General features: G+C 38.5%; 2 protein-coding genes across 2 annotated transcripts; one reads left to right on the top strand and one right to left on the bottom strand.

Annotated features, from left to right (window-relative positions):
• Window positions 1-20,352: 20,352 nt before the first annotated feature.
• ANGPTL5 (angiopoietin like 5) lies at window positions 20,353-32,848 on the bottom strand. Its single transcript, XM_005230552.4, has 8 exons — window positions 32,642-32,848; window positions 30,746-30,893; window positions 29,672-29,775; window positions 29,009-29,102; window positions 27,997-28,097; window positions 24,320-24,440; window positions 23,082-23,267; window positions 20,353-21,538 (listed from the first exon to the last, which is right to left on the bottom strand). Exons 1-8 carry the CDS (start codon window positions 32,738-32,740, stop codon window positions 21,219-21,221), a joined length of 1,173 nt encoding a protein of 390 aa, XP_005230609.1. The 5' UTR covers window positions 32,741-32,848; the 3' UTR covers window positions 20,353-21,218.
• A 3,893-nt stretch (window positions 32,849-36,741) lies between these two features.
• Window positions 36,742-71,167, top strand: CEP126 (centrosomal protein 126). The gene is made up of 12 exons (XM_055802864.1): window positions 36,742-36,824; window positions 36,912-37,037; window positions 42,468-42,613; window positions 43,951-44,056; window positions 49,847-50,045; window positions 60,844-62,979; window positions 65,221-65,371; window positions 66,902-67,026; window positions 67,317-67,404; window positions 67,922-68,131; window positions 70,582-70,646; window positions 71,153-71,167. Exons 1-12 carry the CDS (start codon window positions 36,742-36,744, stop codon window positions 71,165-71,167), a joined length of 3,450 nt encoding a protein of 1,149 aa, XP_055658839.1.
• Window positions 71,168-72,089: the final 922 nt, after the last annotated feature.

Here is a 72,089-nt window from a genome sequence, read left to right as displayed (position 1 = left end):
TTTTCGTGAAGCAGAAGAGATGCTGCAGGGCCTGCTTGCTACTGCTGTGCTTTTGTCCCCTCGGATAACTGCAGGCTCCCACTCCACATGCCAAAGGAGATTTTTAGATCTCCTGTGGGGTCCCACACCTCAGGTCACACTGAGCTTCTGAAGAGCAACTAAAGAACCCAGCCGAAAAACTAGCAAATAAATAGCAAACAAGCTTCCAACAGCTTCTGAAAATGGCATTTTTCAATAGAAAACTGTTGGTAAGAAAAACATCTGACCAGCTCCACTAAATTTATTTACAGCCATAAAAGAGATTTTTCTATTTATTTTTTTTTCTAAGAATGATGTACAGAGATTCAGCTAACAAGCAAACACCTTAAATTGCTTTCAGTATGTGTGGAGAAAATTTGCATAGGTGTGCAAATTCAGAAACCAGGAGACATCCTGCTATCTTCAAGAATTTAATCGACTCATTATACTCACAGCTGTAAAGAACTCAAATGATGGGTATATCATAGAAGTGCCTGCAAAGACTTACATAATATTTTTTGTGTTTTCTTTATACCTAAGGAACTTGAAATTTTCTAAAGATCAGCCTCTTCCAAAAAGCCTCATACAAGTTACAAATGTGCTTGGTCCAAAAGGCTCAGCTATCTGCCTATCTAGCAACAGGAATAATTACGTCTTTCTACAGCAAACCTGATTCCAGAATAATCCTGACTATTATGAACTATGAAAAACACACTCCACTCCCAGCTAAAATGTTTTTCGAAGGTTTTCTTTCAAATGAAAGCCCATTTCTTAATCTGAGATTGCATGCTGCAGTGCACTGCCAAGCTATCCTCCATTCAGGAAGCACAACTTTTTTCTTTTTTCTCTCTTTCCCAAGAGGAGTTTCAGAAGAGATCTGCAATGCTCTGCTTTACTTGTCCATAATTACAAGTCTTCAGGAGTACCCTGTGAGATGACAGCTTTAAACTAAGAGTGACAGGGAATGGAGATAACAAACCACTACCAAGTGAGGGTATGGTGGCCCCAGGCTGGCATGGACAAGAGAGACCTCATAACTGGCAAAACAAGGCTGAAGGGGGCTCATCTCAAGTGTATGTACACAAATAAAGAAGTGGTGAGAGGGCAGGATGATGGTGAAAGCTCTCACACCACTTCTAGGAAAGCAAGAAGAGTGAGCATCTCTCCAAAATGCATGGATTTATGATGGGGAAACCATACCTGACCAAGCTGGTAGCCTTCTGCAAGGACATGACTGGCTCAATGGTGAGGGGAGAGCCCTGGATATTTTTTATCTTGACTTCAGCAAGGCTTTGGGCAATCTTTCCCATCGCTGCCTCCTTCAAGACAAGCTGAGGAATTACGATCTAGATAAAATGGATGACAGTAAGGTGCACTGAAAGTTGGCTGAACTGCCAGGCTCACAGGGCTGTCAACAACCTTTTATTGGATCTACTGAACACATATAGTGATATTATGCATACATACATTGTACTCATATGGTGTACATATATTATACATACACATGCAGACACGAAAAGTCCTGTCCTTCCAGTTTTCCAGTGTAGAAACAAATAAGCATCTTGGAGAAAATGCAGCTGGTTCCAGGTAAACCCAACGGGTGTATCACAGGAGGAAGGCAAAATAAGTTTTAACATCATTAACTGGAGAGGCAAAACAGCATTTATCAGGCAGAAGCATTTTAAATCAACAGGATTCATTAATTTGCATCCACATAACATCAACAGTTTTGATGAGGAGAAATATGACTTACTGGTATTAAATTTTAATATATCTTGAAATATGCGGGGACTACAGGTATGCAAAAGTTATACCAATACCAAAAAAAAGGCAAGCAGGTTGTCTGACAGAATTTGATGACAGTTTGGCTGACATTAATCCCAGGCAAAAACATAGCAAGTTTTACAAGTAATCTGATTAATACGTAAGAACAAGAATAGCAAAATACCAGTCTGCATGGCTTTAAAGGAACCAGATCTCATCAAACAAACTACATTTTCTTTTAAGATCGGACTATGAACCTGATTTACACAGGCAGAAGCAAAAATATGAGTTTATAAAGCATCTATTTTATTGCTCTTTAATATTGCTAAACAAAAACTAGTACTCTAACACGTCGATTAAAGAGAGACTAGCTAAAAAGTGGGTGTCAAATCTGCTAGCTGATAACTGGAGAATCATTCCCAAATGTATGTATTTCTGTAAAGCTTCCTCAGTGATAAATATTGATTCACAAATGATCTGCATGCCCAGTGAAAGGGCAAGCACAAGCCCACTTCGTTCTTTGCCGGCATCTGTCTGGAGAGGGTCCAGTCCATGGCTCAGAGCAGGTAATATGCCCTTGTCCTTCACTGTGCTTCCAGGAAAGGCTGTGATTTTGGGTTTTCCTGTTGTCTAAGATCACACCAGCTATTTCTGTTTCTTTCCCGAGATGCTAGTTTTTTCCCTAAACTATAATTCTTGCAGATCTGCCTATTAATATAGCTTCACAAAAGGAATTTATTTTTTATAGATTACTTTTTCTGCTGACTTCAATATGCTGTGGATCAGCATCCCATGCATTTCCTGGGCATACACCATCCTTTCTTGCCCTGCTTCTTTAACACACAGGTCACTGACTGCAGCTGTACTTGCTGACTGCACTTCCATAGCAGGCCATGTCAAAGAGCATCTCTGCTGTGCGGAGGGAAGATCCATTCCCAGGGGTCAGACAGAAAAATCCAGGATGCACAAGTCCAGGTGTGCCCAAATTCCCCCTACAGACATACCCAGTGCAAGGAACGAGCATCTCCCCAGGTACCCACCTTCATCTGTCAGAGCCCAGAGGACACCAGAAGGCTGGCTCTGCTTTACTGGCTGTGTTTAATCTTGTAATTTCACTCAAGTTTCCATTGCATTTTAGGAGATGGGGGCTGTAACTGCAATATGGCAAAAAGACTCGACAATTGTCATACCACAAATTTACACCCCCTATTTTTTTGCCTCACTAAGGACAAAGAGAAAAGCTTAGCTCAATCAGAGAAATTAACAGCGAGCAGGATAGATTAAAATGTACAAATACAGGTATTTTGTCTCAAGACAATGACATTAAAAAGTCATACTTACAGATCTCTCCAAGGAATTTTCATATGTGTAAATCAAGGACTTACATTCTCAATGCAGCTGGCTGCAGGCTTTGACTATTTTATATGGCTAAATCATATTTGTCACAGACATTAAACTGAGGCAACATGACTAAATTTCCACCCACAGTTACAGCAAAATAAATACAACACAAAGTTTTTTGAACTAGCTCTGGTTTACTATTTATTTATCTGTCACTTCCAATGCATTTCACATTTCAATGCAGTTTTCTTAGTTGTATAGAAAACAAGTCCTGAGCCTGAAGCCATTTCTTTTATTCTTTTTAATAATGTAACTTAAATTTAGGTATTAATATCCTATCCATCTGTACTCTGAGACTGTTCTCCCTCACCTCTCCTGGTGTGATAACTTAAAACTTTGCCCACAAATTATTATTTATTGCTGGGCCTGACCATGCTGCAGGTGCTCCTCAGCCCACTGATGCAGAGAACCACCACTTCTGAGGTCAGAGATGGATGCCCCTTTGCAAAGCCTCCACCCCACATCCCACTGTAGGTGTGTGTTGGGGAAGACACTGCTGGGAAACAAAATAATTCAGTTGGGATGGTTTTATAACACTTGTTTGCCTCATTGTACTGCCTCTTCAGTTTTGACAATCAGAGTAAGTATTGCATGGGAATACAAACTGATGGAATCCTCCCCTCATGCCAGCACAAAACAGCCGTAAATTCTCTCCATAATCAGAGTAATGAGAAAGATGCTAAGATGGGTTAAGACAGGCTGACTGGGAACGCTTCTGAGAAAACATCTCATTACAAAAACACCTAGCACTGGGGAAAAAACAGACTTACTGGGTATTAAATAGATGAAATGTAAACTCAATTAGTATTCCTCTGTTTTCTCTGTTTTGTGCTTTCAATAGCATTTCTAAATCCTATTATGGTTAAGAAAGGACTGCTTTTACCTCCTGAACTTAGGCAGCCTAGAACACTGGACAACCTGAACGCAGAGCTCTCTCTAGTTCTTACAAATACTTATAAAATTCTCCCTAAACATTCTGACCATAGTCATCTTTCATTTGTATGCCCATTGCCAGAGCCAAGCTGTTGCAAAGCGCCCTGGTGAGCTGCCGGGTGCAAATCGGACGTAGATTGCTTTGAATTGCCAAAGCCAGGATCAGGCTGCTGAGCAGGTGCTTTACTTCACCTCCACGGTGCCTGTATTTCACTGGAAATCAAAGTGCATGTTTTATACACACCATGGCAAAGCAGTCACATGCATGTCACACCTGAAAAAAAAAAAATTAAATCCTCTAAATAAAAGGTGGTTCTGGTGGGCTGACCTTGGCTGGACACCAGGGACCCACCAAAGCCGCCCTGTCCCTGCCCTCCTCGGCTGGGCAGGGGAGAGACCCTGCAGGGCCCGTGGGGCCGGGTAAGGGCAGGGAGGGCCGGCAGTTACTGCCACGGGCAAACCAGGCTCGACTTGGGGAAATTACTTTAATTACCAATTAAATCAGAGTAGGATAATGAGAAATAAAAACTAAATCTTAAAACACCTGACCCCCACCCCTCCCTTCTTTTCCAGCTCAATTTCACTCTCCATTTCCCTTCCCCCCCCTGCCGGTGCCGGGCCCGGGGGCTGCGGTCGGTGTCGCCCCCGCCGTCCCGGCCGCTCCTGCCCCTCGGGGGAGGGTCCTCACCCCCTGCCCGGCCCCGGCGCGGGGTCCCCCCCCACGGGAGGCGGGTCCCCCCCACGGGAGGCGGCTCCCCACGGGCTGCTCCAGCGGGAGCCCTTCCCAGGGGCTGCAGTTCCTCACCCCCGGCCCCAGCGCGGGCCCCGCCGCGGGGCGCAGCCCCTCAGGCCCGGCCGGCCCCGGCGCGGCCCCCGCGGGGTCCCCGGCCCTGCCCGCAGCCCGGCCCCGGCCCGGGCTCCTCCCCGCGGGGCCACGGGCCCTGCCCGGAGCCGGCCCCGGCGCGGCCCCCGCGGGTCCCGGCCCCCTGCGGGCACCCCCTGCCCGGGCTGCGGGGGGGAGCTGCTCCCCCGCGGGCTCCGTGGGCTGGGGGCACAGCCTGCCCCGCCGGGGCTGCCCTGCCCTGCCCTTCCCCGCGGGCTGCCGGGGAGCCTCTGCTGCGGCGCCCGGAGCCCCCCCGGCCTCCTCCGGCCCGGCCCTGCCCCGGGGGCTGCGGGGCTGCTGCTCGCCCCTCCCGGCCCCCCTCGCTGCCGCCGCTGTTCCCCCCCGCGGGGGTTTTTCCCCTTCTCAGCCCCTTCTCCCCGCGGCGCTGCCCCCGCGGCTGCGGGGCTCGGCCTCGGCCAGCGGCGGGCCCGGCCTGGAGCCGGGGGGCAGCGGCTCTGCCGGCCGGGGGGAGCTGCCCGCAGCGGCGCGCACCGGCCGGCCCCGGCCCCAGCGCCTGGGCACGCGGCCCCGGCACAGTGTTTTATAATGATAAACACTAGTCAATCATTCATTTTCATCACAATGAAGGAGTTATTTCTGCTTCTGCCTTTTAATTATTGATTTAAAAGGGCATAATGGGAGTGGACACTAATTGTTTAAGCATCTAAAAGAATGTAAAGCAAAATCTGAAAAATTACATAGCTGGATTCCTTCAAATATTTCACTAGGAAGCAGTGTGCTTTTTCTTCTGATTGCAATTTTCTAATAAGAAAAAAGTTATTAAAATTGTAATATCTAACATGCTTTGTACCAAAATATTCTTTTATATTACTTGGACCTTCTCAGCTTTTGTACTGTGGTCTGCTGAATTCTGTTTATTTCTCTGCATTTCAGTCACCTGTCAACCTGTGTGGCTAGACCATAATTAAATCAGTACACTAGGAAGGTTTGCAAAATACTGAACTTTGCAATAATGCAGGACCTTATTAAATATTATGAGGCAATAATAACTGCAAATATAAAAATGAACCTGTTGTAGCAGTGAGACACACAAATGAAGCCTTATTTTTTAAATACTTAGTTTCGTACCTCTATGTGTGTGGTCTTGGTTTCATAACTGAAATTTTTACTTTTGCAACCAAAAAACCCCACCAAAAAATTAATTGGGTTTTGACATATTTTATCTGCAGCTACATACCACAAAATAGCTAAGAACTGGAAACATCTAGTGCATTCTCCTGTATATTTCATAGCTTCCTGAGTGTTGAAAGAAAATATGAAATTACAATCTGCAGGAAAAGCGAAGGGGAAAGTAAGAAAGAAGTTGGAAAGAAATTATTTTTAAAAGAAAATGTCTTCTTGTGTGTATTCATAAATTTGTATTTGCCATATTCAGAATAGTCATAAAGCAACTTCTTGAAAGTGATGTCTGCTGGCACTGGCAATCGAACGGTTTCCTGATTTGCAGTTCAAAGGCAAATAAAACCAATTAGCTGTTTCCCAAATTCCTAGCCAGTGAAAATTTACAAAAGGTTTTGCATAAGCCTAGCGCTGGCAGCCTGGACTATACTATAATATTAATGAAAGTTGAGGGATTGCTGTCTCAGAGTAATGTGTCCATGTGTTAGTTTACAGGACACAGTTAAAATCAGAAACAGAGGTGACTCTCAGAAGTGCCAGCTGACTTGATTACTGCGTTAGGGCTGGAGTCAGCACCCGCCGGGCGTGAGGCTCACCTGCAGGGAGACAGCACACACAAAAAGGGGCAACCCACTCCCAGCGCACCGGCTGCTCCTCACGCCCCGCATGCTGGCTCGAACTGGAGCACCAAGGCAGAAGCCTACTTTTTTGTACATGGTCCAGGCATAAGGAGGAAGAGGGTGACATCTTCTCCCTCTGCACTGAAGTGTGGGTGCATGGTCAACTCAGAAGGCCGCGTCTGTCCAGTGCAGTGACCAGCACCTGGTCAAAGTGTGCTGTAACGCCTGCCTAGGAAATGCCACGTGTTACTTCTGCATGAAAACCCAGGTGCATAAGACGAATAAGAGTCTGGCATGCACCCAAGCACAAGACGAGTTAAGCACAAGCAGCATTACGCCACTGCCAAAGCTTACCCATCCCACCTTTCTATACTATAAATGCAACTTCTCAGCACTTACAGAAGGAGATTACGCACCCCACACATTCCCGTTACACAATCTTCATCCAAAGGTCCATCTAAGCAAGCCCCACACCTGATGGGAGCTGATAGCAGATGCCTGTGGAAGCTATCAAGATGAAACGAGACTCAGCCTCCAGAAACCTCTGGTGCAGGGGTTTCCTGATCTAGTGTCAGTGTCTGTGAATGTAATAGTCTTCACACATCATCTTCCATGAATCCGTTCAAGTCCTTTTTGAATACATGGAAACTTTTACTGTCTTTTTAGCAAACTCCAAAGCTTCACTAGAAATTGTATGCAGACATACTGCTTTTTGTTTATTCTGAACTTGCCATCTACTGATTTGGTTTGCTAGGTCTTGGTTTGGAGGATACATGACAGGTTTTCCCCTTTCCCCCTTTCCATGTCATTATGGGTGCTATAGAACCTTTGTATATTATCTGATCCTCAAGAGGGTCAACTTATTTAAGAGTCTTCAGCTATTTATTTGCTCCCAGATGGAAGCCATTCCCTAGTCTGAATCATCTTTGTCTTCTTCGTACCTTCTTCCTTTGTAGCTTGCTTCAGCTCTGGTCCCACCGTGAGAGGACCACCGAGGCTGCTGTACCACACAGCTTCCCATCCCTCCCTCTGCCTCCCCACCAGCCATTCTGCTTAGGCTCTGAAAAAGTTCAGGACTGACTTTATTATTTCATTCGGGTTGGTTGTTTTTTTTTTTCCCAATTTCATGCGTCATACTGCCTACAGAGGGTCATTAATTTTTTCACAGCCACTCCAGCTCTTGCCCCAAAGTCCACCCAGAAGCCGACAGCGGCCACAGGTGCCTCAGTGCTGTGGATGATCCCTACGGAGGTGCCTCAGTGACTTTGGTTGCTACAGTTTGAACACCCTGGAAACATTCAGTGCAACTACACTTGTACCTTCTCTTTTGCTGTTTAACGTTCAGTGCCTGTGTGACATCAGAGTTGCAGGGAACCCAGCGCAGTTACTTTCATGTGTGGATTCATTGCCATGAGCCCCTCTTCCCTAGCGCTAAATATAAAATAGCCTCTAAAGCATTGCACAGCACTGCATGGAGTAAATACAAAACCATGCAATAAAAAAAAAAAAAAATGCATGAAAACTACAGTGCATGGAAGTTCTGATGGGCAGCGTGTGATTCAAGGGTTTTCTCATATAAAGAAAACACCAGCCACAGCGGTCCTGGACTGGCAGGGGAGCTCAGCACAGGCTGTGCCTGCTGCCCACCTTACATCCTGGGCTGATGCAACACAGGTGGGTAGCAAGTGACATCACAGGTGGAGGGTACTGCGTGCAAAATACGCCCAGGGTTTAAAAATAAAATAAAATAAAATAAAATAAAATAAAACTAAATAAAATTAAATACAATTAAAAGAAAATAGAAACATTTATTGGAAAGCGAAATCAGGGGTGCTGGGAAGGACTCCTCCTCCCCTGCCCCCCGAGGGAGCCCCCCGGCGGGCCACACCGCCGCGTGCGGCGGGAGGGGCGGGGCCGCCCCCGGGGGAGCAGCGGGGCAGGAGCCCGCGCCGCGCCCGGCCCTTTGGCGCCCCCTGCGGGTCATGCGCGTGCAACAGCAGCGCCCGCCAGGCCGGCCCCGCGGCGCTCGGGTTACCGCGGCAATGAGGCAGCGGCCCGCCCCCCGCGACGGCGGGGCCCCGGAGTGCCGACCGGGCGGGGGGGGGGGGCGCCCCGCGGGCCCGCCGGGTGCCCGGGGCCTGCCGGGGCGCAGACTCCCCGGCTCCGCGGGAGCCAAGCCCCGGAGGCCGCCCCGCGCAGTGAGGGAGAGCCGACGGCCCTCCGGCGAGCCCCGCCGCCCGGGCCCGGCCGTCCCGCCTGCTCTGACAGCCTTGAAACCGCTGGGCCAAACCCGACCGGCCTTCCCTCCCGTCACACTCCCGGGGTCTGAAATCCCTTGGCATTTAGGCACTTGGCAGCCCTCTGTAGTTTACTGAAGAAAGAGGTGTATCTGGAAAAACTCTTGAGTTTTGAATGGTTTTTGTAACAAAGCTACGCTGGCCTCAAAGCTGAGCCTGGCATTTGCTTCTGAGGATTTGTTTTTGTTACAGGCTTTGTCTCTGAGTCCCCTGCCAAGGACAGTCTGGTGCAAAAATAAAAAACAAAACTGTCAGACCATATGAGGCTGGATAAAAGCTGAGGCAATGGAGAAATCTCCAATGGAAAAGAAATGCTTGCAAGCCCACTTTACACTGGTCTGACCAGACCTCTGCCACCAAGACTTGCGTTAGGAATACATGGCTTGGGAACGTCTGCTCCTGTGGGGCTTCTGCACCTCTGCTCGCACACACAACGCTGAAATTTGAAATCATGGAGCAAAAAAGTTTAATGAAAGGACCGTTCTCTTCTTTATGTGGGATTTCTGTATACAACACTGTGCAATACAGTGTCAATTGCACTGTTCCTTATAAGAAGTATTTATTAGAGCATGATGTAAAGTAAGAACTTAACTTCTGGTCAATGAATATAAACCAGGTCAGCAAAATCTGTGTCCGCTGAAAGCCAAGGATGCCTTTCTTACCTCAATTTTAACTCGTTTTACAATGAGCTGCAAAATGAAGTGCAGCCTGCCTTTGTGGATTAGAAACGTGGCAGATCAATACCCATCCTGGAAATGGGTGTGCATGTTTCCAGTACCCCTTTTGCAAATAACTCCCGTTCTTTGTACAGCCATGCAAACAGAAATCTCACAAAGCAGCCGTCCTGTGCCGATAGACTATCTGCTGGCTTCTGGGTCGGTAATGGGACTCCTGCAGGGCATGCTCCAGAGGGAGCAGCGCAAAACAAAACTAAATTCACCAGAAAGGTTTCTGATTCACTGATTGTAACGGTAAAATAGCTCTTATTCTTTGGGTATAGGTGTAGTAAGTATAAACCTGGTTGCAGTGGCTGCATTTAGAAAGGATCTGGGTCAAAAGGAGAATTGGTATACATGCAACATCTTGGTAGCTCCTTGGTTATGTATGGCTCTGTGCAGTTTGCCAGCTGGAAGCTCATCTCCAGTCATGACACCAAATATATCTATGGCAGCATTTCTGATATGAACCACCACTGCGGCAATTAAAAGCAAGAACAGATAACATCAATCAGTATCTCCTAAGACCTCAGGTGGAGGCACAGTTTTACTCCCTGGGAAACATGTTTCATACTGGCCTGCCCTTCCAGGCTGTCACTATCAAGATTTTCTATCCTTTTCTCTGTCATTCCAGATAGAGGTTGTGCCAGGACATTTCCAAGTCTCTGATACCTCTGTGCAGGCAAGTGAATACCTTTCTGAAGGTCTCTATGCCTCCAGGACTTGATTTGTCTGGCTGAGCTCCTGGCACCCTCCAGGGAAGCTCAGGAAAGAAATGCAGGTTTCCTTTGCTCCCTGTGTAATCAACAAATAGTTTGACTTTCCTCAAGGCCATTTAAGATCTGGCTCAAGCTCTTGACATGCATGCCTTCCACTGATGTGATGGGGAGCACTGAGTACACTCTCAAGTTAAAAGTCTCAGCATGTCAATTGAATATTTTTTATTTTTTTATTTTTTTTAGTCCCAGTGATGAGGCCAGAAAAAGTTCTGTCTGCTCAGATGGTTATTTGTTAAGCCTGAGCACTGTTCACAAGTTCAGGAAGTAAACAACAAGGACTTTAGGGCACCTGCAGATGGAGACCTCTGCATAAGCACAGGTTCAGTGCTGAGGAGCACAACTCTAATGCAGATTCCTTATTTTACTGACTTATGACTAACACAAAACAATCTTCATCCATACAAAGTCATGAGCTATATGCAATATTATCCTGTCCTGAGGTATGCAAGTTTAGAAAACTTGGTTAATTTATTTTAAGACTGGCTTTCTGATCTTTACATGTGGAGAGTATTGGTTTATTTCTCTCTTCTGCAGCTTATCTGCAATATTTTCCAACTTATCTTATTTCCTAGTAATCTGACTAAAGGTAAGTTTAAAAAATGCTGTCTGTTTTTACTTATACCGGGGGAGCAGCCACTCCAAAGAGAACTGTCTTACTATTTCCTATATAATTTTTCTGCAGTAATAGTCTAAGTGATAAAATTACCAGTCAGATTACTGTTTTGAGAAAAAAAAGTAATGCTTTTGTTCTCTGTTTTAATCTTGGAAAAAATCTAATTACATGTAATGTAATGAAACGTGCTTATTTTATCTCACTTCTTAGTGGATTCATTCTTTTGGCCCACAAGGAGGACCATCAAAACTTCCTTACCCTCTACAGTCTCCTCTCAGTGCTGTCTTTACACAATGGCTTTTGTTTTACTTTGACCAGACAAGAACCTTCCACCACAGCCTTCACAGATCTCTTTCAGCCAAGCCACAGACTGTGATGATTTGACTACTTTGGTGTCTTCCCTGTGCATTTCATAAAATTCCTTAGTGTGCACAGTTACCCTTGCCACCCTCTCTACCTTCATCGGTTTCAGAGGAAAAAAAGCCATCGGTTTTGCCTTCTCCCTCACAGTATTGTGTTCTTCTTATGTTCACAGTGTCTTACTTATTCTTGATACTTTCAGGTCAGGAGTTTCACTTATTCAAAAAAAAGTGCTTGGCAGCATTGCTACCTACTTGTCCTTTTGGAATTTAATTATTCTTTGTCAAAAAGAAGTCTTTCCAACTGCAAAATAGAAAATCTGTTGCTCTATTATGCACTCAGCATCAGACCCCAAGCACAGCTCAGATATGTACCCAGCCTCATATCACATTTTAGACTTGGACTGCAGTGAATATTTCAGATGCTCAAGGAATCAGTGTGAGATAAGAGCAGTCGAAGAGTGATTTCTCCCTTATAGCTTCCCACCTTCCGGAATTTTGATGTTTAGGAACTTCCTGAATTCGATCTTGCATTTGCAGTTTGCATTGCACTTAGCAGTGCCTAAAGAGTCATGATTATGTCTTGTCCCTTCTTGGACAGTCTTGTATTTTTTGCCTTCACGATACATCATGGCAATAAGTCCTGCAATTTAATGACATATATGTAATTTAATGACATAATTTCCTCTGTTTGTATTAACACAGCTGCTTGAAGATTACACTGGGAGCCACTTCACAAACAATGAGCAAGGATTCATCTTCTCCATTATATTAACAGTTAATCACAGATCTCCTAGTTATACCCTTGTTTTTCTAGCCTGGAGAGTTTATTTCTCTTTAGTTATATGTGAGTCATTCTTATCACCTTTCTTTGTACTACTTCTGCTGTGACCTTTTATAGGTAGAGTGGCCGGAGCTGCATGCAGTGTTCAAGATGCAGGTGCACCATTTGTATGCAGATTATTTCTTGGTCCCATGAACTCTTTGATAGGCTTCTTCATATTGATGTGTTTGAAAAGCTCTTTGTTCTTTTATCTTTAGTATGTTTCTCCTGAAATCTGCTTTGAAACATAAAGCTACAAACGATCAAGCCAAGTCACTAGAGTTTGTATTCTGTTCAATCTTCTTCATTGCAACACTGTTTCAAGCTTTATTTTTTGTTGGATTCTTCTCTTAAATTTCAAAACAATTAGAAGAGAAGTGCCATGCATTTTATCTGCAACTGGAGCATGCCTTCAGCAACAAAAATAATCCTGCCAAGGAATGGATGTCATTAAACATTTGCAGTTTATGCCTATAGTCTATTTTGCAGAACCTAGCAAGTTCAAAGCAAAGCAAAGTTCAAATCTATCTTTCAAAATGTACTTGTCTGGGACTGTGTTGCACATCTAAATATTATAAACTGCAGAGTCGACAGAAAATTAGCCTCATTTCTCAAAAATCATGCCAAAGTAGTCTATGGCACCTATATTATTTTTTTCACAGTACTTGTATCTTGATTCAGACTAGCAAAATGCTAGCAAATAGCATTCATTGTCACCTTCTTCATCACATCAATCTCATTTACACCACAGGAGCTGGAAGCAGGGCCTGTTACAGAGGTGTGGAGCTGCTGCACAACTGTTTTCTAAATGTTTGCTGAAGTGGTATAAATTTAAACTTTCTCCTTTATGCACTGGGGTCTCTTCAAGTTTCTAAAGCATCTGTAAACAGGGAAGAGTGGCAAAGTTGGCAATGTTCTCTTTTCTTTTTTTTCCCACGTATTCTAACACAAGTATATTTTTATTCTTCTAGTCTCATCTTTACAGTCTTACTCTTGAGTATCTTTCATCTATGGGAATTCTGTAATTAGGCCTCTCACCCCTTTGTCAACCTTCTTGTGTGACATTCCAACTACCATCATAGGAATGTTGCATACTAGAACTTTCTACGCACATAAATCTCTCCTTAAGTTTGAACAGTGATTCAATTACTGATTTACCTGACTTGGTCTGATAACACTCTTGTCTTATCACTACAAGCCAATTATGTTTTTTCTTCATAGGGAACACATAGTTTGAGTTCACTCTTTTTGCTTTTAGTTTAAGATATGGTGTTACAAAACTTAATTTTGTCTAGTACTGGGAGTGAAATCACCTACTGTGGTTTAGAACTGTATTTCTCAAAATCCAGCTGTGTTGTAGTCCTGGCTCAGAGAGTATTGTTTCCTATCATTTTTTTAAAAATATTTACTCAAGCATTTTTGTCATGACATAGCTTATCATGATGACAGCTACCTTCTGCCTAAGAGATCAGTGGTTAGAGCAACCACCCATGAAATGGGACATTAGTTTTAGGTAGCCTTCAGCCAGAAATCCAGCAGAACTGCGTCCTATCTACTACACTAGTTTCTTACCAAAAGCAATCTCGTCCCTTGACTCTTACATGTGTGACTGTTGATTGGCCACTGCCAAAATGAGGTTTCCCTAGAACTTGTAGCCAAAATAACCTCTGACATGTAGGTGATCTGATATAAACTCCGAAGCTTCAAGTTGATATAAACTCCTACTTCATGGCAAAGTGTAGACACTGAAACTGTAACCCATTATGCAAACATGGACCATTTCCATTGCTATTATCTTTTATATATATATAAAATCCAAATGTATCCTCAGAAAAGATGAGAAGTTATGATCCTGAGTGAATGAGGGCACTGAAATGTCTTCTTTGCTACTGTATAGTCAATGAAAGGAATAAAACATTGGAACTCTCTCTGGAGGACTTCAAAAGGAGGATCTCTTGAAAGTGGAAAACACTTTTTTACTGTGATGATGGTTGAACACTAGAGTAAGTTGCCTGGAGAGGTTGTAGAGTCTCCATCTGCGGACACACTCAGAATGCAACAGGATTGTCCTAGACAACCTGCTGTAGGTGACTCTGCTTGCGTACATGATCTCAAGAGTTCCCTTCCAGCCTCAAAGGTTCTGTAGTTCTGTGATCTCTCACTAGTGATTCTACTGGAAGTTGAAACAGCACCCTCAAAAAAAGTGTCATTGTCATTGCTCAGGACTAGGCAGCTGAATTTTGAGTGTGCTTGGGCCTACGCTGTGAACACTGGCTCCTATCTTAAGCTCCTAGTTTAGGCAGAGATTTAAAAAAAAAACCCCACACTGCAATTTTACTACTTATTTGAAGAACCTAACTTCTGCAGGGTGGATATTTTTTATGCTAAATGCTTATATTTTTGCCATTGTCACATTACCTTTCAGTCACTTTTCAGCTTTGGAAGTAGGGAAAAGTTAAATTATGTGAAGAAGTTCTAAGGATTTTTTTATTTTAATTTTGAAAAACACAATCCTATCCTCCTGATTCATTCCTGGCAAAGTCATTCAATTTACCATTATGACAGGAAGAGCTCACGTATATTTCCCTGTGCATTAGAGACTTGTTGCAGAAACTTGACTTTAAAAAAAATAATGTTATTGTTTGCTGTTGGTCCGTAGTTCTGTAACCAGGATGATGTCACCACTTCTTAAATAATTGCACTGCCTATGGGCAGTGATACACTGAACTTTGGGGGCTTTTTAATCAAACACTTAGTATATACTATGCAAAGCCAGATTTTTCTCCAGAAAGGGGAGTAATCAATTCTTAGAAAAGTAAAGTTCTTGTAGGTGAAATGTAGTAATGCCCTCAGGCCCTGGTCCCTGCTCTGTTGTAATAATTGCTATTAAAAAAATCCACACAATAAGAAAGGCAAGCTTGGAGAGCTTTAGAACTTAGAAAAAAAACCCCAAAATGCATACGTATGTTGATCCATTCCAAAGCCCAGGAAGTCAAGCAAGCATGGCAAAAGGCCAGCATGAATGAGTGTGGAGCTCCTGGCTGAGCTCAGGCACAAAGAAGGACCCAGAAGGTGGAAGCAGCAACAGGCTATTTGAGAGGAATACGGAGATTTTGCCTGCACATGTCTGAGCAGATTTTGCAAAGCCAAAGCTCAGCTGGGGTGAAACCAGCAAGGGAGGTGAAGGACAACAAGAAAGGGGTTTATAATTACATTGGCAGCAAAAGAAATGTTAAGAACCATGTGGGGCCTATTGCTCAAGGGGGCAAGGAACTTTGTGACCAGGGACATGAGAAAAAACAAGGTACTCAAGGGCTTTTTTGCCTCAGTTTTCACTGGTAAGGCTTGTCCTTGGGCTTCCCTGGTCCCCCAAGCCTGCTAGCAGAGCCTGTAGGACTGGAACAGGACCCACAGTAGAGGAAGAGAGAGTTCGGGACCACTTAACCCATTGCAGACATACACGAGAAGTCGGAGTCAATTGGGATAGGACAAACAGCAGCAGACACAAGTCAGAACAGGGGAAATTTCAATCAGATATTAGGGGGAAAAATCACAATGAGAGTGGCCAAATACTGGAACATGTTGCCCAGAGACATTGTGGGATCTCCATGTTTGGAGGTGTTCAAGACTTGTAGAAGCGTCTCTGAGCAATCTGATCTCATTAGACGTGATCTTAGCAAGGAGCTGGACTAGATAACTCTGGAGGTCATCTATGATTCTATGAACTTTACCTCATTTTGTGACTCCACAGAACAAATACTTCTGTCTCTACATTCTTTACGTGCACCATGACAAAGCGTAACTAGAACAGATGAGAGAGAATAAGGGCTAAAGTGAAGGTTCCCAGAAAATAGGTGTTAAAACATCAAAGTATATGAAATGACACATGCACACACACACAAATATTCCAAAGGACATAAGCTTTTTCTCCTGGCTTTCCATAAGCCTGAATGGAGTCTGGTCCCTTAAACAGCCCAGCAAGATCATCTAACCACAGGAGTTACAAGGAGCTACTAGTACCTATTTAGTTTTCTATTAAAGGTAATGGCTGATAGAAGACATTACTTGTTGGGACTAGTATTTCTGGGCTACTTGTACAAAACAGGTTCACTATTTGCTCTGAAGATCAAGACAGGTCAGGACTGTCTCTGTTTTATCGGATCACCCAGCAGCTTTGGTCAGGAACAATGAGAGCCCGTGCTTATTAGACTGCCTACGGGCTTAGTTTGCATGCTTTCAAGTAAGCAGGAAAACTATCCCGCTCTACTACTGAAAGGAGTTCCTGGATGAAGGTGTATGATGAACTACTTGTAATTGATAGTTACAGACTTCATGAAAAGAATATTGGGCTTGGACATTCAAAAAAAGCAGCAGTGGTGAGCTCTTGAATTTTAATTATCTGCCATCACTTCTTTTTTGTCTTCAAAATGCAGTCATGTACATGTCAAACTATAGGCCCAGTGTCATTCCCCTTCCTTTCTTTCTTGCTCATTACAATTTTGAGTTCTTGTTGAGCTCTGTGCCCCAACAAGCTAGTATTTCCATTAAAACCACCTCAGATCCCATTCAAGGGAGCCTACGGAGATTTTACAGTGAGGCTAAATGGAACTTTACCATGTTACTACATTTAGTGTTTTATCTTTTATTTATCAGATGGGGAGGAGGGAAAAGCAGATTTTCCTTCATTCTCAGAAACTTCATATAGCTTTGTGCTTTGTATCACATTGTACATAGGTGGTGGAGCTGTGCACTCTGCTTTAACCTGCTAAAGGCATGCATCAGAATTTCTGGGTATCGTGCTTTTCAGATTGCAGCATCTTCGTGTCAATGGTCACGCTGCCAACCTTAGCAGAACATCCAACACAGCAGATTTCAAGCAAGAGTTCTTAAAATGGTAGTTTAAATAATTGCATGTTAATTGCAGATTACATTAGTGATCCTTAAATAATTGGGAAGGATTACAGAAACTGTGGCAAGCAACCAACTAAAATTTAGCATCAAGCTATGAATCAGAGTTTCTTACTTGCAAATTTGAGTACTGCACAATGCACACAAACATGCTACGTATTTTGTAGTGAAGTATCAATACAATATAGTGTTAGAGCAATAATAAAAACAAAATGTTTTTTGATATTAATGAAACATGACTTACAACGTTTTACATACATGCCATAGTTTACAGTAATAACAATAATTAAAAAAAATCATAATCTAACTAGTTTAGATTTTTTACTGCCCAATCAAGGAAAGTGGAAAGTAAAATGCCTTTAGTTATACTGTTTTGTTATTTCCAGATGTCTAATACACTGAACCCTGCACTGCCACGTCAGTAGTACTTGGGCTGTGGAAACCATGTTGTCATTTATTTATATTACTGTAGCATCATAAACTGGGTCAAATAATTTGAGTTCACCAAACAGAGATTTACAAATTGAAGACATACTTTTGGAAAAAGAACACAAAAGAAGAAATGCAGTTTCATAACATCAGAGATTACATGTCCTTTAAAGACAACTTCTTATAGTCTGGAGTATCATTCCTGGAATAGATATTAAGGGCAGTTAAACCAAGCCAGTTTTTTTTTATTTGGAACACTAAATCAGTTTCTCTTAATATGCTACACCCTACATGGTCCTTTTTATTTAGTTGAAACAAGACTGTTTGGGCAATAACTGGCCATTTATCAGTCCTAAATATACAGCCACAAAAATATTATGTATGGTGGTTGGGAACCATCAGCTGTAAATATGGAACATAGGCCCCTGGAATCAGTTTAATGTCCTTGTAAATTCTCTGTGTTTAACTAAAGAATTTTTGTTTTCACAGCTGTTTTATTCTTAGAGATGAAATGGAATGAACCTTTGAAGATAGTAGCCATCTATCACATGGAAAATGTTCTATTATCATTGCTGTATTTCTGATTTGCACCAGACAAGCTGCCAACTAATCTCCAGCACCTGAGCATATGCTAAATTTTAAAACAAAAGCAGACTATACCAATACTCACATTTCAGAACATTCAAATGATGATAAAACTATGAGATTCCCATGCTCAAGAACTTTTTATAGAAACCTTATTCAGATCTTCTCAGCTGCTAGACTCCATCAAAGGAAATAGAATCATTAAATTATATTAATTATTATCAATTATTTGATTTATGGTTTGGTGCCATAGAAGCCCTAAGTGTGATCATGACTAGTAGATAATATGGCAAATACAAGAGGAGAAATGCATAACAATCTCCATTTTCATATACGATTTCTAATCTGAAATAGGAATAAAGAATTGTCCATCTTTTGCTTAAGAACACTATATTGAAAACTCATACTTGAATGATTTAAAGGTGTTAAAACCTGACTAGTATTTGCAATTTGGACTTATTCCGGTTTGCAGTTTACACTGCAGTCCAACTTTCACAGCACAACAAAGACAAGCACACAAGTTAAGCTTGGGGCAAAATGGATTCATTTTATCTACAAAGGGAAGGTACTGTAAGCCACAGAGGACACAGTGTCTACCTGTGACCTTGCTAGCAGAGCAGTACTTCATGGTATTAAAGGATCTGTATTGAGTTCAAAGCAGATTCTTCAAATAGTCTTGGAAATGTTTATATCTTCCAAGAAACATTAAATATTCAAATGCCCATCTCCCCATTCCCCCCCCCCCCCTACTGATACTGAGAATTCAATTCAATTTTTGTAGAGGTTTTCAATTTGACTTGACTTTAAGATTCAGTGTCTATTTGCAAGAATGATCCTTCAAGCTTTAGTGATCTTTTCAGGCTCATCTCCTCTGCAATTTGTTACTGCCAGCTAATCTAACCGATGATGACAAAGGAGAGATTAAACCTGGTAATTAAATGTGGTAATATCTGCCAGCACAGATCTACAGTCTTCATTTTCCACCTTCATTTTTAAGCAGGGATTCTAATAAAACCAGAAGGAGCCTCAGGGCATCAGTAGAATCTAACTGTACACTCAGCATTCAGATTCCCTGCTTAGACTCTTCGTTTCTGCTCACAGGCTTGAACCTGGTTGTCAGAGCAGAGGTCCCACCATTGAAGTCTGAGGCTTTCATCAAAGCCATTAAGTTTCTGTTAAAGTAAGCCACTGGCATTCTCCAGTAAGATTGTTGTACTGCAGCCTGAGGATTCCTTCTGATATAATAGCCCTAATACATTAAACGACATCCAGGCTTGCAGCCAGAATTAATACTCTTTAAACAGTCAGAAACTGCTCTACTGCTTGTTAATCTCGGTGCAGAAGCCCTTTCATTTTACCATCTACCTTTATAGATCTGCTGGGTTCATGCTGCTGTTAGAAGGGATGCATTCCTAATAAGCCTGGAGTGAGAGGGAGGGCTAAAGAGTCTGTACACACTATCTCTCCACCTCTGGTTCAAAAGACTATGGAGTCCAACAACAAAATCCCCCTGCACTCAGAGAATTCAGTCCTCCCAGGAGTGTGAGCTATCCCCTCTCTCACAATCCCTCTAACAGGACCTGTAATACTTTTCCTCAAGCTACTCCCTACTGTGCTTCTACCATAGGCCCCCACTATAAGGACAGTCCTCAGTTTCTCTATAGCAGAGGGAAACCTTCTGTTTTTAGTAATTTTTTACTTCCAATTGTTAAGGACTAGTCAAGCACAGAAGAAAAGAGGATTTTTTTTTTCTCTCCCTTAACCTTGTAACATACCCTATCACAAGCTTTGTTTCCTCCTATAGCTACATATATCATTGGAAAGAAGTTCTAAAACATGGTTGTTCTGAACTGATGATGTTTTCCGCTCACTGTGTTAGTGCTTGGTCAAAGTGCAAGACAGCAGAGAGGAAACCTATAGAGTTTTTAGCTGATTTCATTCCACATGTTACTGCAGATCTGATCTACTGAAACTGAAGCAGAGATGAGAAATACCATCCCTAGTTGCTACAGAATAGATGCCAGGTTCCAGAAACACTGCTGTACTGACAATATTCACATTTTTATTGATATTAGTCTATTTTACTGACAGAAATTCAAACAATTCACACTAATTTAAAATGTACTTCTATAACTCAGATTGGTTTTGTTCATTACCATATGATCATTCACAAAGTGAATGCCAATAAGAATGAAAAACATAAGATCAGGCCCATATCCAAAAATTAAAACTCTAAAGGTTATATGAAATGTTATACATTTTCTTTGAAAAAGAGTGTTTATTTACAGTAAATTGTGAAATAGACAATGTTAGAATAACAATCTGATTATTAAACACATTGACTGTGAAAATGAAAGAAAAAACAGACCATAGTCCTTATATATCAGTAACTACCTTACTTGTATAAAAATTGGGCCCTGAGAGTATATAAAACATTGCATAGGTGTTGAAGTAAGTCAGTGTTCTCTTGCCTGATAAGGAATACAGAAAGAAGAGTTGACTGTGGAATATTAACCTAAGGTGAAGAAAAGGTTTTTTCCAAAATTATGGCATCATTATGACAGGTATATGGCTTTCTAAAAGAAAATTTGCTGAAATTTCTTGGCTATTCAGGTATGCAGAGAGCACAGAAAAACCACATTCAAAGGCCAGCATTACACTGCTTTTTAAAATTTTCCACTGGCTCTGAGATTGCATAAGAGGCAGTTGAATCAAAGCTGACAAGCACTAAGCTTAAATTTTTTTCTGAAAACCCTGTTCTTAGGATGTTCTTACTCAAGCAGAAACTACAAATGCTGACATTTCATAATAAAAATTAGTAACTGTATTATGGAAATATCTAATAAAGTTTTAAGACTGAACTGTTCAAGTGAAAATGAAAGGTATTTATGATGCAGTGATACATTATCTGACATAATTACAAGAAGACTTATATTTCTGTTTTCATAGATTAATGGAAATATGGGTTATAGGTTCTCCGAATTTTCATTGAAACTGATTTAATTTTGACTGGTTTATTGTTCATTGTCCATGTATCCCAGTGAATCCCAGTTGCAAGAAATCTACCTGTGTAGCGATGAACACCGTTAAGATTTGCAAGGCCACACTGGTTGAACCACCATCCAGTGTTATCACTGAAGTTACTGCAGCTCTTCACAGGCTGTTCTTTAATAGCACACATTGGCCTGCATCCATCATTATCAACATCAAATGTGCTGAAAGGCATCAAATTCTGGTTATCTTCTTTTCTATATCCTCTAAATGCATCCCCTAAGTACAACAGATAAAACAGAAGGGTAAAAGAGTGAGCTACAGAGAAACATAACATTTCTTACCTGTTGCATATCTTGCAAACTTTTCCTCTGAAATTATTAGAAAGATAGATTTCTTCAAAAGTGCTTCAAGAGCACCAAATAATGAGCTGGCAATATGTTAAAGACTTAGGAAAGAGAAAGTTTAAATACTGAGAAGTATGGAAGAACTTGAAATTCAATGAAACCTCTTTATATTGTTGTCACTTCTAGTGATGCACAGCAGCTATAAAGGTAAAGGCTTCTGTCCTTAAAGACAGTGGAAGAAAACATGAAAGAAATTAGAACCATTGTTAACTTCAGATTTTCCAGCGATGCGCCTAAAGCCCCAGAGTGAGTCATGAGGTAAAATGCAACTGTTAAAACACAAGGGTCAGTGATTACTGGTTCTGTTCTCTTAATGAAGAGACAATGTTTCTGACAAATCCAGGTAAAGCACCACACATTTAGAGATTAAGTCAGTAATAAGGAACATTCTTGAATATTAGTAAACATGCAAAAAGACAATAGAAAAAAGCAGTAAGACATGGTGCAATACTTAACAAAAATCTTGGCACATTTGGTATAGCTATGATATTCAGGGAGATCTGGAATTGTAAATTAATTTGTGTCTATATGTCAGCCTGTAAATGTTACATACTGTAGGCCTAATTTGTTCCAGTTGATTTCTTTCTCTATGCTTTGTATGCCACTGTCTAAGCAATTCTGAACTAACCAAAGCAACATCAGGAAGATTTCCACTAACATCAGCGAATTTGGGAAGAGATAATGGACATCTAAGTAACTGAACCATTAGATAGATATACACAAACACACACAAAATTCCTTCTGTATTATAGGGTGGACTTAAATCCATTAAAGTTCCTTTATTTTCTTTATTAATTTTCATAGAATCATAGAATGGTTTGGGTTGGAAGGGACCTTAAAGATCACCTAGTCCCAATTCCCCTGCCATGGGCAGGGACACCTCCCACTAGACCAGGTTGCCCAAAGCCCCATCCAGCCTGGCCTCGAGCACTGCCAGGGATGGGGCAGCCACAGCTGCTCTGGGCAACCTGTGCCAGTGCCTCACCGCCCTCACAGTAAAGAATTTCTTCCTAATATCTAATCTAAACCCACCCTCTTTCCTCTTAAAACCTATCTCCCTTGTCCTATCACTACATGCCTTTGTAAAAAGTCTCCCTCCAGCTTTCTTGTAGGCCTCTGGTATTTTCTTTATTTCTTTATTTCTTTATTAAAGGATTGTTTATTCAATTATTCCATTAAGGACCTTGAACCAACAGAATAAAATGATTTCTTACTATGTAAAGATTGATGTTGGCATAGTCAATCGCTAGATCATTAACCATTTATCTGCATAACTGTTCATTATTCACCAAATAGTGAAAAAGAGATTAGAAATAAACATTTTTAAAGTTAATTAAGCATTAATCTTTTGAATGCATTTCTTCATATTAAGAAAGGGAGCCACTATCTTTAAATACTATAGAGGAGGTTTTTACCAGCATTTCCTGAATAACGCCCCAAGTGGATCTTAAAAGAACATGCTTCATCCTCTATCCAAAATCTATCATACAATGCATGGGCATGCTTGTCATTTTCTGATTCCAAATCCACATAAAGACTGAAACCAGTGGCTTTTTGATTTACTATGTGAAAAATCTTCCTCAGTCCAAGCCAAAATTCTCCTAAAACAGAAATATAATAAAGAATTAATAAACTTCTAGAAATGGAAAGTGTACATGAAAAAATGGATTCTTCTAGTTTTTCTACTTTCCTTCCCGAACCAACTGTAATAAAAGTTGTATGACAGGATTATATTCCTTTGAAAGACTAATGAAGGTACATAGTAATCTTCATAATTCATTGGGAATTCCATGGAAAAAATTCCTATGTGTGCATCATCTTTTTTCTCTGTGACACTTTTAGACAATTGTCCACATGATAACTTCCAAGTGTTCACCTTCTTATACCTTAGAAGATCACAAAAACTGAATGTACTAAAGATCCACTTGATTAAAGAGAATTCAGCAGCTTTCCTAAGGGTAATACTGAGAAATTATAAATGTTGGCATTCTATGAAACGCAACAAAACTCAAACCCTATTCTCCAGATTTGCTGCCTCTACAAATCACACTATTTTTCCATGAAGGGTTGCCCCATGTGAACTGCACTTTTTTGTATAGTTGAAAAGTTGTGTGCTTCCACTGCAATCCCAGGTAAACAAAAAACAACTGCTTTGAGACTTGCTGAATGAAAGATGGCAGTAAAAAAGTAGTATAAAAGTATAAAAAAGTTGTGTTTGTATTAGCTAATGAAATATTTCCATTCTTTTTCTAACTTCATATGCTCTATGGTGAAATATTACTGATTTTTCTCAAAAAGTATTAAGGAAATACTTTGTAAATGTGATTAAAACCAACTAAGGCACTTCTTTTCTCAATCTGAAAAAAAGAGGGCAATTTATACATTATTTCAGGAAGTACATATAACATTTTAAACACCTTTTACGAGACTGAGGGTGGGCAATGGCTAAAGCCTTTAGTAGGGTGATAGTCATTGAGAAAATCACACAATAGATTTGATAAAAAAACCTCTTAAGTATAAATAAGACTTTTAATGGAAAAGAACTTTAATCTCTATACTATTAAAAATCCCACACTATTTAGTGGAATATAGGTCACGTAAGGGCAACAGAAATGTTGGGTCTGAAGCACTTTACTGTATTTAAAATTAATACCAGAAAGGTCACCAAATCCATCCAGATATTCAGACCATGTTCTCTGAAATGGAATGATTCCATCAGTTCTTTTCTGAACCACAGTCCATCCACCTCCTTGAAAATCCATGTCACACAAAACCTAGAATAGACATAAATTAAGCATCCCTGAAGCAGACGTTATTAAGAAAACATTTTCATTAAAGAAAAGTGGACTATTCAGTGTTTTGCTAAGCAACATACCTTTCAAATATCTTAACAAAAAGCTCAAAGAAAATAAAAAATGAAGCTGCAGTATTTTCTTGTATGTTCTTGTTGGACTGCTTGATTTGGGCATTTCCTCAACCAGTAAGAACTGTGTGCAAAAGTCTGCTTGTATCAGATACAATAAATAAGCTTTGATAAATGTTACTGCAAATTAATAATAGCATCAAGTGGAAGCAACATGCAATTTATTCACGCAAAATATTACAGATACAGGCACTAACACTGAATATACCTTTATTTCAGTAAAGCAAAACAGACACAACTTCTTATGTGTTCTTCCTCACCATTATACCTTCTTCCCCAGAAATACTGTGTGTATGATGCCTGGGAAATGTAGAGCCCTTAATAAAGGTGAGGAAATGGAAAAAGTGATAGCAATAACACAGTATATAATAATTTACGCTGCTGCAGCAGAAAACTCTATATAAGAAGGGGCCCCAATCCAGGGAAGTCCCAATGTGAACAATTAACAGCCAGCAAATGAGCAGTCCCATTGAATGCTAGAGATCAACTCTCAAATTTATGAGTCTTCACTAAAATTTGTGCCCCACAGCATGTCAAATGGCAGCGGTGCAGCTGCGCTCTGCTCCACTATGGAATATCCCATTATGTGGCACATTTTCTCCTCAGCCCATTTAACTGTAGACATGCAATTGTGTTCCCTGAAATAGGAATCTTACTGCCCATTTCTCCCCTGTAATCCCCCTTATACAGAGAAATCTGTGTGGGTCCAATAAAATCAGTGGGAGTATTGATAATTCTCAGAAGAGGCAGATTTGGTTCTACATGAGAAGTCATCAACCAATTAGATATGGCACCAAAACATACACCAGTTAAGTAAAAATATGAGACAGATACACAAAAAAGAGTCATTACTGTGTAGTTTCTTAATTCCTTATATGCTGGAAAAAATGCCATTTTCTTTCCTAAAGCCTTATAGTTAATCCACTTTACAGCTTGTTCTGTGTCTCATATCATGCAGGGTGTGAGGGACATGAGTGTTTCAGGTACAATTTAAATTAAATGAGCAGGAGGATGCTTCTGCTGAATATTTCTTCCCTGTCTATCTTTAGTGTGTATAAGAGGTATATTCCAAAAAACTCTTTGTTTTGTCTGACCCACCTTAGAAATATAATTGATCTAAATTTACTTATTGAAAAATGTGTCAGAAAGTAATCATGATTCAATTCTCCAGAAGTGAAATTGGTTTTAATTGCCTCATGTTTGAATGATCAGACAAAAGCCCATTTGGGACTAATTTTCTAAGACTGTGAGAATCTGCCACTACCACTGAAACTTTATATTCTTAGAGCTCCTGTAATTCAGGTTTCAATTAGCCTGAGTTAAGCATCAAAATCTATACTCGCTTTTGAAAACATGAAGTGTAAAACATGAAAACATGAGAACAGAACCAAGTTGTCTAAGTTATTTTTTTTCATTTACTTGGTATCTTTATGCAAATTATTCTGAAGATATTTTGGTTTACTTTCAGTTACATTTAAAGGGCAGCTTATTGCTCTAAAGGTCCTCGTTGAAATAAAAGTGTTTCATGCTGGCTTTTTTTTCTGGTTTTTACTTTCTTACTATGTTTTTCTGCCCCTTAGTATTTTTCTTATTTTGCTAGTCTGCAGAACTTCCAGAACTCTTGGCTATTAGCCCCTTAAAATGCATTACAATTTCTTGTTTATGTTTTAATGTCTTGATATTTTTGTCCATTCATCATTTCACTTTTACCCTTTTAATGCTTCAACACATGGAATAATTTGCATTAAACAGTTTTCCTTAAAAAAGTATTTTTTATGGAACACACATATTTTAGATATTTTTCTCTGAGACCTTTTTGGCACTATCTTTTCAGTTCTGGGTAACATCTACCAGACGAGAAATGAGACACTCATTTAATGAGTGCAGGCATTTATTCTTATTATTTATTATTACCTTGTGCTTTTAACCAAATTATTATGATTTTTCTTTCTGTTTCTTGTTCTCCTTAAGGAACCTTTCCACTCATATAACTGATTCTCAGATTCTGGCAGTAACTTTAAATGTGGAAAAGTGTCAAAAATACTTTTGAAGTGAAAGACAGTTTATCATTTCAGATTTATTTGCCAAAAGCTATAAGTGAACGGAGAAATCACTTTTCTCACCTAGATTAATCATACCATCTCTCAGGAAAAGTAATTTGGGTGAGGTATGAATATTTCCTCAATGGAATCCCCCTCAATCCAGAAGATACTCTGAAACAGATGCATTTTCTGTTATGGTTGATCCTGGGGTGAGGCAGACAGCATTTTCTTCATACTATAAACGTGGTTGTTCTGTGAACACTTCTACCTGTCTTTGCCTTTCTTTTACCTTGAATGAACTTGCCAGTGAGCTACAGGTCTTTTCCCTGAGCTTATTGCATTGTACTGACAGAATGATAGGTTTTTCCATTGGGGTCTGCACAACCAAGTTCATTTTTCCTTTTGAGATCCTAGCGTACTTCTGAAGCCTTTTCATAACCAGTTTGAACAAAAAAACCACCTTTTTTTGTAAGGTTTCAGTTGGCTAGAGATAAAGGGATTCATCCTTCCTTTGTTATATATAAAGGAAGGCTATAATGTTAGATATTAAATTTTGCTATTTATTAGCCGACTTAAACTACATAGTTATTCACCAAAAACTAATGTACTGCACAATTAAAGGTTTGAAAGTGTCATTCCACTATGCATAAGGACTTCCCTAAGTGGAAGCACCTGAAATGGAAATAAACAGACAAAACAAAGTATTCCTTGTGTTTGCATGAATCTGAATGTCCTGAGCCTGAGGAAATCAACCCCAAACTCTCTTCTCCTAGATAGGCACTATAACTGAGCAGTTACAGAAAATGCCTCCAGACTGAGTTACAACGATGCTCAGACAAGAGTAAAGTACCTACTCCTCTAATGTGCATCTGCACCTATATTTAGATGCTTATACAATATCATGGTCCAAGCTACAGGCATCAGTAGTGTCACCTCTCAAGAGAAGGCAATGCTATACGGTCATCCAGCAGAATGATTCAAAAAGCCAAAGGTCCCATTTTAGGAGCCAAAATGGATCAATCACTCGGCTTCTCAGTTTTCCATCTCTAAAAAGGAAAAGAACTGTACATCTCAATGTCCAAAAGGGATGCTGGAAAATACCTTGGATTTTCCTTTTTGGTACATTTTTCACTGTATATGAAAACTGGTGATGGGATCAGATGGGACATACATTAAATTTCTTTGTAGAAAATGAGAAACTTATCAAAATTATAGTAATGGCAGATGCATTTGGATCATTCAATACATTTCTTATTCATCTGTTGAGAAATCGTCAAGGACAGACAACACTTTGGATCCATTAAATATATTATAAGTGCATATTCTCAAGCAAATTGTGACTGTTTTGAGAGATAAATTTATTACCTCAAAAGGATAATTTGATCCTTCTGGATGGATAACATACAGACCAGTTGGAGTTTTTGAAACTGAGCCAACAGTATCTTTAATATCAGTGCAATCCAACCCTAGAGAAGAAAGTATTTGATGAAGTTCATTAGCAAAATATGTTTAAAAAAATCAAATACAGCTTAAGCACAGAAATATTACTCTTCTTGGTAATGTATGAATGATTTCGAATAGCAGTTTCTTATCATGCAAACTTTAAAATCATGTTTTATCATTAATTTACCTTATAAATGAAAATTCTCTGAACTTCATTAAGCTCAGAAAGTATAAAATATATTCTATAGAGATATTTCTTTCTAATCTTAATGTGTACAATGCAGAAATTAAATTATATATCTGGGTCATTTTACAGATTTTATTTGGGTAACACTTGTACTGAGAAGACGACAAATTATCTGGGGAAGGATGTATTTTTCCTGCAGATATTTGTATTTATACTTGTAAAATCCTTTATGTCATAATGTATACCTAAAAAACCCTTTGCTTCCAAGTGTTAAGCCAGGTCTGTGTAAAACATACTCAGACAAGCAGTCTGTACAGCCACTAAGACTGCTCAGAGGTAATGTTTCCTTTAGTTGGGATGGACACTACAAAGATTAATTGTCCAGTGGACAAGTGACTTCCATCCCATTCAAAGAAAAATATTGCAAATGCAGATCACACTTTATTGCAAAAGAAAGTGCCATTTAGCAATATCAGATCACTTATGAACTAATGATCATACTTGACACTTTGCATAAAAATCAATAAGATGCTAAACAAGATGCCCAGAATTATCGGTTATGAATTATTGAAAGAATTCTTTATGATGATGTTCTTAAACATTTTACAATTTTTCCAGAGTTTATGTTACTAACACAGAATATATGCCGTAAATGTTATAACTGCTTACCTTTGCTTTAATTAGTTCTTTGTCAAGATACAAAGATAAAAAGGGAAGAGGTCAAGACTAAATGCGAAAAATACTTACCATGAGATTGAACCATTTTGTAAGGAAGTGGATCCAAATGCTTTCTCAAAACCTCTGCGTTCAAAAGAAGAAGTCTGTTCATAAGTTCATTTACCTGCAAATTCAAATAAAAGATTTTTAATTAGGTCGCAGTAAGGAATTCTGCATTCTGAAGACGTTCTTTTTGACTTCTGGTAAATATAATCTGAAAATCATTTTTGTAGTATGTTAGTGATTCATACCTTCATTAGGTGAATTGGTCTGATTTTTTACTTTTTCATCCAAAATGATTTTTAGGCAATTCCAGTTAATTAAAAAAAAAAAAAAAAAAAAAAGTCCTTCAGTTTGATTAAGGCTTTTTATCTGTACTGAGCAATCCACAGTGTTTGTAAACTGTTATCAGAGTTAACAGTAATATGATACGTCACCTGCACAAATACAACAGGACTGGAGATAGCAACCAATGTGGAGGAACAGTCCTCCAGGTATGCCACTACGTTGTGAACCAGGTGGTGCGTATCACTCCTTGTAAGAATGGAACTCACAGGCTACCCAAGGTACAGGGAATGGTGACAGAGACTCTAATTCTACTGCTTTAATGACAATATAAATGCTTAATTTTCCTCAGTTAGACAACACCTGTAGTGACAAATAAGAAATAAAAATCTTTATGATAAAAAGTACCTGATTAGAAAGGTAATCCAAAGACGACTGTTGATCATCCATCATGTTTCTTACCAGTTTTTTTGTACTTCTTGCATATTCAACAAGAGAGTTCTGCAAATTTCCTTTAAAAGAAATACATTCATCCACTTTGTTGTTATGAATCTAGAAATATTCTTGATTGAATGACAACACATTTATGATATCTAAGTGAATATTGAAGGTGTTTAACCTCAGTGTACCTAAAAGTGAAACCAAAGCAGTACAGAGATCACAGATAAAAACCTCAGCCTTGCTGGTTGCAGTGAAGACATCTTAAGAAGTGATGGCTCTTAAGATTTGAAGAAGAATTTCGTCTTATCCTTGGGAAACTTGGATGACCAGTTAACGAATATCACAGAAATACAAGTGCAAATGATAAAAGACAAATATGTAAGGTTTCTTGTCATCCTACATATACTCATTCACTCTGCTACTCCTGTTTTCTGCCCTGATGCTAAAAATAAAAAACAATAATAATAAAAAAATTTGCATGTCAGGTAATTAATAATACATGTTAAAAATCATATGGGAAAGAATTTTGGCAATTTCTTCCAGAGGCTGATTACATCATTTGCTGTGTAGTTTGTCAAGGCAGTGAATAATGTCCTGCGTTAAGTATCTATAAAAGGCAAGCTGAAGTACAGATTTCCTCCCACTTTGGCTAACTACCTAACTAACTCCCACTGACCTCCCCTCCACCTAACAATGATGTTTAAATCAGGGACAAACACCCTACTCTTCCCCTCTAATAGAGAGCTACCAGCATCCAGAGGGTAACACAGATCCAGGTGGGCTGAACTGCTGCCTGGATTTGACTGTCTTCACCAGTGATTATAGAGACTAGCATGATTATCCTTTAACTTGGTCACACCAGCTGCATCCCAAAAACATGGCACACCAATTTTCACTCAGCCTGGGCAGCAGGGTCAAAGGCTGTCACGTGCTCAAAAAGAGTAAAAAATAAATCAGCAGAGCAGAGCAGAGCAGAGCAGAGGATTGCATAGCATGGCATTGCATAGGTTGTTGCTTAAAGTATTCTTTATGAATACATACTGCACATGTATTGTTTTTCCCCTCGTAAAATTTTAGCTTGAACATCACATGGCACAAGGCATTGTTCTTTTTGTTTTGAAATATCTGCAGATTTATTTTTCTCTTCTGCCTTGAGTGGTTCCTCCACAGCTCCAACATTCCTTGTGCCCTGTTGTACCAAACAATGGAGGGGGAAATAAATTGATCATAAAGCATATATAAAATAGATCGGTCTGCCAAAATGAATTAGATTACTCCATGGATCTTCCTTCAAAACCTGTGTTTTTTAAAGCTTTATCAAGCAATAATTGACAGAGCTGAAATCAAGGCCTGTTAGGTGTCTTCTGCTTAGCTATACCTCACAAGAGAAAAAGAATGTCAGAGGTAAAGATCAACCTCTACAACTTTAAAAAATACCACCAGCATTTCTGGTTAAAAGTATTCTACTTGTGAGCACTGTGAACTGGAGGCAAGAACTTGCAAATCTTGCATTTAAGGTCACATTTTAGGAATCACCACACACAACAGACATCTTAAATGCTAACAAAGTTATTTTCACTGAAAAGTGAAATACCACATATTAGCAAAACACTTTCACTCTTGAAAGCCCCTAAATTAATTACTTAGATTCTGATCATGGAAATACTTGCACAAGTTATTAATCTATGCACACATGCAGTCCCAAGCAGCTTTGCAGATAAACTTAACATTAAAAAAATATTTTAAATGCTCTGATAGAGGAAAGAATAAAGGGACACTATTCATAGGCACACAGTTATCTGAAATAGTAACAATATAAGCATTAGTAAAAGTAATTACACCTATCAATGTTCTTTTAAAATATTTTTTTTATATTTAAGATTTTTTCTTCCATGGTGCCATGTGGCATAAAATAAGAGAATGCCTCTGACTCATCACTTAAAGAAATGCTAAAAGTAATTCCTGAAATATGTGTCATTGTCAAAAGACTAAGAAACACATTTGAGTCTGTTCGTCAATTCCATAGTCTCAGCAAAGCATTGTAGTATGTTCATATGTTGTATTTTCAAATGTAAATAGGATCCTTAGGAAAGTAAATATTTTAATAAAAAACAAAACTTATTTAGACTTGAACATTCCTTCAACATAATATTTCTTTTCTCCTGCTGCAAATTTCTCTGTCTGGTATCAGCACTACACTGGCAAAGCACTGAACAGTTTTTTACCTGATTTTTGCTTTCTAAAAGTGAAAGTAAAAATTACATGAAACTGTTCCAACCCAAGCCATTCTGTGATTCTATTAACAAGGAGATTTTTTTTAAAAAAAAGATTTCAAATTATTAATGTAACAGTATTTTGTGTGTGGAGATAAATGCTAGAGAACTAAAAGAATATGTTTTTTTAATCTTAAAATAAGCACAAAATAAAGGAAGAAAAATTCTGTAAGAATTATAAATAGATCACTTGAAACTTATAAATAGATCAGTTGAAACTGGTTTGTTCCAGGGCTTTATCACAGCTATTCACCAGATGTTCAATTAAATACTGCCAAGCAAATATTTTTAATCAATATTTATTTTTAACAAAAGCCAACATGAAACAGGCAATTAAATCTGACCTCAGCAATTCAAGCAAAAACTGTGACTCTGCCAAAAACAATAGTTACTTTGCATTTACAGTCATGCAGATGAGATTAAAAATCTGGCCTAACAACTGAGCTATGATGAATCTCATTAACAGAAAAAAAAATTCTAATAAACTGAATTCCTCCAATTTCAGTATAGTTTCTTTTCTCTATCTGAAAATACCTGAATCTTCTGTACTTTTGTATCTATCCTGAATAAAGCAACCTACATTTTAAAAACATCTTTCAATTTTCTGAAAAATCATTCAGTTACATTCATTAGCTTATCTAAGCAAAGTAATTGAAAGTCTTACCTTCGATGAACAAGGCTTGACATTAGTTACGACGGTCTCTCCTGAACTGAACACAATAATACTAAGACAAATCAGTGAAGTTACCCTAAAGCAGTTCATCTTTTACTTGAAGAAATGCAAATGTTTTGATGGGTTTCAAATTTCCGTGGAAAGGATTGTGCACTATGAAGTCCTGAGCTAACTATTTGGGAATGTCTACAGCACAAAGAGCAGCCAACACATCGCTCCTTTAATGCCTGGATTTAATAAACCACATTTCAATTGCACAGTAGGTTTTATATACTAATGCCTGTATCCTGAGAGCAATTACTGCTTATCACCCCTACATGACAAATCAAATATATATTTTCATTGTGATAAAACTGACAGATTTTCTGATATGCTATTTTTAAGCTTTGGTATATATTTGGTATTGAGTAGTCTGGGATACTTGAAAGAAAAACTAGTATTAATCAATGTTTTACTTTTTTTACAAAGGCTTTTATAATTAAAATGGAAGTGTTTATATTGGTGTGATGGCAGTGCACTAGAACAGACTGTGAAGGCACTTTTAGAATATATCCTAAAAGCAAATTCAAAGTAGAAAAGTTAAAAATATTACTTTAAAGTAACACTTCGTGTTACATAGAAAATTGTTTACTGGGAGGACAATAGCCAGCTCTCGGTCTCACTGGTAGCCCATCTGTAGGAACACAGGTATAGAGAGTGAGACCATCATTCAAATACAACTATTTTTATCTCTGAAGAATGTCAAAGTACAAAAGAATGTCCTGAAAAAGAAGAAAATTAAATGTAGCCCACAGAATCTTAACTAGAGCTATGAGGTACTTACAGTTTTCATACATTCAATTCCACTATTTTTATATCTTAAAAACTGGATCTGTATTTCAACCAAAAAGGAAATTACTTGGAAAGATTAATTGGAAAGTTCATGAAGATCCAACAGATTTTCAACTCCTCATGCACATTAAGAATTTAAACTGTTTGCAATCTGGCTGAATAAATAAAATCTCAGCTTCTAACATACCCTTGGGAGATAAACAGTCTAGAGGACTGTCAGATTACACTGTTCAACATCAGTTTACACCAATCCATCCAGACAATGTTCCAAATTTCTCTTGATACTGTGGTTCATCTCCATCCCTGTCTGAAGCTGGAATACACTGGAGATAGCTTTTGCTACAGAGATTTGAAAGCAATTGGGAGAGGAGGGTTAATAAAGTTTTAAATCCCAATTTTAATCCAATTTTTAAATCCAATGTTTTCTTTCAAAATTAATAGCTGAAGGGCACTAAGCACCTGTACCTGGCCTCTCCCTGAGAGGAGCACATTTAACCACCTGTGAAGTATTTAACATTTCTCAAAATTTTCAGTATTTCTCAAAATCAAATTTTTAATTTGTTCTGAACGTGGCACATAGCTTTCTGACACAAGAATTACTAGATAATGATGACTAGTGCATCGGTTGACGGTCTCTCAAGAAGATGCAGGTTGTAATCGACAGGTCAGTCTCAGAAAGAGGGTGGAAAGACTCATGGCTACCTATATATTTCATCCTATGCACAGAAATAGGAAAGGTGACAAATTTCAGGAAGAAATGGCTGAAACAGTCAGAACGTTGACTGAACTTCTTCTCCCATGCAGTTGCATACACAGTTAAACTGAAGCTTGGAGGAAAGCTAAAGGGCATTATCAGATGAATACCCCACTGGAACAAGAAGGAAAGAAAAATGTTTTTCTGCAGCTCCAGCCTTCAAATAAAACTTGTAATAAATTCAGAATCTATCCCACAAAGATTTAAGAGCTGATCTTTATCCTTCACTGGAATATCGGTCTCTAGTCCACAGTAAAATTTATGAAACTTCTTTCAAACCAGTTGCCAGAGTGGGACCTTTCATTTCTTAACCACTTGAGATTAGGCTTGTTGTCCCAGAAAAATCATACAGTCCTGAAATACATGGTCCTCGGCTAGTCATCTTCTCATCCTACAGCCTGAAGGACGTGAGGAGCTGGGATATTATAAAAATTAAGCACATTTGACAACCTGAGCATCAGTAGTCTTGACTGTAAAATGGTAGTAGTAACACCTACTTCACAAGCTGTTCTACAGAGTGTGGGGGGGGTGTCTGTGGAGAAAAGTATTTTACAAATGACTGGTACTATTTTTACCCTTCTAGTCAAAGACATAGAACAGCTGCACACTGAAAAAGAGAAGAATTGGTTTAAGCTCAAATACAACAGCCGAGAAATGTCTCGCCAGGAAATCACCAGGGCAGTTAGCCTTTTGCTGACAGCTCATCCAAGGCATGGCGATATCCCAACACAACACACCCTGCTTCGCCTGGGGGGAAAAAAAAAATTGCAGTGTTAAGAACTTATTTTCTTTATGTAACTTTATGTACTTTTAATATACTTTATTTTCTATAAAATTTTATATAATTTAACTTTTTTTTTTCTCATTCTGATTTCTTCACCCTGCGGTTAAAAGATTATGCTTTTAACTCCAAGACTTGACTGTCAACAGATTCAAGAGATCCGCAGAGAGCTCTGCGAGCCCACCGGCAGCAAACGGGCTCAGCGAGGCGCTTGTTCGCGCTGCAAAAACTCATTAAAAACGCGTTTGTTCGGATACCGGGGTTTTATGTTTGGGTTTGTGGGGTTTTTTAATTGGGGGTGGGGTGGGGGGAAGGTGTTTGTTTGTGTTTAAACAGCATTTGTTAGTTACAAGAAGTGCAGGGAGGATGGAAACCTCGGCGAGCGCCAGTCACCGCGCCCGGGCGGGGAGCGCGACGGCGGCGTGCCGGAAGGGGCGGGCGGACGCGGAGAGTGCCCGCGCCTGGCTTCCACCCCGGGCAGGGCCGGGCCGGGCCCCCGGCGGCTGCGCTCACAGCGGAGCCCCCGTTCACCCTGTCCCTCGGCCTGGCTTCAAGTCTAGTAACGGCAGGGCCAGGCAAACCGCCACCGCCCCCTGCGCCACCGCCCCCTCAGCCGCTCCCCACCGCCCCCTGCGCCACCGCCCCCTCAGCCGCTCCCACCGCCCCCTGCGCCACCGCCCCCTCAGCCGCTCCCACCGCCCCCTGCGCCACCGCCCCCTCAGCCGCCGGCCCCTCAGCTGCCGCCCCCAGCCGCTTCCCCGCCCCGTTGCGAAGGAAGCGGCGTCCCCGTTGCTACGGTGGTGGCGGCGCGACCGGGGCGCGCTGGGGAGCGGAGCGGAGCCCGGCACTGAGTGCGGCGCGCTCCGGTGTGGGGCCGGCGGGGCCGGGGCGCTGGATGGAGCCCAGCGAGAAGGGTGGCGAGGCGGCGCGCAGGCAGGATCTTCCCGGCGGCCGCCAGGCCCGCGCGGGTGGGAGGCGGCAGGCTGCAGCGTATCTTTCCGGGGGCTCGGCCGGCGGTGGGGGGCTGGGGCGGGCGGTGAAGCGGCCCGTGAGGGCGGGTGGCCTCGGGGGTGGCCGCCCCGCAGGGACACGGCCCGCGGGCACCGGCCTGTGCCTCGCCCAGGGGCGGTGGGGCCGCGGGGCTGCGCCGGGCCCCTGCGGGCGGCAGCGGTGGGCAGCCGCCTCCATCCCGCGCCGCGAGGGATCGCCACGGCAGCGGCGCCAAGTAAAACTTGTACTTTCGGGGTTTCGGGCAACTTCGTAGCTTTCTTGTTTTCCTTCCTCGAAGAGGTGCTGCCACTGAGAATTGTATTCTCCACCCTAACTTGGGGATCCTTACTGTCGTGAATGTAAGGAATGAACAGTGACACAAGTTCTGAGCCCCGCCTGTAGGGTGCTGCTGAAACCGTTACTGAGGTGGGGCGGGACCGCTCCTGCTCATGGATAGCTTCTATCCAGGGATATTGACGAATTTCAGTGTAAACAGCTAATCCTTTGCCGGAGGGGGCCGGTTGTTACTATTGGAAACATTTTCCCCGTGATACATGTATCTATATGTTACAGATTTAAATAACAACAGAACGATGTCTCTTCAAATAAACGTAACAAGGGCGAGGTTTTCACCTGCTGATGCAAAGCCTCTCTTAAAATCACTGTAAACAGTAAAATGCAGTTACGTTTTTTTCTGGATGAACATAAATTTAATTATTACTATAATATACAATTATGGGACCAACTGTTGTGTACTTAGTCAAAAGGCATATCAGCATTTTCTATCTCATGGGTAAAGTTTGCCCTTCCCCGAAAAGGTATATAAAGTCAATCAAAAAGGCTACTTACTATATTTTTTAATGAGCTGTTCGCTACAGTTTCCATTGTCCTTAACATAATACTAGGGATGGAGCTTTAACATTTCACTTTGAGTGGGATTTAAAAGAGGAACATCGGGCATTGAAGGAAAATCAAAAAATATGTCAGAGTAAAGCACAGAAATATTTGATAGAGACAAACAGACGAATAAGGTAAGTAACTAGGGTTCCTCTGGTGGGAGACTGTTTAAAAAAAAAAAAAAAGTCAAAACCTAGAGACACTTCAGTATCTTTCAATTATTTGCATATTCACTTTGCTAAATAGCTTCACTGCTTTGTTCTAGAGGAATCTAGGCTGGAAAGTTTCACTAATCCAGTTTCTTGCTATAGCACAAATAAAATATAAAAAGAAAAATATTCTTATTTACTCACTACTTTTTGGAAACTCACAGTAGTCACCTCTTACTGTATAAAGTAAAGGTAAGTAGCGCTTTCATCTGGTTGCTCTGATCTGCAATGGATGTGTGAAACATGCATTCAGATGCATAGTACCAGCCAGCACACAGGCAGTTGTTGCCTTCTGAAGTGTACATTTTTCAGCCTGCATGGCATAACAGCCTCCCCAGTGTGGCGGGGCTTTGTGCTCCCACACCCCAATAAACACAATGCAAAGTCTTTCTAGTACAGGATATTCTGTACTGAAATTTTAAACAGAGCTTTGATTATTCAGTCTTTCTGCATACATGAGAATGCAAAGTCATTAAATATTCTGTGACAAATGGATTAAGTAAATTATACTCTGAGATGTTTCAGTGAAGTGCTGTAAGTAGTTTAATAGGTATAGGGGGCTTTTCCCTAGCATTGAGATCATACACATACAGGAGACTAGTCTGTGTATACTGTAGAGGCAGATGTTCCTGTATGTATAGATGGTTATACTGGAGAGGCAAGGAGTTCCTCTTTGCAAGCCCCTGAGCCTCAGACCTCTGCCTGTTGTTAACTCATTAACGCTCATCCCCCATAGTTCCCATATCAGATGATTTCTGTTGTACAGTGTTTACTTATTGCAATATGTTGGTAACTCATACGACAGGCAGTAGATACTGTTTCTTCTGCCACTTTAGCTTGACAGTATGTGCTGTCAGCATATGTCTTGAAATACAAATAAAAATGGAAGAGGATGTATAATCACCTGGGAGTGATTAAAAGACATTGTGCGACCCACAACCTTTGCAGATAGTAAACTGAGTCCCAGCTGAAAGGTTAAATATCTTATTTAGTTTTCTGGAACAGTACCACTGGAACACTACACATCTCAGATGAACACTGTTTATTCTATTACTGGGCTTGAAATGCTATACTCTTAACATAAAAGCAAATACCAGACAGCCTGCGTATATTTGACAGACTAGTGTAGTTAAACTAATACTCATTGATACATAAATACATTTCCATATGTATTTCATTGCAGCCTTAAGAAACACAGTATAAATCCAAGTTACTCAGGTGAGCCAATTAAAAATTTAGGTATGGTATTCATAAAATGAAATTGTTTCCATTTGTGATAATTGAGAATGGCATAACTGTAAGTATAATAAGCAGTTCAAATGGAAGTCTGTGGTGACAAGTCTTCCCCTAATAACTGAAAAGGAGTTAGTTGTCTAATGTTAGAAAGGTAGTAAGTACATACAGTATTAATAAGCTGTGAAATATAAATCAAAATTAAGGGTCATTGCATATATGGAAGAAAGGAATTTGGAAATAAAAAGTTCCTTGAAACTGAATTTATTTTTTTTTTCCTGACAGTTATGCAGGTCATGTCTCAGCTCTGTGTATGAGCCAAGATCCATTAGCCTTGTAGCACATGTAAAGGTGTTAGCTATGATGATGGTTCCTCAAGAGTAGCATGACTTCCTTAAGCTCCACATTCTCACCTGACAGCACCCTAAATTCTCCCTGACAGGGCTTACATGCGTGTATCAGAAGTTATTCTTGGCACTGCTGGTCTTTAATTTCAAAGCTGAAATTGTTTCTTTCATATTTCTTTTTCCTTTGACATACGGAGAGTAGACATGAGTGCGTTATGAAGTACGACAGTCAGTTTTCTACTTCTAACCTTCACACAGAGTGGTGTGAGGTTGGAAATGACCTCTTGAGGTCATCTGGTCAAACCTAGAGCTGGTTACACAGGACCAGCTTTTGAGTATCTCCAAAGATGGAGACTTCACAACCTCTCTGGGCAACCTGTGCCAGTGCTCAGACACCCTCACAGTAAAAACAGTGTTTCTTGATGTTCAGAGGGAAACTCCTGTGTTTCAGTTTGTGCCCATTGTCTCTGATCCTAGCACTGGGCACTGCTGAAAAGAGCCTGGCTACGTCCTTTTTACATCCTCCCTTCAGGTATTTATAGATGTTGATAAGTTCCTCCCCAAGCCTTCTCTTCCCTAGGCTGAACATTCCTCTTAGGAGACATGCTTCAGTCTCTTCATCATTTTTGTGGCCCTTCATTGGACTGTCTCCAGTCTGTTCATGTCTCTCATGTATTGGGGAGCCCAAAACTGGACACAGCGCTCCAGGTGTGGCCTTACCAGTGCTGAGTAGAGGAGAAGGATGACCTCCCTTGACCTGCTGGCAATGCTTTGCTCAGTGCAGCCCAGGATACCGTTGGCCTTCTTTGTCGCAAGGGCCCATTGCTGACTCATGTTTAGCTTGGTGTACACCTCGACTCCAAGGTCCTTTCTGCAAGGCTGGGTGGTCCCCTGCATATATTGTTGCCCAGGGTTGGTCGGTTGTTCCTCCCCAGGTGTAGGACTTTGCACTTCCTCTTGTTCATCTTCATTAAGTTCCTGTCAATCCATTTCTCCAGCCTGTTGAGGTCTTCCTGGATGCCAGAATGACTCTCTGGTGTATCAACCACTCATCTCAGTTTGGTATCATCTGCAAACTTGCTGAGAATACAGTCTGACCCATCATCCAAATAATTTTTGGTCAACAGCTGGCTGAACATGAGCCAGCCGTGTGCCCAGGTGGCCAAGAAGGCCAACAGCATCCTGGCTTGTATCAGAAATAGTGTGGCCAGCAGGATTAGGGAAGTGATCGTCTCTCTGCACTCAGTACTGTTGAGGCTACACGTCGAATAATGTGTTCAGTTTTGGGCTCCTCACTACAAGAGGGATGTTGAGGTGCTGGAGCATTTCCAGAGAAGGGCAACAGAGCTGGTGAAGGGTCTGGAGCACAAGTCTTATGAGGAGCAGCTGAGGGAACTGGGAGTGTTTACCCTGGAGAAAAGGCTCAGGGGGAACTTTATCACTCTCTACAACTACCTGAAAGGAGGCTGTAAAGGTGGGTGTCCATCTCTTCTCCCAGATAACTAGTGATAGGACAAGAGGAAATGGCCTCAAGTTATGTCAGGGGAGGTTTATATTGGATATTAGGAAAAAAAATTCCATTGAAAGGGTTGTCACTCATTGGAACAGGCTGCCCAGGGAAGTGGTTGAGTCACCATCCCTGGAGGTATTTAAAAGACATGTAGATGTGGTGCTTAGGACGTGGTTTAGTGGTGGACTTGGCAGTGTTAGGTTTGCAATTGGACTTGATGATCTTAAAGGTCTTTTCCAACCTAGATGATCCTGTGATTCTATGATTAATGAAGATGTTAAACAGGACTGAGCCCAGTATTGATCCCTGGAGTACACCACTAGCTACTGGCCTCCAACGAGACTTTGTGCCACTAATCACCACCCTCTGGGCCCAGCCATTCAGCCAGTTTTCAGTCCACCTCCATGTCTGCTAACCCAGCCAGTACCTCAACAGCTCATCTATGAGGATCTTACAGGAGACAGTATCAATAGGCTTCCTGAAATCCACATAGACAATACCCACTGCCCTCCCCTCATCTAGCAAGCCAGTGATTTCTTTGTAGAAATCTATCAAGTTGGTCAAGCATGAACAAATTTAATGTCAACCTTAGATTTATAAAGCTTCTGTTGAAAAGTAACAGCAGTCGGTTCCCTTTAGCAAATATATCTTCCCTAAAGGAAGATATAATCTACCTTTATAGATATACCTTTATATCTATAAAAATAGCAGAGCTTCTGCTCTGTTCTCAAACTTGTGTCATTTAGGTTCATTCTCTTTGTGTTGCATTGTGGAGTAAAACTTTTCTGTGTATTTTGTGTGGTTTTTTGAACAATCACCACCAGCCTACCTTTAAACAAAGTAATACCAAGGCTGACCACCAGTCCGATAGCCTCTAAATGCACAGCACTTTTTAAGCTAACGAGCAGAGACTATGCAGAGAGCTTGTGGATTGAGGTCTTCTGTTTTCAGCCTTTTCTAGATGTACTTGTAATGAAATCTTTCCTGACAGTGTTGTATCAATCCATTGTCAATACCTCTAAAATGCAGCAGCTTCGGCATTAACAATACTTAGCTTCTGACAAGATGTGCTCAGTTAATTGGTTTACTAGTAATAAACAACATCACTTGCACAAAAAAGAGCAAGTATAGCTTTGGAAAGGAAAGTTTCAGTAACTTAGGTCACAGATATTTTTCAAAGTGAATACTTAGCAGAAGCCATATACCTATCTGATGCTGTCAATGTTTTTGCTTCTTTTGTACTGACCAAGCTCCTCAGTTTTGTGTTAGCAGCAGTACTTCAACACAGGGAAAAAACCAGCCTACTAATTATCTTTACAGAAGTTGCCTGAGGATCAAGAAAGTAATTTCTTTATTGTCTCACTGCTATGTGATGTTTCTATTTCAAGATCAGTTTAAGAATTTGATACAATCTGGGGCAGTAGCTAACAGATATTTTGTTTAAATAACTGGAATATCCTGGAAATAAGAGCTACTGAGTAAGACATACTTGACGTAAATAAATAGGAGATTTTATTTTTGGTTTATATACCACACTACTTTCTAAATACCAGCTGCTGATTTGCTGGGGACTGTAGCCTTCCCACTGTTATTGCGCAATCCATCCCATTTTCCTGTGATGTTACTGGCTGCAGGTAGCTGGTTCATTCTGGAAATGAAATTGTCTGTGTGCATTTTTAAATAAGCCTTACAATCAGCTATCTTGGTTCAGTGTTTTGAATTCCCTTGAAATCTGAATAGCTAATCTTGTCAATCATAGTTTCACGTTGCTATTGTATCCCATTTTGTGCTACTAAACTGATTGTCATTCAGGAAGCCTCACAATGACTAGAAACTGATGCTAACTTACATCTTTATAGGTAAAAGCTGTAGTTCCTTTGTGTTATTTCTCAATAACAACTTCTAAACTGTTACTATTTCCCCAACAGCTCGTTAAAGGCACACACAGAGAGCATTTGCAGTTCACCTTCCTATTGATCTGCCCACTGTGATACATTTACAGCTTTCAGATATAAGAAAGGATCAAATCTCTGACTGAAGCTAAAAATAAAAAGATTGTGGTGTGTCTCTTCTTCACCACCCACTGTCACATTTATGTTCAGACAAACCATAGAAATCCAGCTGTGCTTGAGTTTATAGCATTTAATTTATGGACAAGCAGGCTTTTGTACTAAAATTGCAAATGGATAAGCAAGTAAATTACTAATATTTTTGTAAATTTAATTAGAAAAATAGGGATCATCTACTTCTGCTTCTTAAATACAGAGCCTTTGAAGAAAAACAGAAGCAAGAAGAAGAAAAAACCCAAAGATTTAGAGAACAAGTTCTGCAGCAGAGGAAAAATAAACTTCAGAAAGTGACTGATAAGTTCCAGCGTGCTCATCTGCCTTTTTCTCAGCACAAGCAAATGGGTTTGTAAATGAAAATTTAACTATTATTCACAAGTGTTTTTCTATTAGTAGAGTGTAACTGAGGCAAACAGAACAATTAACTTCACTCAAATTAATTGAATTCATATAAACAAAACTGACAGGAAGGTCAAATCTGATACATATGACAAAATTGGGAAGAGGGAAAAAAAACCCCCACAACATTTTTTTTCCTACAAATTGCTTTGTGAGCTATGTCATTATATTATGGTCACAGTAAGTACATTACCTGCTTGGGATATTGTGGCTTCCTGGATTTTCTCCACTTTTTTCACTGCAGTTTGCTTATTGCTGACAGTACTGTGCTTTCACAGCTGGGTGTGAGATGTTACAAGGCCACGGGAATTTACTAGGATGGTATAATGGGCCATTGTTTGAACCCCTGAATATGAAATATTCAAGAATATGCATTTTGTTTATCAGTAAGTAAAAGCAGACTTAACATGTATTAATGTATTACATAACTTTTGCTGAATTAGTCAGCTTTTTAAGCTGCTCTTTCATTGCTGGGAAATAATGATCACTTCAACTTTGTTCCTGCTTCCTTGGAATCAATGCAGATTGGCAGGAGCTTTTAATAGCATCAGCCAAGTCTGACTTCCAGTCAACTTTCCAGTGTTGAAACTCTTAAGATATGGTATATTACTTAGGTATTCTTTAACAGATTTACTCTCCCAACTGCAATTGCGCCAACTGTGAGGTAATGTCTCTGACTTCAAGATCAAATGTCAGATTAAAATAACAAAATAGAACAGTATGGTTTAGGGCTTCTTCATAGCTCTACTGACAGCCCAGACTGTTTAACAATACAATGAATCACAACTTTTTTCCTTGGTTTTCCTTTATAGCGGTTCTGCCTCTACCACTTTCTACCCTACTTTTACTTACTTGAAAGAGACAACACCTTGTGCCTGTCTGGACTCTTTTTCCGCTGATTCGATTATTAAGTTACAATTTGGCCTCTGTAAAATACCTGCAAGCCATAACTTTGGCTTAATGCATGATACAATAATCACGATGTAAAAACAAATCTAGTGATGAATTTTTTATCCTCCTACTTCTTCAACAATGCAGTCTAAAAACAAATAGCAAGACTGTTGAATAGATGTGTTACTGTAAACACTTAAATAGACTGAGGGTTTTTTTTCAGAGGAACTAGAGATGTTCTAGCATGTCTAATGATGCTAAACCACTCAGTTTATTCTAACACTCTGGATTTATGCTTCCAAACTTCAGAAACTTAACCAAACCATTTATGGTAAAATATTCCAATTTTTAAAATATTTTTTCCATTGTGTTTTTTACTCTAATCCCTGCAGTCCAGACAAAAGCAGCTTTTCAGTTAGAAGAAGCTCTTGAACAAATTAAAGGATCATTATTAACACAAGGACTGTGCTTCCCCAGCAGGAACAAAACCAACTTCAGGTAAGCATTTCTGTTTACTCTGATGATCAAAGGAAGTAAATTGCTTAGTGTATTCAATAAGCAGCAGACAATTACTCATTAAGAAATTGTAGGCTGTTTCTCTCATGGCAAAGAAAGCACTTCTGTGAAGCGTTCCAATGAAACATTATGAAACATCCTTGAGTTGTTTGTGTCTATTTGGTAAGACAGCAGACGACACAAACCTTTTCCCTTCACTGGAATTCTGGGACTGCCTGGGGCTAACCCAGTCCTCATTCAGTTGCAGCCTGACACAGATTGCCGTGGTTATCAAACCGGCTGCTCTTGTATGAATTATAAAGAATTCTGTGTAGAAGACTTCTTATTCTTATTCTTATTCAGATTTTTTCTTTTTGACATTCAAGGATAGTTTGGCTTGTATATTCATCCCACGATTTTATCTTCAATCCAGCTGTCATACCTTTAATTTTCTCTTTCTCTATATGTATCTTGAGCATCCTGACAACAATTTGGCCTGCAATTTCATTTTGTATCACATGAAATTTGAATTGCATACTTTTCACTCTATCCAAGCACTTTTTCTAAGATACCATGACTTATAACAGAATGCTTCTTCATGCATAGTTTATTTATCTGCTGTATTTGATAATCCTCCCTGATTATCCCCTTCCTAATCTCTCATTTATCTAATGTTTCAATTCAGGGTTGTTTTTTTTTAGTTGCTGCTTTTATTGTAACTATTATTGTAGTTCATTTCTGTATGTTGTAAATTGTGCAGGTGTTCAGAATAGAGATGAATTCTGTCTAAAAGTGGTCTCCCTACTTCTGAGCCTCAGTGTTTTCTTCATTGTGACGTTAATATTCAGTTTGATTACGTATACACTGCTGATTAATACATGTTTTCAGGTAATAAACCGGACAATTGAGAAAATATTTCATGCCTCTTAGAGCTGAATACTCATGCTTATCTGTCAGTCAACATGCATATAGTTCTGCAGATACTACACTGTATTGACATAATAAAGGAAGACTGCAGCCATAAAAACAAACAAACAAAAAACCTACCTGCTAAATATAAGCTGAAGTTGTGGCAAAAAAATGTAGGTGTTTCTGAACCCTGTCTCAAGGTTCCTGATCGTTTGTATTATTTCACTCATAGGCTCGATTAAGGACAGCGGCTCAGTGCATCTTACCCCTGCATTTATCATTTGTTTCCCTGTTTTCCATCTTTCTTCAAACTGCTCCTTGTGCCTCAGGGGTTCACATTTTTCTCTCAGGACCTCTTCAGACCACTTACCATTTTTTACTGTATAACAGTCTTGTCACTCCATACTATATTTGTATAATTTTAAAAATTCATTATTCTGTAATTATGATAGTGTGTTCTTTAACTGATTATCATTTTTATAACCTGATTTCCTAAGGAAATTAAATTTGTATGTTCATATTCTTTTACAGTGTGTGTTCCCCTAGTAACCAAATTTGAGAGAGAGCTAAGAATCTCAAAAATGATTATATTCCTACAAGTTTGAAATTGGCAATTGGGCAAAGAAGAAATTATTCAAACAAGTGACACTAGCTTGAAAAAGGTTTAAAAGTTGAGTCCACGTTGACCTAGTGACAGGTCACAAGCCAGTTAATACAGATAAGACAGCACTCAAATATCTTGGAACCTGCCACAGAATGTGCTGCCTCTTCTCCAGCTGGCAACTAGGAGGCTTGGGCAGGAGCCATGTGGGTTGGGTGAAGGAGGACGTAGAGAATATTGGGAGTATAGTAATAAGGCAAAAAGAATTAAGTTATTGCAGTACAGGCTTGTGTATCAGGGCAAGGTATACAAATTAATATGCAATTAAGCTTCACTTATTCTAATGCTAACAATTTGTATTCCTTCCTTGTGACAGAAAATTCTCTGCATTTCTGTCTGCATCTCACGCAATTCCTTACTAAGCACTGAGATTCAAACTGAACACGTGCTACGCAGAATAGATTCTTCTGATCTGCTGCAGGATGTTATGCAGGGTTGTTCCTTTTAGTTTTGGTCTGGGAGCCACAGTTTGTGTGGGTCATAAAAGTGGCATTTCTGGGTTTTCAGACTTGGTTCCAAAACTTGTGCAAATTTCTCTTAAAGGGCAAATAAATTTCTTGCAAATCAGTACAGCAAAGTAAGCTTTGATACAGATAAGCATTTTGAGAAGGTTCTCAAAGTTTCTTCAAAACTCCCTGGTTCTGAGCTGTAAAGCTTTAAAAATGTCTTATAATCCCTTTAATTGGAAATTCTGAGACTGCTAATAACTAACTCAAATGAGGTAGTAGATCTTTTTCTGGTTTTCTCCCTCTTCTTACACTTCTATGAACACTTAAACCAAAAATTTTGTAAGATCTTTAGAATTCACCCTCCCTCAGAAATAAAATGTATGGAATTCATTCACAGTCCCCTTTTAAAGGAAAAAAATGAATACTGTATTAAGTATTCAAGATAAATATGGCTGCAGACCCAACTGGATATAGGTCAATTTTATAAGATTCTAGAATACTTAATGTCTATTTTTTAAAAAACGTAAAAAAAATTAAAGCAATGGAGACATATTGCCTCCTCTTGGAGAAAGGAAAAAAATCCTGAAACACCTAATAAGTGAGAGATTGTATCTGTGCTTGCAGTAGGGCTACTCTGCTTCCAGTAAGGATTACTTTTCAAATGCTGAAGCAAAAATGTTGTTCAATTCATTAGCTGACAGGCATTGGGATGTGTGCACACAGGTGTGTAAATGGTACGCTGCACTTTGTACAAGAGCTATTTCCCTGTTTGTGTTTAAAAACAGTTGTATTTGATCAGGTTGTCTTGGGATAGAAACTTAATTATGACAAATCAAAATCTTTCTCTGAAAAAAAGTTGAAATGTAGAAACTTATATAAATATAAATAGTCTAAACATCCAAATAGCTATCAAGAAACTTTCCCATTCCCCCGACACAAAACCCCACATACACACAAAAGAAACCTTCAAATTTTTTCAGGGGTGCAGGTGTAAATCAGTATGTCCACAGTAACAAAGTCTTTAAAAGTGGATAGGTACAGAATGTTTTTGGAGGGAGGACATCTTCCATTCTAAAGAATACAGAATGCAGAATTCTAAGTTACGTAAATAAATATGGGAAGTTGTTTTCCCTTTTCGCTATCAGGCATCTCATCAGGAATTATAAATTCCTTTTCAGACTCTGCCAAATGTATCTCTCTGCTTAGATCAGTGCAATTAAGGCAACCTTTTTATGTATAAAGTCTTCTGAAAAATAACAATAATCTTGATGGGATTCCATTCTCCATTGTCCTAAAACTGTAAGTGTTGTAATAAATACAGAAAAGGTCTCATTAGACTATTTACCCATTTGACACAGATGTACTAAAAAGAAAAGGGATTGATTTTAAAAGGGAGTATAATTTTAGATACAGAAAGAAGACGAAACAGGTGAAGGCTCAGAAGAACCAACTGTGAAAACTTAAGCTGAAGAAATGGAGAGAAATTAAGGAAAGGGGTTATTGAGTTTCTGTACCTGTATTAGACACCTGGTAGCCATCTCCAGCTCAGAACAATACACATTTCCTAATAATGCATCTGTGCTGGATAGACAGTAGAGAAAGATGAGGTCTGTGTATGTGTTGTGTGTCTGCATTGTTCAAATTTGCTCAGTAGGTGTGCCAGCTGTTAAAGAAGATAGCTTTGTGTAGCATGAAATAGTTGTATCTTCTGACCAGTTCCTACACTGCATATTGCCTATATGTGAAAGATATATCATCTTCTCCATTGCCTTCACTGAAAATGAGGATGGGTAAAATATGCATGGTAGAGCATCTTGTCAGACCAGGTTCCAATTAAAAAAAAGTAAAAAAGGGAAATATATGAAAGCCTGATTTCCATATTTAGGTGCAGATTAAAAGTTCACTTTTGCAACAATTTAGCTAAACAACTTCAGCCAATTTAGCAATATTTAAAGGATCATGCTGATGCTGCTAAGGAATTATAGATGGAGAAATGCATCCTGGGAATGCTGGAAAGCATCTGCATATTGCACGAACAATAAGGTTTGGTTTGTTACTTAAAATCCAGTGATTGATGAGACAAAGTGTCATTTTAAATATTGGACCTGGTCAAGCTGGTAAAATACAAGCTTGATTTCCCCTTTTTGTTAATGTTATACCCATTTTACAAATAACTTCACTGAAAGTTTATACTGATAATCTGTTTCCAATATCTATTCTCCTTCTACCACCATTTGCAATCATTGTGGAGTACAACAAATACTTGATCCTAAATGAGCAAGACATAAGCTTGTCTTTCTAATCAATTGTAAGGGTTATGTCTCTACTGAACAGATGTAAGAACCCAAAGCATGTATCTGGTGAGAGATTCCTGTAACTGCCACTTTGGATATGCCAAACTAAGGGAGTTTAGGGCCCTTGAACCAGGTTGGAGCCAAGAGACAGGGTCAGTCTCCTTTGCTAAACTGTTCCACGTATGCAGTCAAGCACAGCTGGCAACCTGCTAATAGTCATACTTCCAGAAGACTAAAGCTTAATCTGCCTATGAGTTGGTGGGTTTTGGTGTGTAGGTTATTTAGGTGGGGTTTTTTAAGACCTACCTTTCTTATTGGTTAAACTACTTGTTTCTTGTTTTTGTCATGCTCGATATCTACCTAGTTCTTGCTTCTTGTTTTCCAAAACTTGGTTCCAATTCCTAGTGACCTTACCCAAGCTTTTTCCAGTTCTATCTTCTTTTTATTCTTGAAATTATCTTGTTGCTTGCTCCCTGCCTTCCTAATCTCTTGATTGCATGTTTTCCTTGTCATTTGGCTTCACATGCTGCTTGGTTTCTTTGATTCCAGGGTATCAACCAGCCCCATATTTCTTGCTAATTCTCAGCCTGTGGAAATGTATGTTTTCATCTTAATTTGGGTTCACCCTGACCAGAGTATCCAGCTGTAGAGGAATGAAGGCAGAGGGTTGATTAGCATTGATAACATGCAGCTGTGGCCTTGCCGTGAAGGCAGTGGGTTGATTGACACGGATGATGTGCAGCTGTAGCTCGTTCAGCTAAGTGGTTAAATAGCCCTGAGGATGGTGGGAGTGGTGGCTGGGTGGAGGAGCAGCAGTGTGGTCTGATCTCTGGAGGAAGGAGATACAGTACAGACAGTAGAATCTGACCCATGGTAAAGCCTTGTTGCAGCCTACTAGTATGTTTGTGCTGTAATGTCCAGCTACACTAGCTACTTCACAGATTATTTTTTTTTTCAGGCAGCAAATACAAATTGTTTTGTGTACCACATTACTAAGATTACACATCATTAGTGGAGTTAGGGTCTCTAGATACTACAAAGGGTTTTTGCTATTTGAAGTAGGGGAATATCTGATAGCATCAGTATATAGTCATCCTCTATATAAGCCAACCTTATGGGAAAATAAATGCTATTTCACTTGTGTTTTTTTTAAAAAAAACATAAAACCTTCTGTGTTCCATTTCTGTAAATGACCAAACCGTTGGCTGACATTTTCCAGGCTGATTCAGCCTGAGGCAGTCACCCAACAACCCAATCAGAGAAGTATGACTAGTTATAGATAACAGAAGGTTTAAAATGGAAAGTGTTGGACAGTTTTAGATAATACTAACAGCACCACCTGTAGTTACATATAGTATAGCTGTCCTTCACTTGTCAGGCATTTATTGATGATGTATACCTTTGGAAAGGAATATGTTTAAAAGTGTATGGTTGACACATAGAAATAAGCCAAGCTAATAAGTTATTTGCTTGTATCAAGAACCACAGATGACACTTCATCCTCATCAGCATCTAGAAACAGTTGTTTCGATGAGAAGCCGATTTCAGCAATGGTTGGCTGGCACAGAACAATACAAGAGAGCAGTAGAACAAACGTGGATAGTAACCGACTCTTCTTCCAGGAAAAGCTGGAAGAAATGCGACAGCTCCTTGAAAAACAACACCTCAGCAACTTGGAGGTATAATATTTCCATGTGATTCGTTACATGATGTTTCTTAAATGTAATAGAAGTTTCTTGAATGTAATAAAAATAAAAGGTCTGTTAAGCATTTTTTATCTAGTAAGACAACACCTGAGGGCACAGAGTGTTATGCCTCACCAATAGATTATTTATAGTAAAATTGTACATATTTTTCAGTAAGAAATCAGAGATCTTTAAAAATGTTAGTAAGACTATTTTCACAAATTCTTCAAAGATATCTGTCATGTTGTCTTTCTGTGAATGTAAGATATGTATGTCAGATGTCTTGGCTCTGAAGTAGCTAGCCATTAGTCTATCACACAGAAGTTGTGTGCTAGCTCCAAACTTAAATTGCCAGCTTGCAATTTGCACTTAAGTTTTTGCTTTGCTGATTGCTTCAGCTCAGCACAAAATGATATAGCAGTATAAATATGGTAAGTAAATTGTTGGGGGGGGTGTTTCTTGGGTATTTTTTCTTGGTTTTTTTCCCAGTGTGTGGTGATTTCTTAGGGGTTGACTTAAATTCTCTTTGAGATCCTCTTTTTTCATCTTTGGAATAGATGCAGGTGTTCCAATAACAAGCCCATTAACTTTCTGCTAGTCCACTAGTTTTTGGACCTAACAGTCACTTTAGAAGCACACTGAAAATCAAGAAGAACTGAGCTCCAAAGTGATTTATTATAACTGCACTTTTAAGTGTGATTTTAGGTCTGTCAGTGTTGTCTTTGATTCTGGAAATACTGTCTTCAATATTACATTTTTGGAAAAAAGAGGACATAATTTTGAACTCATTTTTATTTCTATACTATTATCTACTGGCATCTGGACTTCTGGTGTCTGAAATGACCTTGACTCTATGAAGCAATGACCTTTTATATGGGTGATGGCTAGAAGCACAGAATCGTTGGTGGTGATAGAGCAAGGGCTTTTCCTCTTAGTACATGTTCACGGATAACTTGTGAAAAATTATACAGTTCAGATATATTTTGAATTCTTTGATGTTTTCAGGCACATTCATCTCTGTCTTTGTACCTACTTTGTTCTGATGGGTATTCATGAGGACCTTGAGCTGATGGCTAACACAGAAAATCTCACTCAAGTGGAGTAAATTTCAAAAAGGTTGAGAAGGCAGAAAGTACTGTTTGTACTGGCAGGGTTGTTGATTACAGTTCATTGTTATTTCCAAGCATAAAAGAAGGAAAAGGAAATGGAAGTTTATAGAAGAGAGCTAATAAAACTGAATTTTAGATAATAATTTTCAAACAAAACACAAAAAGTCTGAGTTGTTTGTTGGGTTGTTTTAATACCAGACTGTGCATTTCATTGGTATGGTATTTGCAAATCCCTCCCTAAATGATGATGCCAAATTTGGCAGTAGCTGCATTAGGACATCTTAGAATTAGGGAAAAAAATGCAATGTCTTTGAGAAAGATGTATAAAAAGATACTTCTTAATATATTGTAAGGTAACTATATTGCAGTGTATTTTACCAAACACAGTTATCACATTCTAATTGAATTCTAGGGGAAAATCGCCACAAGTCAGGCATGACTTTTTACTTCTAGTTTTTTCCAAATGTTATCATCAGCTTTGGACACTGCATATAAGATATGAATTTGTGTTTATGAATTAATTTATTTTTGAAAATGCTTTGGTCCTGCAAAATTATTTTTTTTCCAAAGTTTATTTTTCTGCTGCCACTAGGGGTTGCTCAGCTTCTTCCCTCTGATAAATAGTTTCAATTTGTAAATATTTATATTTCAAACATTTGGACTTTCTTTCTTGAACTGCATGCTTTGGATTGGAAAAATATTTTTTTTTTAAAAAAAAGCTATTGTCATTGTCCTAAGGTCTTAGCTTTGGAAGTTTAATTCTTGGATTGTGCTGGTGTGTATGTGCATTGTGGCTTCTTGCAAAGTATTATTTATAATACTCTTACTAATAACATTGATATTTTGTAATTATTTATAATACTCTTACTGACATGAATAGGCTTCAGTAGTCTTGTTACTGTCTGTTGTCCAAAGTAATTTCAACAGTGCTTGCCTTTCTGAAATTAATGTCAAAGTATTTTGCTGTACACATGCTTTGCAGTCTAACCATCCATTGAGATCCTTTGACCTCTCTTTGTTTCTGTTTTTACAGGCCAGGCAGGATTATAAAGATTCCTAAAATTCTTTTCCTTCCTACAGGGCAATACAATTCTATGTAGACACTTACCAGTAGATTTGGTGTGTTCCCTACTTTCCATCCCTAAAAAATTGGTAGTTTTATCAGTAAGCCAAGGTTGTCAGTGACCTTTCTACCATTCTCCAAAATTATTTTGCTTAAAATATTGAGAGCAGCAGATTTTATTTTGTGCAACAGTTACATCTGAGCCAGTACATCAAATTATTATTTGTTATATGTCTGTAAGTTTGCTCCATTTTGAAGAAGCTAATATTGCTTACTTTGTGCACAATCGAATTTTTGTTGCACAGTCCTTCCTGGTTTTGTTGCAGGCATAAATAAAATCTTTAAGGTGAAGCTTGTAGCATGGTCTTTAGCTAAAGCTGCATGCAGCTTTCTGCCAAAGCCAAAAGACATTACTCCCAAGTGCTTATCATTTTTCCAAATTTTAGTTGTTTATGTTGAAATTTTCCATTTCTGGCATCTGCCTTAAACTGAAAAATTTAGAAAATTCCCATTAAAGTGGCTCAACTGTATTATTCAGATATCTTTTGTATTTTTCTTTTCATCACCTCTTTAAATTGATGGCCATACAAAGTTGTTTGGGCAGTACAGTATTTTTATGCTCTACCAGAAAAATACATTATGCTTGAATTAAACTCTTTGGTTGACCTAACACTCTACCTCTATCTTTTCACTTTTTAAACAAAATACTTGGAGGTGAGAGTAAATTCACAGACAAAACAGGTATAGATTACAACCTGGAGACTGTACTTTCCTGTTCCCTCCTTTATATGACCATAATTAAGTTATTCAAGTGGTATCTGAAATCCAAATTTAAATCCCTTTCCGATTGATTTGAAGCAGGAATTTTACCTTGGCTCTTTGGTGGTTGTTTTTTTTTCCCCCCAAGAGTATTGTGCAGCCATGGAAGTGCTCAGTATCAGCCTTTCTATGGGTACTGTTGCCATTGACATAAAATACTTCAATAGTTATTGAAATAGGGACTGGAGCGCAGGTATAATTTCTCAGAAGTTGCATCCCAAGCCATGAAGTCAGAGGGTTATAATTACACTGTATATATAATCATATACTTGTATTATATACTTCTGTAAAATTTGTATCTTATTATACTGTAATATATATACTGTTTATATATATTACATAGAATTAAATAAGTCTTTGAGAAATAATGACAAATATTTTCAAAATTACATTTCGCTGAATGAAAGCAGCAGATGATGCAAACACATAGGTATGGACATTGCCTTACTTGCATGAATGTGTTGACCTTTATGACTGCTGGCTGTATTGCTACGCTTTTGAGGTTCAACTGTGTCTATGAAACGGAGATGTTTCAGATAACTGGTGGAAAAACTGAATTCATTTTCCAATGCATTTGTAGCATGACTGGAATGAGTTAAACAAGGGTTCCTTCTGCAATGTTTATTGTATCAGTCTAACTCTTCAAAGGGATAGGCAAGACCAGCATGGAAAAAAGGAGTGCCTGTGTACAGAGTCTCTCCAGAGTGTCAAGAACTTGTAGAATGCTTAGGGCTAGTTAGTGGGAAAACAGAACTTTTAAGGGGAGGGTTTGGATAAAATGGTTTTGGAACTGAAGTCAGACTTGATTTTGAAGATACCATTCAAAAACTTGAAATAGGTTTCTGTGGTCACTTTAAATCTACAAACACTGATCATTTTTTACTTATAACTGTGACTGTTTACATAGTTTATGTTGCTCACTAAAATTATATAAAATCATAGAATCATTTATGTTGGAAAAGACCTTTAAGATCACCAAGTCCCACCATTGTCTTAGACAACTGACATGACAAAGTTGAGTGATTTCCCTACTCATTTTCCTTTTAGCAAGATCAGAGGGGTTCAGTTGTTACTGGCTTTTAACCAATATTGCAACATTCCACTGTCTTCCATGTTATTTCGCTAATCCAAAATTCACATTTGCTGTAAAGGGAAATTGAAATGTATCTCCAGACTAAATTTTTGCCGACATTTTTTGGGGGTATTGGGTATGTAAGATTTTACCCAAATACTTGAACTTGTTTTGATTGTATAGTCCTCAAGGGTAGGGTTTGGTTTTTTTACATAAAATAGTGGTTTCTTCCAGACCCGTGCTGTATAAAATGACATTATAATCTTCATATCTGACAATCTGGATGTTCAGTCATTTGAAGAGTGTCTTGCCTCAACTCAAAGCCCTGCTTGAACAGGTGACAATGTAGAACTGAAGCTGAAACAGCATTTTCAACACAAAAGAGTGTGTTTCACAAGTACATTAACACATGAATAAGACTTTCCCTGTGGAGAAGTTAAGATGGTCATAAATACAGCATAGTTCACAAACCACCAAAACAGGGAAACTGAAAACTGTCTTCTAATATATACCTGTTCCTCCTTTACAAGCATATAGTTTTTTTCATAAGAATTGCCATACATATTATCATGACTCTATTTTTTGGTTTCCATTCATATATCTCTCTCAATATATGTAAATATCTATGAAATATTTACATATAGCTATGCACTAAATTATTGCTACCATACTTCATAGATATTTTTGAAGTTATTTGTTTTATTGCAACAGAGTAAAGTGTTCATAAATGTAGCTAAAGGAGAGGAACAGAGGAAAAAATAGCAGTATCTGATCTTTAGTTTACTGCATTTATGGTAATAAAATGTTTGCTTGCAGGAAGAGAGTGGAAGATAAAATGTTTGTGCATACTGATATGCCAGGATGGTATATCATGTTATGATACCATCAGAGACAGTATATACTAATTTCTAATGGGGATGTTGGGCAATCTCTTGCTTTCTCATCGAGAAGTATCACTGTTCAGAATTATTCTACCTCTCTGAAGGTGGCAGAGCTGTGTTTTGGTTTGGTTTTGGTTTTAAAGAGATAAACCTTTTGTTAAGTGGGAAGCAAAACAGAATTTACTTTTTTCTTCCAATATTCTGCTTCCATCCTAGTAGTTTCATGGTGGCCTGGGTACATAGAAGTTCTTCCAATTTTTAAAAAATATTATTATAAAACTATAGCACCACTTCTGTGGTATTTAGTAGCTTGAACTTAGCTGTGCAGTTTCCGCCTGATACTGGCATATCTCCATAAGGAAGTATGGCTCACCAACTGGGAAATACAGCATTAAACCAAACACCCAAAATTCAGAGGACAGGAGTAAGCAGAGAATAACTTGGTCCCGGGACACTGAAAGATCTTGTAACAAGCACCTTAAAGAATTACGCTGTTTCAAACAGTGGCAAAGAAAAAAAATAAAGATCAACCTTTAAATTCAGTAGGCTGTTTAGGGGAAGGTAGATGCTGAAATTTTGTACATGTTCTTATAAGTAATATCTGTAAAGTCCTTAAGAGGAATGTATGTCCTGATAAACATCTGATCAAAAAAATTTAATTTGTAAAGCAAGTAACATGTAACAGTCGCTGAATATTTTTATCAAGGTAATTAATTACATTAATGAAGCTTGCAGTGAAGGTTGGCAATTACATGAAACAGTCTCATTAGATAAACTTATTTCTAGAAAATTATAAATATATAACACCAGAAAAGACTCTTAGATATATGGTTTAACTTTTAGGTTGCCCTGTGTGGAGTCAGGCTTTGGACTCTGATTCTTGTGGGTCTCTTCTCATACACACATAGAACTCAGATGTTCTGTAATTCTAAAAGTATTTCTGTATCTAACCTTTAGTATTCCTAATCCACCTTCTGCCTTGGTCGCTGCTGTGCAGTGCATAAAATAGCGTGGAAACGTGTTTAAAAACTGTTCCATCTTTGCAATGTGTTTACATTGCTAAAAGAAAAAGTAATGCTTTTTATTAACTGCAAAAATGTATACTGATTTTTTAGCAAGTCAGAGGGATCTGGTAGGATAGTTCCTCAGCTGAAATAGGTATTATTTTAAAAATTATGTTCACACATTGTATCGTTATGAATGATGTGTAAGGTACACATCTTTTAGGAGGTCTGTACTGGTCAGATAGTATTAATAATTTTTTTCTAATGCTACAGCTCCAGTTCATTCAAATCTGTCAACCCTAATGCTTTGCCTTATTCGTGTATTTGTGAATAAGAATAAATGAGGAAAAGAGAATCTGACTTTTCTAGAAGATGAAGAAATACTTTCCTCCATCAGTTAGTCTCCTTTCCCCATAAATCAGACTTTATTGGAAAGCTTTTCTGAAAATGATAATTTTAAGGCTTTGAATCTCATCATTAAAACCTTAATCATCAGTGAAAGAGGATTATTTCTTTGCTTGAAAATGGAAAAAAGTCTGATAGTTTCCCTTTCATTTCTGTCTCTAGAGTATTGTCTAGAAATAACTTCATCTACAAAATACTTTTTAAAACATCCTTTCTCCTACTACCTGCAAATTCCGAAGAAGTGAGAAGGGATAAGTTTTAGCTGATCTCCATTCTCCTTTTTTGGGATAACGAAAATGACATTGAATATAACACAGACTGTAAATAACTAAGAATTTGCTCATTAAATTGTATCATTGCATTTTTTATATAACATTAAAATAATTATTAGCTAAAAACTTTGAGAATAAATATTGCATATGCACACCCAGTTTTTCTCCATGTCTATTTGCCTTATGACGGTTTTCAATAATGCACTCCAATACTATTTTTACATGACACAATCTCTTAAATTTTCAGGGTAGATAGTGCCTGCTCAAACAAATTTATTAATGAGTTAGAAACCAAGAAGGGACTAATGCATTGTGGTGCCCAATGCCTCAATATTTAACCGTTTAATAATTTTAATAGTACTTAAAAACTAGCATTATGAATTCCACTTCTAGACCTGCATGACTAGGTTAGTCTGTGGGAAAACAGGGATCCTGAGAAGCACCACCCTGAGAACTGAGATTGCTGAGATGCTAAATTAAGTAATAGAAACCAACAGAGAGACATATTTAGCTGAAAACCTGCTTCCTACACAGTTACGTACACTTACCACAGGGCTTCATTAAAGCTGGAAGTCAGAACTTGAAACCTTGACATTCAGTGTTCAGATCACTTCTTTAAAAATCCTTCAGTATAGTACAGCTTACTGAAGTGCCTGAGTGCCTACAAAATTGGAAATTTGAGTTCTTTTTATCCTAAAAGGTTTGAACCCGTATTTCTAGCATCCTGTGATGATTTTCCAAAGAAGCAAATCAGGTCCTTTTAAATACTTACATTCATAGATGGCTAGTTTCTGTATCCTAGATGGCTTGGGGGGAAATTAGGGATTTTGGAGTTAGCCTTGGAAAGACAGGGGTGTTGACAGGAAGCTTTTCTCCGGTCATCCTACACCTCCATAGCTTCCTTGGTGGGTTTGGCACAGTGTAATGGTTCTCTTGTGTAATGTAAGCACCAAAATCCTTTCCCAGTGGCATATGCTTTCTTGGGTCTGCCCAAATCCTCTGTGAAATCAGTATTGTGTAGTACAACATACATCATGTTTTCCATACTTGCATCAAAAAAGGATTATTAATTTTCTAATGAACTTTCCCATTCCATAGTTGGTAAACACAAAACCAGTAAGGGTGTGTAGGTACCTCACTGACTTTGAGAGGTACCTTTGCATCTGTGTGACCATTGGCGTCTTTTACTTCACAATGAATGTGAAGTATAACATATATACACACACATATAACACACAAAGGACTCTTGTAAATAAAGTGGTTGAAATTGCCAAAAATAGCAAGTAGCGTGAGAGGCGAGGGGCCCGGATTTCTAGATTAGGTAGCATTTTTCCAGCATTTTTCTCCAGAAGGATGGTCCCATTCACCTCTTGGAACTGTGAACAGTCAGCACTTCTTTTGCAGAAACTGTCAAGTATACATACAGCAGCCCTATAGTGTAATACCGTTCTGACAGAGTCCTTTGAAAGCAGAAGATTCACTTGTCAGGTTCTCTTAAAAGTTTTGCTTGTTGCAGTGTTGTGCTTTCATTGGCCTCCTGAAAGATTTCTTTGGTTTAGTGCTTTACTGAAATGAGATTGCTTGACATAGCTGTTCTAAGTGTTAAGATGTGCAAGTGACCTCTGCAACTCCTCGTAAGTGTTCCTTTTCCTAGAATACCAATTATGTGAACAGGCTGGGTTTAGATTTCATGAATTAAAACATAAGATAATGCAGGCAACAGGTAGTACAATAAATTGTACTTCTATAACAGAAACAAAGATAGTGTACTTGATGAACATTTTTATTTCTTCATCATCCTATAATATTCTCACAGATTAAATTAGATTATATCATTGGGATTTCCAGGTTTATTCCTTTGTAGCTATTGACCACTAAAAAAGAATAATTATTGAATACTTTTTAAGGTCTGCAGAAGTAGTTCTAGTTAATCATTTTTTCAAGAAAATGTGACATTCATATTCATTACAGAGTAAGCTAGAAAGGTAAATAAATTATGTAAATATTTTAATGAGTATGATAAGCATCTTTAATGTGTGAAAGGATGAAATTGTATGGTGCAACAATGTAAATATAAATGAACTAAATCTGCATGAACTAAGTAAAAGTGAGTACATGTTTAAATGGGGAATCCTTCTTTACTCTTTAGTTCCTATTTCTGGAGGTTGCCTCAACTGAGATTTTCTGTTCCCTTGAGGTTTTGTTTTACAAGGAGAGTAAAATTATATATGATGCAGGATCAAGTCTATTTTCAACCTTTGGATCACAACTGGATAGGATTTTTTTTAGCTTAATTTTTTAAAGTTGCAATATTTCTTGCACCCTCTAGATTTACCATTTTAAGCTAACCTGCTATTGGAACAGGGTTTTTTTACATCAACTCTTACAAAATTTTTCCTCTGTTTAACTTAGTAATTTTAGAAACACATATTTAGCTGTAAAGGTGTAGTTTCCAAATTAGACGAGAAGTAAGCCTGACACGTAAAATTTCTTTTTACTGTTTTTTTTTTTCCCATCTGAAAATTTCAGTTAGTTCTTAAAATTGGCCTGGTCCAGAAAACTCTGAACATATATGCCATTCCCTTGTTTGGCGAAGTTCAAGTAGAGGTTAACAATACAATTTATGCAAACATAAAGGTTAATAAATAACTAACAAAGCATTATTTATTATTTTCTATAAGAAAGATGCTGGTTTGTATAGCTTTAGTTTGAAAACATTCCCTAAAGGGATCTTTCCCTACACTTAGTTCTTTGCTTTTCTATTTAGTTTCTTTATCTTAAATCATAACTATAATGGAAGACTGCACCAACCTCTGAACATTTAGTGCAAGATAAGATTTAATTCAATCATAAAAAGTCTTTCAGGACTCACTAAGCTTTTTATTCTGCAATTTAAAATATTTGTACGCCTATAAACTGCACGATATTATGGTATAACACATTTATTAGAATAAGAAAAAGGTTTACTACAAAAATATGTTCTTATTCACTAATGAATTTTATGCATTCTTTGGTCCATTGTCAAAATGTTAATTTTATTATAATTGTCAGGGGATATATAATCACTTAGCTAGGTTAATTTTGCTACTTGAAACTTTTTCCATTTAAAGTCATTAATGAAAAAAAAAATCTTCTTTTCATAAGACTGTGTATTTAATTCAGTTTCTTTTAGTTTTTCACGCTGATTTTTTTCCAGTATATCGTTTAAAATCACTTAGCTGCTGAGTTGTGTGGAAGTGAATTTCCGCTTTCACAACAGCGAGTGTACAAGATTTTGAAAATAGTTGATATGCTTGTTTTCCTTTATGTGTATTTTGAAATCTTGTACTTAAAGAAGTATATATTTTCAACCTTGTCAGGCATTTCAGTGTTTGGATGGAGAAATAATAGGAAAGAAGATGCCTGTATAGTACATAAGTAAAGTTGTCCCAGTGATGATTTGAGTGGTGCCAGTTGCTCTTAGTCATCACTGTATTAAAAGTTTGATGAAGAAGTTGGGGGAGTGGATGGAACTCCTGTATGCCCTAAGACTTGATCTGTCCTCATAGGTTAGATGATATTTTCCTCTTTCTGAAAGATGAGAAGCGGGGGTTTCGCTGGGGGGAGCTGTTAATCACTGTGGTTATGGTAGCTGAGAGATGTTTTCTGTGTTTGCCATGACAATGCTTAAATCCTCATCACTTGTGGCACTTTGTATGAAAATAAACGTATCCTCTCTAGAATTATGGAAAAATTCAAGTTTGGAGCACATCCACTATGATGTCTGTGTTTTCATGTATTCTTTTTCATTTTGTAAACTCCTTACATGTCAAAGTACAAAAACCATCCCATGTCATAGGGCAATCCAGAAACAGTAGTGTGGTTTAGACAAATCTCATTCCTTTTTTGATATTGTAGAATTTATACAGAACCGAGGATTGAATTTGTTGAACAATGCAGCTCTTTCCTCTCAATTTCATACCCAAACCACATAATTATCTTTTTCAATTGAACACAGGTAAATTTTAATTTGGTGGAAACGCTCATGGTGCTATGATCCCAAGTCGTAAAAACGCCAGGCTCAATATTGATTGTATTTTAGCCTAAGCTCTCATTAATGAAAAATCAGTATCAGCAAAAAACCATTTCTGATAAATGTAACAGTCTGGTTTTATGCCTGTATTTCAGAATTTTCATCGAGAAGTCAAGAAAACAGATGATTCAGAAAGTCTGTCAAGCCTTGACAGTCTTGAGGCTGGAGAGCAACATGGAAATTACACAACACGGAGTGAATCATCTTTGACTACACAGTGTGACTGTGCCCTGTATAGTCCAGAAAAATCACAGACTAGGAATAATGGTTTGCTTTATACAGCTCAAAGTACTTCTAAAAATATGCATCTAAATAATTGTCTGAGAAATGCAGATTCACAATACTATCACAACTCACCTATTCATGATCTTTTAGCTAAACATAATGTTCTAACTCCTGCTAAACACGTAAACAATTCAGAAGAGGAAACATCTGCTTCTCAAAAATCTGCAAAAAAACCTGCAGTGTTCTCTGCCTCTGGTAAGGAAGAAAGGTCTGTAAGTAATGCATTTACTTTTCCACAAAATACAAAAGAAGGAAGAAGCAAGCCACCTTCTGGAATGGCTACCCCATTAGCTACTGCTCATCCTGGTTTCAATGATAGCAAAGCTTGGGCCAGCCCTAATTCTGCTCCAGGAGAAAGAATTCAGGATCTGATGCAAGATGAGAGTTTTAAAATGACCCCACAAAAAGAAGTTATATCTGCTCAAACCTCCAGTCAACCTATTGCAACATCTATAAACTTATTTCCTAATCAGGGATGTTCCACTGGCATTCCCAGCACAGCTGATACATTACCAAAGGACAAAAACATTAGTACAGGGATTTTTAAAAATAACTCAGGAAAAATGACTGCAACAAAAGAAGAAAATATTAAATGTATTTATGACATTAATCCAGGATCATCTTTATTTCAGGACATACCAAATGCCTCAGTTCTGTGCGATGTTAAGCAACAGAATAATGAAAGGGGAAAAAAAGGAAATATGGTTGAAACTATGTCACTGGTGTCTGATACAGAGTTCAACTCTGGCACTCCTGCACAGTACAGCCCCCTGAAAAACAATAATCTTGAAAGAAAAAGAGTGAAGTTATTCAGAAGTATCTTAAAGAAGGACTCTAAATATGGACCCAGTCATTTCAAAGCTGTGGTTATGAACCACAGGATCAGTGTTGGAACTCAACCCATGTCATCTATCAGGGACAGTTTAGAACTGGCAAAAATAAGGAAGAAAAGTGCAGAAAAATGCAACAGAAAGCTAAAATGGTGTGATCAAAGTAACCAGATAATAGAAAATAATGTAACATGCTGTGAAAAAAACACCAGTGAAATATCTTCTGCGCTGCTGCATTATGTTCAAACTACAAATAATGCTCCTAAGACTAATTTAAGTATTGTTGCTCAACCTTCAAGCCCCATGTTCATAAAAAATCATCAGGAAAGCACTCATATATCAAAACTAAATGTTAATACTGAAGAGTCAAAAAAAGACTACACGTCTCAGAATATATTTATGTCTACCGGATCCCTTTCTGCTAGAAAAGCTTGGATGGTATCAGAAGGTGAAGAAAATAAACGCTCAGTATGTGGTAATAATTCTAAAATTAATGAAGGCGATCAAATAAAAAATAAGGCAAAGATAACTAGAAAAACAGTAACTATAGAAGTCCAGTCAAGATTTATGCCCAGGAAGAGAACAGGCACTATAATCCAACTGCAGTCAGCTGCTGAAGCCAACAAAACTCAAAAAGCTCCAGGGAAATTGCTAGCACCTCACCCACCATCCACACCTCTGCCAGGAAGCAGAAGTGGCAAAAACGCAGCCAGCCCTGGGTGTCAGCCACTGCCACCTTCAAGTCTTCAAGCTACCACTACAAGCAGGAATGATCTAAATGAAAGGCATGTTGTGTTAGCAGATGGGGTTTTAAATAGAAATGGTACAGAAAACAGTGTGAGTATTACTTGTCGTTCTGACTTGGCCACTGCCATAGCTACACCTGGCTGCAGCACAGTCAACTACGAACCTTGGGCAGAAAATACTTGTTCCGTAAATAGTGTTCAGACAAGCGCCTGTCAAGGTCACTCAGTAACCTGCTCTGAAAGAAGACCTGTTAATGCAGAAAATGGATTACAACTCCATCATATCCCAGCAGCTGGAAAAACAAGTACCTCCTGGCAAGGAGCACGTACTGCCCGAGCTCCAAAAGACTCCGCTACTGGTAAGAGTCATGTTTCTGGGACTGGGGGGGGAGGGGGGCTGTTCAGACAAAAGTCTTTTTCAATTACATCACAAATTTGTTTTCAGTTAAAACATCCAGCCTTTCATCCTTTCACACAATACAGCCAGTTTTAACAATTTTCACCATCTGTCATTGTCATTTCTATTCTACTTGTGCCCAGAGACCTCTCAAACGTCGATCCCCATTTTTAATAGCTCTCTACAATATTAAATGAAAAGGAGGTATTTTCCCTGAGATTATATTCCTGACCAATGAGCAGATGTGACAGGTGGTCTAAATAATGATATAAGAGGAAGTGACTGAGTTTATATGAGCAAGTTTTACAAGGTAACTGAGAGTCATAGCTTGTCCAAGTCACTGCCACCTAAGAGTGAAAGAAATGTAGATCTACCATGGTTTTAAAATGCTGACACTGTAAATGCCTAAAATGATTCACTTTTAGTCCCAGTAATACAATTAATACTCAAAAAATTAAAAGTAAGTTAAAAATAAAGAGCTTATGCTGGATAGATTTTGCTGTGCTGCAATGTATGTCTGATTTAGAAAGAATTGAAGATATTCAAGGACCAATCTTGCATTTTATTAAAAATTAACCTTAGGAACAATATGATGCAGAGATTGATGGGTAAGATAGAGAAAAGATGCATAAGAAATTTTGGGATAATAAACTTTAATCTCCTGGGTTTTACATTTCAAGACAGATTTCATGCTTTTCGATTTGCCTCGTTTCTCCTCTGCAGCCTAGCTGTGTTCTGTTCCTCAGGCACTGATGGTATCCTTGTGCTCGTAATTTGTATGTTGTGTGCTGGTTTGCTTCATACTGACAGGGCTGCAGCTGGAGGCAGAGCTCCTGAATCTGTGGACCTTGCTTCAGGTACAAGCAGCACTCCAAACTGCTTCACATACTGGGATTACCCCAACGACTGGCCAAACAGCTCAAAGATACTTTCTAGCAAAACAAAAAAAATCCTGTAACTCAACCGCTCCCCCCCCCCCCCCGCCCCCCGATTTTCTAGTTTTATCTACAGTAATACATAGTTTGAACTACAGAGTGATTCAGAACAGCTCTGTTGTGTAAGAGCAGAGGTAGATGAATCTTCTCGTACTAAAGCAGCAGTAGGAAATGAGAAATATCTGCCTGTTCATTCCAGTTCAAAGTGAAACAGATGAGCTTAAGATATGGGTGACTTAACCTGCTCGATTTTACCCTGGAAATGAATGAAGTCTTGCATTATCATGCCTCCCCTTCAGCCAAGATACTTGCCTCTTGATGTCCTTGTTTGCACATCAGGTCAATGAATCAGGAAAACTATGGGGTCAAAGTTGTGTGCATTACTAATACTGTCTTCACTGCAACTTTAAATGCTGTATCCCCAGTGTCATATAGCTCCAGCTTTTTTAGGAGAGCTGAGTAACCTCTTTATAATATTTGAGTGGGTGGCCATCTTTCAGAACCTGCTTAGATTTTGTGTTTTGATAGCAGTTTTTATTTTAAATACTCTAGATAACGCTTAATGACTTGCTTTTATTTGTTCTATTGCCTGTAAATGCACATAGATCACCATAGCCTTTGTCCTGAAGTGCTTGCCATGGGAGACTGGATACTGCATTGGTCTTGACTTAAATACCTTCTGTGAACAGAGTTCAGCGAGGTCTGTGAGGAGATGTAGATGGAAATGTGATCTGTTGCAATGCTCGGCCAAATGTGCAGAAAGATTTCAGTGAGAACAATGAAGAATAAATGAAATTTTTGTCCATAAGGATCTTCCTTTAATTGGGCTCCCAGGCTTCAAGTGGTATATCTTCTGGCTGACACATATTATACTGTAGCTGGATATTAGAATTATTTTGTCCTTTGGTGCTCAGTCAGTAAAATGCTTTAAAAATGTGTTTAACATTTAGCCTGTGACAAATACGGAACTAATTCACGTGCTTATAGTTAAACAGGGGTAGACTGCTCAGTGTCTCATGCCCTTAAAGATGCTATTGCTTATGATATTTTTGTCTTACATTTCTCAGAGGAGCCTTTTCCTTGGCATAGATCTAGCGTATCTTGCAAGCTAATTAAATTGTGTTGATGCATATCAATAGAGAGCTACTTCGGATTTTATATTTCAGAAAAACATCATGTGATTACTAATATAACAAGGGTTTCTTTGCTTCTTTTTAAATTTTCCCCTGTATTCAGTACAACATGATGAGATTTCATTTTCTTTTCAGATGCTATTCAGCCCCATGTATCACATTACAATAATTCACATATAACTAAACAGCTACCTTTTAAAGCTAATGTGTTCCATCTTACTACTGATGGCAACAGACAGATGACTAGTTTCAAATCTGCTTCTAGGATCAATTCATTGTTTTCTGTTTCTGCAAATGGTAGGAATTCTGCTTTGTTAAATGTCACCGCAATAGCAACTAAAGAAATAGAATTCTGTTATAATCACTAACAGACCTCTTGGTCTAATCATGAACTGTACATGTAAATATTTATTATGTGAATAAATAGGTAATTTATCTTCCCAAGTATAAATCCAGTAACTGCTTTTACAAATGAGAATATCTCCTTGGATATGTGGATTCCTGACTTGCACATGAAAATGCTGATCCACATCTCTAGTTTGCATGCATGAAAGTTTAACTAAGAACTTAATTTTAATTTTGAAACTTGATGCTTTCATTTTGGAAATGTATGTATGTATGTAAACACCCGACAAAACTGAGATAAATTTGAGGTACAGTGTCTAGATTAGGCCTCTTTAGCCAAGGGAAAATACTATACAGCAGTACTGTCATTAAAATTAGAAGACAGTTGTATAAATCAGTAAGGTTAGCTACAACATCCTAATCTGTAGAGCTAAGGTTTTAAAGAATGACTGCATTCCAATCACACCTGTGAGGCCACACCTGGAGTGCTGTGTTCATTTCTGGGCCCTCATGAAGATGGTGAAGGGACTGGAGCATCTCTCCCAGGAGAAAAGGCTGAGAGAACTGGGACTGTTCAGCCTGGAGACGAGAAGGCTCAGGGGGATCTTAGCAACATTATAAATACCTGGAAAGAAAGTGCAAAGAGGATGGAGCCAGGCTCTTTCCAGTGGTACCCAGTGCCAGACAAGAGGCAGCGGGCACAAGCTGAAACACAGGAGGTTCCCTCTGAACATCAGGAAACACTGGCTTTTTACTGTGAAGGTGACGGAACACCGGCACAAGTTGCCCAGAGACTTTGTGGAGTCTCCATCCTTGGAGATATTCAAAAGCTGTCTGGACATGGTCCTGGGCAACCAGCTCCAGGTGGCCCTGCTTGAGCAGGCGGGTGGAACCAGATGACCTCTAGAGGTCCCTTCCCACCTCTACCATTCTGTGATTCTGTGAATCAAATAAGTTGTGTGAAATATTACAGGTTTTCTGCATGGTGCTATGTAATCTTAACAAACTTTGAATCCATTAAGATATAAGATACAGAACCTTGGCAACAGACATTTACTGTGTTGGACAGTGAGACTTTAGGATTACTTTCTAAATGCAAGTTATTTTCTAAAACATTTATTTTTGGCACATTATTCAATATTTGTTATATCACAGTTCACTGTTAATTCTCTCTCTTGATAAGACCAACTCGTATCTTGGTACAGACCAACTATTATCTGAGATTCAAGGTGGGGTTTCACTTCATTTATAAATGTTCACATACAATCATCCACACCTGTATCTTACAGTCCTATGTTAACATGAAAACAAATATGCCTTAGAAGTGCCTGCTTCTCTCTTTTCACTATAAGAAAATACATTTAGTGAGATCAGATGTAAACATACAGAAGGAAAACATCTAAATTTGGACAGACATTTACTTAGTTTTGCTACTACTATCTTTATCATGTTTTTACACATTTTTATGTCATGTCATTTAAGGTTTTGTTCCTGTTACAAGGCAAAAGCAGGTTTTTGACATCCACGAAAATAAACACAGAGCTTTTTCAGAACGCAGAAGACAAAGTGTAGCCTCTAAAAGATGGAAGCCTACTCATAATGCACAGGTAAGTACTATAAAAAATAAGAAGCTTCTTTATCTTCAAAATGGTAAGAGTTTCAGGAATATCAACGGTGTGTTCAGTGTCATACAATTTTGAATCAGTGTGGTTAGTCACCTTGCTGTCACTGCTAATGAAAAAAATAAAACCCACTAGAATTCATCACTGTATTAGTATACACTAATATTTTTTTACTTGGAAAAATTTAGTAATATGAAATAATAAATTTAAAATGTTCAGAAAATAGTATAGTTAGCTTAAATTATACTTAAAACATTCTTACAATATTTTTATAGAAGTCATTATGTGCTGTCCAACTGAGTCCTGTTCGATCTGCATTTGATCCTGTACAAAATATGAATAACACCTGTAAGTCTGATGAAGGTACAGTAACACATCTCATTTCAATTCTTTGTTATAGATAAAGTAGTATACATTGTGTAACATGTCTTTTGGCACCAGTGATTCTAAGTTAAAAAGGATAGTTTGTCACCTAGACCAAATTTTTTTACAGAAATGTAAGATATAGCATCATGTGTCATAATATTGATGGTTTTATAAATGCATTACAACATATACGCAAGTTTCATTTAATTCCTGATTGTATTCAACTGTATGACAGCTGTATGTATCATACGTAACTGTATGATACAAAGAAGTATTGCTTACTGTCGTTACAAATTTCCAGATTTGGTAGAACTTGCTTTGGTGCCCATTGTAAGATGCATTAGTGATCTTAATTATGGCATTTTCTAAAAAATCATGCTTCTGGACTTTGCCACCTTTTTGATCTTTTAATGTAAATTTTATGTGTTTCACAGACCTGTAGTCATGAAAGCAAGCGGTATATTTAAATGGCATGAGCTCTTCTCATTTGAAGTTACCCCTGTAATCTCTTCAGTTTCAGAAAGCACTGTTCAGTTCGTTATCGCAGAAAAACTAGCAAGTACATCCACGGCAGAGGATGAGATCCTTGCAGCTATGGCAAGTGTCCAACCAGCCAGACAGCCCTTACTGCTTAGCAGGGCTCCATGTCCACGCATGAGCACCCTTTCAGTAGAAGAACAGAACATTTTCAAGTCTCTTGATCATCTCAATCAAAGGCTACAAAGTAAGTTTGATAATAAATAGAATCCTACATCAAGTGATTAAATAACCTCATATTTTGTTCTCATGGATTAATTTGGATTAAAAACATGAGTCCTGTGATAGAAATATTTTTCTTCTATTTTCTTCTTATTGTTATTCTTTATTTAATGTAGCAAACTGTAGATCAAAATCATGAAACCTTTCTTAAAGTCAATGAAATTAATTTGAAATAATAGTGATCTTGCTTTGGTCAAAAAAAACATTCAAAACATGACTGGAGGATGCCTTTAGAAACTGGCTCGGCCCAACTGTAGCTGTTGTTTCTAATAGATGTTTGTCAAAATTATTCTTTAAAGATGTATCAGATCTATCAGCCTTACCTGGGAATCTTTTTCAAAGCTTATCCGTCTTTTTTGCAATGATCTTGCCGAATACTTACCTTTTATATTATGTATCCTATATCTTTGCAAATGTAACCCTTTATAATGAATGGTTTTTCATTTATTTTCTTCTAGTCTTTTAGAATGTTCCTCTTCTCAATGAATTCTTAAAGATCACAAATACCGAGATCTGAGACTGCTGCAGCCAAATCTGAATATTCAAGTGACTACCATTTGCACAACTGTTTTAGAAATGTCCAATTTACTTAAGTGTTCTCTAACGTGTTTTTTTCTCTGTGCCAGGCCGATTTCTTACCTGCTTTATACTGGTGCTCTTTAAATGAGCTCTCCAATCACAGCTTCCATTTTGCTGAAGAATGTGGGGAAAAAGTCTGTACTTATTCTTGATAATTTCTTCCCTCCAGTGATTAGTTAGCTAACACTTTCATTCATCATCCTATTGCAACATACGCATAGAACAAACTTACTTCTTGGGTCTCTTGCTACTGTGTCTAATGGTTAGCATTTGCTTTGACCTATGTGATCATACAGGTCTTTCATAAACATTCTCATTAGTTTGACATAGTTCCTGTATTTTTTTGTGCTCCTTCCTGTATTTGAAATCAGTGGAGACCTTATGTGTTTAGTCCACGTGGCCTCTTCACTGGACTGCTTGGCTTTCCATATCATTGGAATAACTTCTGCTTGCCATTTTTGCTGTTTATGGAATTGCCAACTCTACTGAATTTTATGCTTTCCTTGGACTTTTTCCATATGAAATTTTACATGCCAATTATATGAGTTTATGAGTCTGCTTTCTTGAAGTCCATTGATTTTATTTTACTATTCCACCACTTTTCCTTCTGACTACATCATTTCACGGTCAGGTTACCCGGGTTTACCGCCTTATTGCCTGGAATCAAACTAAACCAGGGCTTATTACGTTTCTGCACACTATCCATACCCTTCTACATAAAATGGTGGATTGCTTGACTTGGCTCCAGTTTCCTGTAAACTGCAACAGCAGAATAAAAGGTCTTTGCAACCCCTTTGAAACTTTCTGCAGCTGTAGAAATTATAATTCCTGCTCCCGTCAAACAGTGGTTCAAAATTTCATTATACTGTAGCTCATGGTTATTGCTTCCAGGCAAATAGAAGTGAAGAATTCTGTGTTTTGGCAGAGAGGAGTTTTACCATGGTGTGCTTGGGTTAAGAAAGTAGGCATAACAAGAGAAATACAAGAAAACAGAAAATAAATTGCTGTATAAATAACAGAGAAATGACAAATAAATAGAGGCAAAGGTAAATGCGGCAAAACTGGGAGCAATAAGGTTGAAGTTTGCAAATTGTGAAAAGGAAAACTGTGAAAACTGTAAAAACAATACATAAGGAATATGAAAGAAACAACGAAAGAATCACATGGGTTAACCGATTGCAAATTAGGTAACTGAAAATTAAGGTAATACATATATATGTGTATCTTAGACATTTAATTAGCTTGCCTAGTTATTTGGGGATTAAAATTGGTAATAAGAAGCTGGGAAATTTTACAGGTAGGTTTATATGACGTGTAAGTACATGTAAGTATGTACCTCTAAGAAAGTAAGTAATTAAAGAGGTGTGAGTACTTACATGACATGTAAGTACCTCGCTTTTTTAAACCATGAACTTTTTGAACCCGGGGGTTTTTTTGGCTTTGTTTTCACACATTACCAAAATAGCAGACTAAAACTGTGTACCTTCATAGTGGTCTTTTTAATGAATGGCAGTTAGTCACTAACCAATCTAAGTCCAAATTATTTTTTTTTTTTTGCCAGCTTAGAGTAGATGGCATTCTTTTCTCTAGCTTTAGATTTCTTTATTGACCATAATGTTTTTTTTTTCAGTTAATAATATCTAGCTTCAAATTTTAAAAATACAGATACAACATATACTTCAGCAGCTGTTGATAAGGGAAATAAACCCAATGCTATTAAACTACATTTCCACAATATTCAGGAAGTTTTGTGTTGAATATTTTACTATGAATCATATTTCTATTGTAGTATTCGGTTTACATAATATTTATTATATACTTTTATGCTATTTTTAGATGTTCAAGAAGCCATTGCCAGAAACCCATCTGCTTCAAATGTTTTGCAGATAATCACCCCTTTAGTAAGTATTTAATTTAAATATGTTCAGCTTTAATTCCTACAAACTGACCTTATGGCTTATTTTGTAGTAAAAATATAATTGAAAATATTGACATCAATCTATTTAACTGGCTTGCCCGATTTTGAGATTTCTATTAATGTAAAAAAAACCAAACCAAACACACTTATGAACTTTATAGTACTGTAAACAGCTTTTAACAGTTTATACCAGACTGCCTCATCCTCTGGCTTCATTTTCCTGTTGGAATCTGAAGACACTTGCAAAGTTCAGGAAGTTCCAAGAACTTTTCAGAAACAGTAATTTAGCAAGGTCCATCTGAACTATATACAGCTCATAATTATTCTGTATTTCTTAGTAGCATAGAAAGGAAGGGGGGAATGATGCATGGTAGTGCATAAGATAATCGGTAATACAATGAATTCTTATTTGACCTGCAGATACGCCAGGTTCTATATGTGATAGGTATTACATTTCTTCAATAACTGTTTTTGTTTCATATACTCTAGATCTTGTCAGTTTGAAACAAAATAATGATGATACCTGGAATATAAAGAACTGAATAGGCAGATGAGTGTCTGAAGTACAAAATTTACATTTCAAATGTTCAGTTTGTAATGCAGGAGTTAGTATTTATAAATCTTTATTATCAGTCTCATTCTTTACTATAGGTTTATACTGAGGAAATAACATAGACAGATGACTGTATACTTCACGTACTTTATACACGTTCACATAATTCATATACTTTCCTGGATAAACTGTTAGCAAAAGTGTTAGAGAAAATACTCCTTATTCAGAAGGCTTTTGCCACTTACCCAGTTTAAGACTGAAAACCCCCAGCAAGCATCCAGGCTCCTAAATTCAAAATGATTGCCTGGTTTTGAAGTGACACCATGGAAAGAACACAAGAGTACCTCACTACCTCTCCTTGTGAATTCTGCTACTGGGTGTGACCTGGAACCTCATCTTCCTCTCTTCTGTCTTATAAATCTAATTCTTTATGGTAAAACAACTTGTAATTTTTTTTACTATTTTTCAGCAATCAGTGTAGCATAGCTACCTTTATAGGATCTAACTGGTTTACCAAAGCATTTTTGAGCTTGTGTGTTCTCTGGGGCTTTCTTCATAGCCTGTCCTACTTCAGGAAAAAAGAAGAAAAGAGGAAAAAAAAAAAGAGAAAGAAGAAGCTGTTCTCCCTACCAGTGCATTTACCTGGCTTTCAGCAGTCAGACTTCTTGGCTGGCTGGTCTGTGACAAAGCTTTCTCCCACTAATTCTTCATCTACAAGATTTTTGTTTCATGAATAGGATATAAACAGTAGACATTACCCAGGCTTTCCAGTCTCTGGAACTGTAAGCTCTCTGATAGGCATTTAAGACCCTTTTTTCCCTGCAAGTATATACTTAAGCATTTAAACAGGGTCCATCTGTAGATATACATTCA

The sequence above is a fragment of the Falco peregrinus genome, chromosome 4 (assembly GCF_023634155.1).
Source record: "Falco peregrinus isolate bFalPer1 chromosome 4, bFalPer1.pri, whole genome shotgun sequence".
In the NCBI taxonomy this organism is placed as follows: Eukaryota; Metazoa; Chordata; class Aves; order Falconiformes; family Falconidae; genus Falco; species Falco peregrinus.
This window is presented reverse-complemented; position numbering and strand designations above follow the sequence as displayed.

Coding starts and splice junctions, on each gene's coding strand:
- ANGPTL5 (XM_005230552.4), bottom strand. CDS start 32,740: ATGAACTGCTTTAGGGTAACTTCACTGATTTGTCTTAGTATTATTGTG. Junction 29,776..30,745: donor GGAAAAACAATACATGTGCA/GTATGTATTCAT, acceptor TTTCTTTTAAAG/GAAATTTGCAGAACTCTCTT. Junction 23,268..24,319: donor TGGATTTGGTGACCTTTCTG/GTATTAATTTTA, acceptor TTTCTGTTTTAG/GAGAATTTTGGCTTGGACTG.
- CEP126 (XM_055802864.1), top strand. CDS start 36,742: ATGGGACCAACTGTTGTGTACTTAGTCAAAAGGCATATCAGCATTTTC. Junction 44,057..49,846: donor AGGAACAAAACCAACTTCAG/GTAAGCATTTCT, acceptor GCTTGTATCAAG/AACCACAGATGACACTTCAT. Junction 62,980..65,220: donor CCGCTACTGGTAAGAGTCAT/GTTTCTGGGACT, acceptor GATGCTATTCAG/CCCCATGTATCACATTACAA.